Here is a 60,586-nt window from a genome sequence, read left to right as displayed (position 1 = left end):
GACGTATGCTTCGTTTAGAGGAAAAAAAAAAAAAATTAGAACTTTATTTATAAATCAAGACAAATAAACTTTGACCTTTTATTAATATCTTTATAAATTTTATATATAAGTATATCGATGATTATATTTAGAATAATGCTAGATACATCATCGGCTTTGTAAGTGTCGTCTAGTACTCTTTTTTAAAAAAAGTGGTGGAGCCTACTATTAAAAAATTAACATTTTCATATGAGTGTCATATTTACTTTTTTTTTTTTTTTTTTTTAAATAAGTGCTCGGTATTTACGCACTCTATAATTGCATATATAATTTCTCTTATATTTATAAGGATTCACGTAACATATTTAATAGTAGAATACGATTTCCTCTAATATTTTTTTAAATATTCTCAATATTCTCATTATAAACTATAGAAATAATACTATAAAGAATAACAAAAATAAAGTTATACGAGTAGTGGAACACGAGTTGTATAGATCATTGTTTTGTGGTACTTTTTAACAACTTATTTAATAAGGGATCAATATATAGAGCGAAACTAGATATATATAGTTTAATTAATCTGATTTCAAACGACTTGTCAAGTTGTATTATTTATTTACGAGCATAGTTCTGCAGTCAGACTAGCTACTACTATTTGCACCTTTCAAGGTTGAATATCGTACGTAAGCTTTCTTGCACTGGAGGAGATCGAACCCTTCAGCTGGAGCCTGCGCGCAGGACCTACCAATTAAGCTATTGGGAGTTTGCTTCTGCGCAACAACTTCGTCTCATTTTGCCTAACCGGCCATATGATTGTTCATCATCAAAACCAACCCTACCATGAATGATTTATCAATATGGGTTTCTTGTCTTTGAGGTTTAGCTATGGTGGGACTGCCCTGATGATCATGTGGTGGTAGTAGCAGCAGCAGCTAGTGGGTTATCCAATATTAATTCTTTTTGAAACATGTAGATCATCATTCATTCAGTACATGAGCATGAGCAGAAGCGGCATTCATTCATTAACAATATTAATTAATATGTAATTAGTAGCACACACCCAAAGTACAAACTTTTTTTTTATATACAAAGGTGTACGTTTTCTATCCAAATTTTCGATTTGAAATACTGGATTATATGTCATCAAGTCATCAGGTTCTTGACCGCTTAAATTACTTTCTTGGCCATCATATTTCACTATTTCGAATAATTTTATTTGTAAATTGATATAGGGAATAAATTTCTTATTTTCTTATCTATTTATAAATAGAATTTTTTTTTTACAAAATTTTCAAATACTCACAAATAATATATATCCCGTAATCTTTTAATTACTTTGTTTTTTATTTTTTGATTTGATTGGATTTTTGTTGGGTATCAAATCCTCGGTATCTTTTAATTTTTATTAATTTAATTTGTCTAAAAAAAAGAAAAATTGTCCAATGCATGTTTGGACTAGACTCTGCTCGTCATGCTGGCAAAGAGGGTGGGGAAGTGTCGCGTGCAAAGCTTACGAAACTGCATGCTTCGTTGCCACGTGAGCCTTCCATTCCAGCGCCAACACTCTATCCCGCGTCGTTTTTCCCGCCCAAGTCCCAACGCTAGCTCATCCTCAGCTCACGCTTCTCCATCAACTTCATTTTATCCACGATCGACAGCCTTAACACGCAAGTGCAGATTTGGTAACTATAAACATGTAAGCACAGGATTATGCTTTTCTCGATCTATTGCTCAAACGCCCAAATCCACGGTTAGGATTCCATCTCTATTAAAAGCTCTAACGGTCGGCATCCTTCTATACGATGCAGAAAAAAGCCTCAGGGTGATGGGACTATAGGAGACCCACCGGCTCTCTCCCTGGATTTAAATTCTCTCTTCGTCTTTCTCTGTTCCTCAACTTCCCTCTCCTCTGCTTCTGCTATTCTGTGAGTAGGTTTCTTCCTTTTATCTGTTATTGTCTCTTTTTTGTCCCTTAATTGTGTTCTTTATTTTTGGGGATTTGTGATTGCCGGTTGTTTGATTTAGGTTTCTTGCGTGAAAATCGACGTTTTCGGTTTTTGATTTAGTGTTGATCGATGTGTTCATTTTGTGTTTGCAGAATTTGCATTTAGTTTTGCCATTTGTGGTTGAAGGTGGTTGTTCTTGTAGCTGTAGCGCTTATTTGTGACGCTTTTCCTTATCTGCCTGGTTGGTTGGTGGGATAATGGCGGAAAATCAAGTTAAACGAAGATTTGAGTTTTATTTTACGTTGTTGCTTGAGCGGTATCATATGCAAACGCCGTTGTTTCATGAAAACTTTTTGAATTAACCTATATTTCGGGCTTTTTTGATTTTATTATGTCCTTTTTCTTTTTTAATATGTGTTGATGACTTTCGCCCCTACGCATTAAATAAACAGGCATTATGCTTGATCTGTCCCCATGTCCGTTTGTTTGGCTGCTCAGAATATTGCTGGAATCATAGAAATGTAGTTTAGAATGAATTTGTAGTATCTCTTTTCTATTCTCGTTCCAAGAATCCAAAACTGACCTGTGACAAAGCTAAAATGTTAGCATGTGAGGCTAAAATGTTAGCATGTGAAGCTAAAATATGTTGCTGATCATTAACTATGGCAGTATCAGGTTAAATGCCTCATCTCATTGTCTACTACCATTTATTAGCAACCAAACACTTTTTATATATATTTTTTCTTTCTTAACCACCCAATCATCGTCAAAGGTTTTTAACCCTCATGTTTATGCGTGCGTGTGTGCACAGCTTGTCAAGGGTTTTCCTGAACTTGAGTGTTTTTGACTGTGAACCAATAGGTGAGCATGGGAACTAACATGAAAGCAGTCCTGTTGTCTCTGTTCCTCCTGACCTTGTTGTTTTCTCTGGTCACCTCTGCTTCCAACAATGGATTTGTTAGAATTGGGCTGAAAAAAATGAAATTGGACAAAAACAATCGGCTTGCTTCACAGCTGGAGTCCAAGGACGCAATATCTTTGAAAGCTTCTATTAGAAAGTATCGTTTCCCTAATAATCTCGGTGACTCTGAGGACACAGACATTGTTGTGTTAAAGAACTACTTGGATGCTCAGTACTACGGTGAAATTGGCATTGGTACTCCCCCTCAAAATTTCACTGTAATTTTTGACACTGGCAGCGCTAATCTGTGGGTGCCATCAGCTAAGTGCTATTTATCGGTGAGCTTCTATTTCTATTTTGGCGGTGAATGATTGTCAAATATAACGTTTTGTCTGTATCGAAATTTTTATTCACGTTTTTGCATAATTGGGTGCAGGTGGCTTGTTTTTTTCATGCTAAGTACAAGTCAAGCGAATCGAGTACCTACAGGAAGAATGGTTAGTTGTTGCGTCTGCACCTTAGACTCACTCATTTTGGGTTAAAATAATTTGAGCTCTGTACAAATTAAGTTAATTTATTCTATTTTTTACCATAACTCCATGGAAGGGTGATGTGAAGGTTGATATTACATCGAGGTTGGTCCAGTGGAGTCTAGTGAGGTTTCTTTCTCTCTCCTTTTTTTTTGGTGGGGGGGGGGGGGGGGGGGGGGGGGGGGGGGGGGGGGGGGGGGGGGGGGGGGGGGGGCGCACTTATTGCACGAGTTATTGATTAAAAAATTAATTTATGAATTGTACAAGTTACGTTATTTTATTTACATATTTATTGAGTTCCATGGGAGGGTGATGTGAAGGTTGACATACATCGAGGTTGGTCCACTGATGTCTAGTGAGGTTTTTTTTTTTTGTGACCGTATAAGGTAGTACCAACATTATTTTGTCAGATATTTTAGTACTATAAGCGGTGCTTTTTTTCTTGCTGGGATGGAGAACCGTGACCTTGATGAGCATTAATTTAATATAAAACACGCGGAGCAGTATTTCTGCGATCTTAGTTGCAATGTCCACTTCATGATACACAGTTCCAACGTGTGTATTGGGAAAATTTTAAATGTGGAAGTTGCAATCTTGTTTCCCTGTCTGATGTACCTGGTATTGTCTATATTGCAGGGACATCTGCTGCTATCCAATATGGTACTGGTGCAATATCTGGTTTCTTTAGCTGTGACAATGTCAAAGTTGGGGACCAAGTTGTAATGAATCAGGTCCCTTGAGCATGTTTCCCTCTGCATGAATTTGTATGATAGTAGTTTGATAGACTGTACTTGTACTAAATGCTTTTGGTCCCCTTCAGGATTTTATTGAGGCAACCAGAGAGCCTAGTCTCACATTTTTAATGGGAAAATTTGATGGTATACTAGGACTCGGATTTCAAGAGATTGCCGTTGGAAATGCTGTTCCTGTGTGGTATATATGCCCATTTTTAGTTTGTTTGGTTTTCTGCTGAAAACTTTTTCTGAATATTGCCTGTATGATGAGGCACATGCCTGCCTTACAGGGACAACATGATTGAACAAGGTCTTGTCCAAGAACCGGTATTTTCATTCTGGCTCAACCGTAATGCAGAGGAAGAAGAAGGGGGTGAAATCGTCTTTGGTGGGGTAGATCCAAATCATTACAAGGGCAAGCACACATATGTTCCTGTGAAACAGAAAGGTTATTGGCAGGTAGGTTGTCCAAAAGCTTTTATCTTATGAAATGTTCAAAATTTTCCTTTTCCCCTTAATAATCTTCTCCTTTTGATCACTAACATTTCCTTTTGATAGTTTGACATGGGAGATGTTCTAATAGATGATAAACCAACCGGTATGTTCATTCATGATACCCAGTACAGTTCTTAATGAGGAAGAGAAGAGTATATTTAGAAACCAAGGAAAAACTTAAATACCACATGATTGCATCTGTTGATTTTGTGGGTCTAACTTTATAATACTGCCATGCAGGATATTGTGCTGGAGGTTGTTCTGCCATTGCAGATTCTGGCACTTCCCTACTGGCAGGTCCAACGGTATGCATCTTCATAATGCTTAAAGCAACTTTGATTTAGCGTTTATCCACCTCATGTATGTTGTATAGTTATTGATTTTCTGCTCTTCAAAGTCATTTTCAGGCTGAACTTTGGTTGGGGCTAAAGTTGAAAGCTCCACCTTCTTCTTCCTTTTTATAATCCGTTTTGGTGTGGGATGGTAATACCTTTTAAATTCAAGATGGAACGAAATTGAAATGAAAAATAAGAAACAACTGAGACATTCCATAAATATGTTCTTGTACATGCATTCTTTCACCAACCTGCTATTGTAACAACCATCAAAAGTGAGCTACGATTGATATATACAGCATCATGCTTGTGATATGCTTCAGTAAGCTATGATTAATACATTGTTTCGCCAACCAGTATTAATGAAACGTCTATTACGTGCCTGTCATTTAAAACATCAATTTTGCTGTCCTAAAGGCTTCTATTATTATACATGCTTCTACTTCAAATATATGGTGGTTTTTCTTGCAGACTGTGATTACCATGATAAATCATGCAATTGGAGCCTCTGGAGTTGTTAGTCAGCAATGCAAGGCAATTGTCGAGCAGTATGGACAAACCATTATTGATTTGCTTTTAGCCGAGGTAAATACTTGCGTTTTATTGTGATCTGATTTATGTTTCCCTATCAAATAAAATTTATGTACCTTTTTGCAGAATATTCCTGTTATTCCACTATTAAATTGATTTCCAGCCTTCATATTTCTATATAACAGGCAAACCCAAAGAAGATCTGCTCCCAGATTGGCTTGTGCTCCTTTGATGGTTCCCGTGGTGTTAGGTCAAACCAATATTCTTATAATCTTTTGGCTTTTCAACATTCTCTGCAATGCTTTTATAATTATCTTGATTGATAATTTTAATTCCATTACCTGTTACCTGCTGCATCAAGCACTTTTGATGGTACCCATGTTGGTTGTCGCTAGGTTGAGCACAAAAGATTTTCTTTTCACATAGCTCTTGTGTTTTTGTCACTCTCTTGCGATGCTTATGGTTATTCCTGGTTTCTTTTTTTCATTTTGTTTGGGGTAAAACTCGTACACATTTTGATTTATTTATTTATAATACTTACCTAGACATGGTTGTTAGATGATGAACCTGTTGGTTTGTGAATGTCTTTGCACAGTATGGGCATTGAGACTGTAGTGGATGAGAGCAGCGGCAAAGTTTCTAGTGGAATTCGTGATGCCATGTGCCCTGCTTGTGAGATGGCTGTTGCTTGGATGCAAAACCAGATAAAGCAGAATCAAACACAAGATCGAATATTGGACTATGTAAATGAGGTGAATTACGCCTATTCTACTGCATTCAATATATCATGAGGACATTGCTGCTCATGCTTGCTTGACACACGTCTGATGCTTCCACAGCTTTGTGATCGGATGCCAAGCCCAATGGGAGAATCTGCTGTGGACTGTGGACATATTTCTTCCATGCCTGGTGTTTCCTTCACAATTGGCGGAAAGATTTTCAAACTTGCTCCTGAGGAGGTAAGATATCATCCCAACCTATCCTGAACTTGCAATTTAGTTGGATTCTGAATTGGTTTTGTAATTAGGTTGTGTAGGTCGGGTAGTGTTTTCCATTCATATGGTTTGATAAAGATGAATCTCAACAATAATACGAGGCATTCTACTCGATAGCATAGTTGTTATTGTTCTTCTACTTTTCAGTCTTGCATCTGTGACCTTGATATTATGTTTCTAGCATAGAATAGGCTTTATTGACTTTTGAAACAAGGTTTCAATTGGCTCATCCCATCATTGCCAAGATAATTTGTTTGCCCTAAAAGAATGCTGCATTTGAGTAACTAGCTTTCAACCACACGTTTGTCATGAGGACTTGTCCAAAGCGATGTCATTTTGTTATTGATATACCATCTCGTAAAAATATAGTATTAATTTTTCTTAGACTCGCATCTTTGGTCATATTTGAGCGGTTTAAGCGAATAATTTGATTGGCAAACACACTAACTAATTCTAAGAGTTCAAAAACTTTAAAAATGGTCACTAATTGCTTAGTTTTTTTTACCTATTAGCAGTTCTATTTATGTTATTTAAGGCAACAGAAGCAAAAATCAGGCAAGCAAGAGGCAAACAAATAGTTGTATATGTTATTTAGATTGAATCACTGTCATGTTTCTGTTTATATTTTGCTTTGTATTAATTGTCCCGATAAGATGCCAATTGATACCAGGCATTTTTTTTTCCTAAGCAACTGCAATCATGCATTTTGTAGCATTCAAATTCAGATTGGATTTGACCCATACACTTCATCCTGTGTTGGGAAATGTAGCAGTAGAAAACATTTCATGAATATATGAGTACTAGAATGTCATCGTTCTGATATCAACTTTTGTGGATGGTGTCTTCACTTTTCAGTATATACTCAAGGTGGGCGAGGGTCCTGCTGCTCAGTGCATCAGCGGCTTTATTGCTTTGGATGTGCCTCCTCCTCGTGGACCTCTCTGGTATATTTCCATTTATGTCCAACTCCACTTTTTTCCCTTTTAAATCTATTGTCAACATTCCATACTCGAGCATCTGTTCATGCCTCATGGTGATACTTCTGGTTTGATGATTCTCACTATAAAGGGCAATTGTGCAATGCAGGATCCTGGGCGATGTCTTCATGGGTCGCTACCATACCGTCTTTGATTCCGGCAAGCTGAGAGTTGGATTTGCAGAGGCAGCATAAAGAAGCTACTCCATTCCATCATCTTTTTCTATTCCTGTTCAATTTGTACCTTCATAAACTTTACAAAGTGAAAAATGGTGGAAGTTAAGCTGCTTGTGTATATTTGTTCCGTGTATTTGAATATTTTACTAATATGTGTAATGAAAATAAGAAAAAAAAATGTGCAAAATGAGGGCTATGGAGTTTCTTCTGTTATTTTGCTGGTCCGGACTAATTCAAAATGCCCCTCAGATAGCTTCCCCGTGCTTGTGTAGAATATTGCTACCAAGTTTTGGTTTCTTGCCTCACAGCAGTAAGTTGCCTCTCATCTTACGCTGGAACAGAGAGACCCCATTTCATTCAAGCCTGGGTAGGTCGAAGGTTAACGATCACGCTTTTCATGCTAAGATTTTGTGTAGCGCACACAAACTAGGTTTACAATCCTCTTGGAAATGTCTATTAGCAGATCAATGGTGTGTAGGCGATGGAAAGTTCTCACTTATGTCTGCGGAAGTGAGTGAATAAATTGTAGTAACCTATACGGAAGCGCACAATTTCTAAGGAATAAAAGGTAGCTTTGGGCTACAGCTTGACATTTTGGTCCCAACATCAGCGGGTAATTAATTTTGGCTCTTCAAATGTGCATGCTTTTAGTCATATGGTGGCAAGTCTGAGTTCATGAAGTGAGTAGTTGGTGGTTAAACTGTGTTTAATTGATAGATGTCATGTCGATGTATTCAGTGCTTGGGAATGGGGACTCAATCGGATCAAAGCTCTTAACAACCACGATGAATCAAGCGCTAAAAGGAGCTTGCTCCTCCTCTTCAGATGGCACATAGATGATGTGTTAGGGGACTCTCTGGTGAGAAGAGGAAGACGGCACAAAGAAGCTAGAGGAAGGAACTAAGGAGTTAGGGTTATGTCGGGATGAAGTGAGGTCTTGAAATGGTTAAGACATGGGAACTCAGAACGCACCGTTTAAAGATGAAGCACACTGTTTAATCAACTGGGAATGAAAGCTACTAGTCGTTCAGCTCAGTTCAATAATAAAACTGCTTGTCGTTTGATCTTTTATTATTTCCTTTGTTTGTCATTTGCTTTCCGTTACAACTGCATTTTGTTATTTTGCTTTACACGTGTTGCATTGCCATTAAATTAGTTTGTTATGGCTGCAACCCTTTTATGTACGTCCAGAGCACCAAAAAGAATCATCTGGAAAATATTAATGACTTGTCATCTTTGGAGGTTAAGGGATCCCTCGAAGCACCCTATTGGCATTCTGAGATTTCAGTGCCATTTTATCAAACACTTCGTCTACCAGTTATTTCTTCTTCATCTACACAGCATCACTATCTTCCATTTCTATCTTTACATTCTATCACAAACAGAACCCTTACAATTGGTATCTAGAGCCTACGATTCTAATGGCAGAAAACACACGCACAAACAAGCAGCAAACCCAAGAAATACTACACAGCCATGACCAGAGTATACATGAATTAAAGCAGTAGATGACGCAAATGAATGACATGCTTAGAACTATAATGGGTACGCAGACTCAACTACAAGCTCAGTTGGCTCAGAGGGAGCCACCACCAGAAGGCGATACGGATTTTTAGAAGATCCTTACAGCGCGGCATCAAGCTCGAGTTTCTGCATTTTGAAGGTATAGATCCGGCAGGGTGGATTTTCAAGGCTTCTCGTTACTTCGAGTATCACCAAACAGCTCCTGCTCACCGTCTCCTCATGGCCTCTTACCACATGAATGGTGAAGCTCTAGTGTGGTATCAAGATGCTGTTGATACAGGATAATTTCAGTGTTGCCAGACATTTACTGAAGCTCTCCAACTGAGGTTTGGCCCTACAGCTTATGATGACCCCATGGAGGCCATCACAAGACTGAAACAAACAGCTTCCCTTACAGCTTATAAGAGTCAGTTTGAAGCTCTCTCGAATAGATTGAAAGGCTTACCTGATTATCATAAGTTAAGTTGCTTTCTCAGTGGCCTCAAAGATGAAATCCGGCTCCCTCTTCGCATGTTCAACCCTGTCAACTTGAATGCAGCATATGGCCTCGCACGGATTTAGGAAGAGTACTTGGTTAGTTCTGGCAAACCACTCAAAACATGGGGAGATAAAAGCAGTTCATCTACTTTCTATGGGGGACAAGGGAGTTCTACAACTAGCAACTTCAACAAATATACTAAACCAGCAGCACAACCAACCAAAGTTCATTCGACGCACATGGATGAAAAGAGGCGCAAGGGACTATGTTTCCACTATGGTGATAAGTGGAACCCAACACATGTTTGTAAGTCTCCTAAAATCTACTTTATGCATGCTGTAAATGACAATCTTGATGAAGATGTTTTCTATGATTCAACTGAAGTAGTTAATAACATGCCTAACCAGCAGCCTGATTTTAAGCTTGAGATATCACTAAATGCCCTTACTGGTACCCCATGTCCCAAGACTATGAGATTGCAGGCTAAAATTGGTTCCACCATGGTAGTGCTCTTGGTAGATTTAGGAAGCACACATAACTTTCTGGATCCATCGATTATTTCAAAAAATTCCTTTACTATAGACAAAACTGGTCAGATAACCGTTAAGGTGGCAAATGGTGAAATGTTAACACAGTCAGGGTTTCTGTAGTAAGGTGCTGATATCTGTGCAAGGGAATTGTTTCAGGCCTTCATTCTATGTCTTACCCTTAGCTGGTTGTGATGCTGTCTTGGGCATTCAATGGTTGAGGGAGTTCGGTCCTATTACTTGGGATTTTTCATGTTTAACCATGTAGTTTTTATAGGAAGGGATAAGAGTTGAATTGAAGGGGGTCCAACCCAGAGCATCTACCCTTACTAATGAGGGTGATAAATCTTTAGCCATTGCCTTCCACAAAGGGAGAGGCCTTCTCCTACAATTGATGATTGTTGAAAGGGAAGAACCTACACAATGTTGCTGCCCAGAAATTACTCACTTGCTGGAGCAGTTTCACAGAATATTCCAGGAGCCTGTTGGCCTACCCCCGAGTAGGTCTCATGACCATAAAATTGTGCTGAAGGATGGCACTAATCCCATCTCCACTAGACCCTACAGATACCCTCATTATCAGAAGGCCGAAATAGAAAAGATTGTCACTGAACTTCTCACAACTGGGGTTATTAGACCCAGCAGCAGTCCTTTCTCTTCTCCAGTTCTCTTAGTTAGAAAACATGATGGTAGTTGGCGTATGTGTGTGGATTACAGGGCACTAAACCAAGAGATTGTAAAGGACAAGTTCCCAATCCCAGTAATTGATGAACTACTTGATGAACTGCATGGATCCCTAATTTTTTCTAAGCTCGACCTCCGGTCAGGCTATCATCAAATAAGAGTTGTTCCTGAAGATGTTCATAAGACAACATTTCGTACACATGAGGGCCACTATGAATTTTTGGTAATGCCTTTCGGGCTTACCAATGCACCCTCCACCTTCCAAGGTCTGATGAATACAGTTTTTAGACCTTTTTTGCAAAGGTTTGTACTCGTATTCTTCGATGACATACTGGTTTACAGCAGCTGTATGGAGGAACGCATTGATCACCTAAGGCAGGAGTTAAACACACTTGCTAGTCACTGTTTATACGCGAAGCGAGCTAAATGCCTATTTGGGGTTCCTGAGGTGGAGTACTTGGGTCACATAGTAACTGGTGCTGGAGTTAAAGCTGATCCCAAAAAGATAGCTGCTATATTGGAGTGGCCAGTGCCTAAAAATATAAAATCCTTAAGGGGTTTCCTTGGCTTAACTGGTTATTATCGTAAATTCATTAAGGACTATGGTTTAATTGCAGCTCTCCTCACTCACCTTTTAAAAAAGAATTCATTCTCTTGGGATGAAAAGGCTGCTACGGCTTTTAAGGAGCTCAAAACTGCAGTTACATCACCTCCAGTGTTAAGGCTGCCTGATTTCTCTCAACCCTTCACTTTGGAGTATGATGCAAGTGGAGGGGGTGTAGGTGCTATCCTCATGCAGCAGGGACAACCCATAGCCTTTTTGAGCAAGGCTTTGAAGGGTAGGGACTTGGAATTGTCAACTTATGACAATGAGCTTTTGGCTCTTGTCATAGCTGTTCATAAATGGAGGCCTTTACATGTTGGGTCAGCTGTTCAAAGTTAAAATAGACCAACAGGCCCTAAAGTTCCTACTGGAGCAGAAAGTGGGCACGATTGCCCAACAGAAGTGGATCACTAAACTACTGGGCTATGATTTCAGCATTGAATACAAAAAAGGGAAAGACAACAAAGTGGCTGATGCCTTGTCTAGGAAGCATGAGGCTGACATAGTCACATAGGGGTCTTTGGCTGTTATTTCTTTCCCTACTGCTACCTGGATTGAGGAATTGAAGGCTACATATGAAACCTCTCGGGAGTTACAAGGACTATTGGCCAAGTTCAATTCTAACCAAGAAGTACCTAAGGGTTTTGCACTACAGCATGGATTAATATTAAAAAATGGGCGTATTGTGGTAGATTAGCAATTTGCTTTCAAGACCAAGGTGTTGAAATTTATACATGATGATCCTCAAGCTGGACATTCAGGGTTTCTTAGAACTTATAAAAGGGCAAAGATAGATTTTTGGTGGAGAGGCATGAAAAACGATATCAAACAGGCAGTAAGAGAGTGTGACATCTATCAAGCCAACAAAACAGAAACTGTGTTGTATCCAGGCCTACTGCAACCACTTCCTATTCCTGACCAGGCTTGGGAGGCTATTTCACTCGACTTTATAGAAGGTTTGCCTAAATCTAAAGGGGTGAATGTTATTCTGGTGGTAGTCGATAGATTGACCAAATATGGCCATTTTATACCCCTGACTCACCCTTACACAGCTACTGGGGTGGCCTTAAAGTTTTTCCAAGAGATCTTTAGACTTCATGGTCTTCCCAAGACCATAGTTTCAGATCGTGACCCTATTTTCCTCAGCTGCTTTTGGAAGACCTTATTTGAGCTTCGGTCCACATTACACTACAATTCGACTTATCACCCGGAGACAGATGGCCAAACTGAAGCCCTCAACAAAACACTGGAAGGATATCTTAGAAGCTATGCAGGGTCTAAACCAAACTGTTGGGCTCAATGGTTGTCAATGGCAGAGTTTTGGTATAATACTTCATATCATAATTCTACAAAGACTTCACCTTTCGAAGCCATCTATGGGTACTGTCCTCCTAAACTCCTCTCCTATATTCCCCGAACTTCCCTCAATTACTTAGTAGACAGTTTGCTACAAACCCGAGAACAACTGAAAGCAATACTTAAACACAATCTTGAGGAATCACAGGCAAGAATGAAGATGTATGCGGATAAACAAAGAACAAAGAGACATTTCGCTGAAGGAGACTGGGTTTACCTCAGATTGCAACCCTATCGATAGAAATTAGTGGCCACTCGAAGAAACCTCAAACTGTCGCCAAGATTTTATGGACCCTTTCGCATTAGCCAAAAAATTGGAAGTGTGGCATACAAGCTTGATCTCCCTCTCGGGTCCAAGATTCACCCAGTTTTTCACGTCTCTTGTTTGAAACGTAAACTAGGTGAACACATCGATCCCTTGCCACGGCTGCCACCAGTCGATGGAGAGGGTGAAATCTTACCCGAACCAGAGGCTATTGTAGACTGAAGGATGAAGAAGCTGGGTCATCGAGCTATCACCGAAGTTCTCATCAAGTGGATGGGTACGGGAGACGAAAACAATACGTGGGAGTCCCTATGGAGGCTGCACAACCTTTACCCACACCTTGTGGGCAAGGTGCTTTAAGGGGTGGGGATTGTTAGGGGACTCTCTGGTGAGAAGAGGAAGATGGCACAGAGAAGCTAGAGGAAGGAACTAAGGACTTAGGGTTATGTCGGGATGAAGTGAGGTCTTGAAATGGTTAAGACATGGGAACTCAGAACGCACCGTTTAAAGATGAAGCGCAACGTTTAATCAACTGGGAATGAAATCTACCAGTCGTTCGGCTCAGTTCAATAATAAAACTGCTTGTCGTTTGATCTTTTATTATTTCCTTTGTTTTTCATTTGCTTTCCGTTACAACTGCATTTTGTTATTTTGCTTTACACGTGTTGCATTGCCATTAGATTAGTTCTGGCTGCAACCCTTTTATGTACGTCCAGAGCACCAGAAAGAATCATCTGGAAAATATCAAGGACTTGTCATCTTTGGAGGTTAAGGGATCCCTCGAAGCACCCTATTGGCATTCTGAGATTTTAGTGCCATTTCAAACAATTCATCTACCAGTTATTTTTTCTTCATCTACACAGCATCACTATCTTCCATTTATATCTTTATATTCTATCACAAACAGAACCCTTACATGATGCTAGAAATGAAGACCACTGGGTAGATAATCACTTCCCACTGTCATCTAACTAAATTGCATTCAGTCTAATGAAAACATCCCTAATTAATTAACCAGCATAAAAATGGCCCACTTTTATCTTGTCGAGCGTACGTAGTTTGCTAGCTTTAGCGGCTACATTTGTGGGCTAACCTAATACTTAAAATGTGTTTTTTGCCAAAGAATAAAAAATAGCACCCTAGTTTGTTATTGAAGAAATAGAAAAATAATGGAGGACTTTTTTTTTTTCTCGAAAAATAATATAGGCCTTATTCCAAGTGTCCGGATATGTAGTGGTTTCCACACTCGAAGCTGACTCAGTTTTCAAGTGTACTTGGTGTCTCACACTCGAGCATTAGCTCACATATATAAACATTCACCCTCCTATATGTGAAATGCATGTCATCTTATCACCCGAAAGCCACTCACTTCTAATTTTATAGTCCTAATATTGGGGTCACAAATTGATGCTTCCATCGTTACCAGCCAAGAATCAGCTCATAGTCATGACCACTCCATTAATGATATTGTTGCCAAGCCCTCCCAACCATCCATATCGACCAGGCTGCATGTAGGCTACTACATGATAAGCCTCTCTCTTGGCGCCTAAGCTTTACAATGGAAGATGTTAAGTGACTCTGCAAGTGACCCTCAACAAGCACCCCTGCATGTATTCCACTTGATGCCTTCAACAGTTTTTCTTTTACTATGGTGTCTCACGCTTCTAGCTCTCCTAACTCTCACTCCACTATACATTCTGAGATGCTTCTTTCACTTTTCCATGATGAAGGCAGAGTTCTTGCACCACATAAGAGTGAACTACTTTTATGCTCCTTGGATTTCATGGCTTCTCATGCTTCAGTCATTGCCACTAATCAGTCCAGAGAATGCTACCTACCAAGTTCTTTGGTTTGTTTTCTCAGTTCCTGTCGTCGTGCTCGACGCAAAGATATATAGACAGTGTCTCACGACTGAGAAGCGGTTTCTGTCAAAGATGGCAAATCCAACAAGCCAGATCTTGGTGTTCGGAAACTTGGTACGTGGGTGCCCAAACAGCCACACAGATGGGATGGAAAGAGAGTGCGATTTTCATGTTCTCATTAGGCATGGCACATTATTTCTTCTTGTTCTTTGCCACACCAAGCATGGCAAGTTTAGCTTGGAGCTCCATTTCAGGAGCTTTTGATACCCCATCAAAGTTGCTCTTCTTTCTCTCTCTATTCCTCTTCATGTCTTTGGTAAGTTCGATCTTTTTTCATAAATTAGCATTGAAAAATACTATCTATCATCCTTTCAATCATTATAATTTCATCATTCTTGGATATGACTTAAAATCACTGGCAGATACAGGAACTGACCTCTCATTTGTTCGTGTACAGGCTTGCAGGCCAGGCCTTTTCAAGAAATCCCTGAGGAGACCGTTCAACGTTGCATGGTGGGCTTATTCATTCTCGCTGACTTTTCTTGCTCTAGCCTTTGTGGAGTACGCAAAAGAGGTGAAATGTCGCATAGCACTAGGACTAATGCTTGTCTTATTAACTCTCTCTGTTCTGGTCTTCTTGGGCTTGACGCTATTAGACAGTACATATAAAGCCCAATCTTCAGCTCTAAAAGCCCAAGTTCAAGATACCAAAGCCCATGATCAAGCTGCCACCAGCCTTCACCTTACAACAACTGGAAGTCGTCTAGATAAATTGCATAAGAATAAAAAGGGATGTCTATAATTTCATTTGTATTACTTACTTGTTTTTATTTTCATTCTTTGTAAATATATTTAGAATAATTAGTTGGATTCTATTTTTAGGTGTAGAACCTTCTTTTAGGTTGTTACAGAAAATTGTGTATATGAGGACCTGTTGTACACTCATTTTCGTAGAGCAATAACAGAGTACTGAACTTTCAGCCCTTGCCATGCACACTGCTCTCTGCACATCAATGCTTTATTCCTGCTTTTCAATTCCTTACATGGTATCAGTTCCCTGAGAGCAAACCTCAATGGACCACTCACCTGAACACTCCTCTGATACTCTCTCCCACCAGTCTAATTCTCCCTCAGTTCACTCAAACCCAATCCCAAACATCTTTCGTGCCAATAATATGGGTCTTTTTTTTGAACCTCAATGACCCCAGCAGCCCCTTTCACCTTGACAACGGTGATAACCCAACCGTCATTCTCGTCACTGACTTGCTCACCACCGACAACTACACCATCTAGTCGCGCGCCATGCGTCATGCCTTGCGTGCCAAAAATAAGGTGGGTTTCATCAACAGTGATATCCCACGACCCCATGAACCCGATGACCCCTTGCTTGAACTTTGGAAGCGCTGCAACGACATGGTCGTTTCTTGGATCCAAAATTCAATCAGCTCTTCAATTAAATCAAGTGTTGTGTTTGTTGATGATGCACGAAATATATGACTTGACCTCCAGGATCGCTTCTCTCAAGAGAACGGGCCACGCATCTTTCAACTCAAGAAAACTCTTGCTAGTCTCCTCGAAGAACAAGAAATTGTAAGTGTTTACTATGGTAAGCTCAAAACATTGTGGGATGAGCTTCCATTTATGATCCTATTCCTGTTTGCAATTGTGGAACCATGTCTACTCTTTTAGATTGTTATCAACGTGACTGTGTTTTTCAATTCTTAATGGGTTTGCATGACTGTTATTCTAATGTGCGTGATCAAATCATGCTTTTAGACCACATACCTCCTGTTACTAAGGTTTTTTCACTAATACAACAACAAGAATGACAACACTAGCTTACTCACCATGCTCCATCACCTGGCTCAATGGCCCTAGCCATTAAGAAGCTTTTTTTTCCACAAAAATTCTCATCCCAACCACGGCCTAACCAAAAGAGAGAAAGACCATTTTGCACTCACTGCAAAATTACAGGCTATACACTTGATACTTGCTTTCAAGCTGTTAATGTCGAACCCCCTCTGTGTTCTCATTGCCATTTGTGTGGACATACATTAGACAAATGCTACAAATTGCATGGCTACCCACCGGGCCATAAAATTTTCAACAAACCCACTAATAATGCAGTTTTTGCCACCCAATCCTCCATATCCAACTTCTCCCAACATGAGGAAACCAGTGATGACAAAGTGGGTTTAACTAAGGCACAATTTCAGCAACTAATGACCTTGCTTCAGCCCAAGGAGTCTCCCATTGCTGCTCAGCATTTGGCTAACCAGATTCAGTCCAAGTTACCTTCTCATTCCAACATCTCTGGTATATCTCTTTCCTTATCCAAATACACACACAATACACTGACATCCAACACTTTTTCTTGGATAATAGACACGGGTGCAATAGACCACATGGTCTGCTTCCCCTCATTACTCACTTCTGCCACACTTGTTTCCCAATCTATCAAATTACCAAATGGCACTGAAGCTCCTATCTCACACATTGGAAATGTTCAGCTCACAGGATCCATTTGCCTCACTGAGGTTTTATGCATCCCTTCATTCACTTTTAATCTTCTCTTAGCTAAGAAACTTGCCACTTCTCTCACTTGCTGCCTCATTTTTTTTTCTGATCTTTGTTTTATTCAGCACCTTCTCACTTGGACAACGATTTGGAAGAGTGAAGTGAGGGATGGCCTCTACCACTTGCTACTAAATGAAGTCTCTCCTTCAAGTCTAGTCACCACACTTTCATAGCTTTCCAACACTGTCTTTACTGTTTCAACATCTGTTTTGAATAATATAAATGTCCCTGGCCTTTGGCATTGTTGCCTAGGCCATCTATCTTCCCATTGTCTTAGTTTGATTGTTGATCCTATTGTAAAGAACAATACCTCTTCTATCAATAGTAAACCTTGTTACATTTGTCCAAAGGCTAAAATGCATCGTCTTCCTTTCCAACTAGCCAACATAAAACATCTCATTCTTATGAAATAATACATTGCGATTTATAGGCCTTTGTTCAAAAATTGCATATGATGGATCCAAATATTTTTTAACTATAGTGGATGATTATACTCGATGCACATGGCTTTACCTTCTTCAAAATAAGTCTGAAACTAGAAAATGCATTGAGACTTTCTACAATCTTGTTAAAACTCAATTTAATCTTAAAATTAAAGTTTTAAGAAGTGACAATGGGGGTGAATTTCAAATGACTAAAATTTTAATAACAAGGGAATCGTTCACCAGAAAAGTTGTGTTACCACTCCTAACAAAATGAGATTGTAGAAAGAAAATATCAACACTTGTTAAATGTGGCTCGTGCTTTGAAATTTCAAGTTGGTCTTCCACTTGAATATTGGACTGATTGTGTTTTAACAGCCACTTATTTGATAAATAGAACACCTAACCCACTTCTTCAAGACAAAACACCATATGAGCTTTTATTTAACTCTCCACCAACTTATGCTCATATGAAAATTTTTGAATCCCTATGTTTTGCTTCTACCATTTCCCATGGTAGGAAAAAGTTTGATCCTCGTGATCACATATGTATTTTTCTTGGGTATCCATTTAGTATTAAAAGCTACAAACTTCTTGATCTTGAAACCAAAACTACTTTTATTTCTAGGGATGTTGTGTTTCACCATCTTCCCTTTCCATTCAATGCCTTCACTCACTTCTATCACCACTAACCCTTCACATTTGGTTTTTACCAAGCCCTTACCTGACATTCTCGATTTTCCAGCTTCACTTGACCCTACACCACATGCAGATCACAATGTTTCTGACCCCACACCACATCCAGATCATGATCTCCCTTCCTCATCCATTTCACAACTTCATCTTCCTACCCTCCTCTTCGTAGGTCAACTAGACAAAGGAGAGCACCTCAGTACTTGCAAGACTTTCACTGTAAACAAGCCTCCCTCCATGACCCAGCTCAATCACTGTCCAATTCATCCACAGACAAAACTAGCACATCTCATCCTTTAACTCAATATCTCTCTTATCAGAAATTTAGTTATTCTTTTAGTGCTTTTTCAACCTCCATTTCTACTGTTTCTGAACCAGCCACTTACAAACAAGCACTAAAATACGCTGGCTGGTGCCAGGTTATGGAAACTTAATTAAATGCCTTAGAAAAAAACCACACTTGGATTCTCACTGATTTACCTCTTGGGAAACAAACCATTGATTGCAAGTACGTATACAAAACTAAATTCAACTTTGATGGATCAATTGAGAGGCTAAAAGCCAAACTTGTTGCCAAAAGTTTTACGCAACAAGAAGGCATAGATTACATAGAAACTTTCTCTCCCGTTGCCAAATTAGTCACTATCTGGGTCATACTTTCTATGGTAGCAATCCGAGGCTGGTCCTTACATCAATTTGATGTAAATAATTCCTTTCAGCATGGTGATTTAGACGAGGAGATTTACATGAGAAAACCCCCAGGTTACACTAAAGGTAAACCTCAACAAGTGTGCAAACTAGTTAAGAGCCTTTATGGCCTTAAACAGGCTTCGAGGCAATGTCATTCAAAGTTCTCTTATTCTCTTATTGCTTTTGGGTTCAAGCAATCTAGAGCTAACTATAATCTCTTCACTAAAGCATATGGTACCTCTTTTACTGCATTATTAGTGTATGTTGACGACATTATTGTTGCTAGAAATTGTACACATTCTATTGCTTATCTCAAAAACTTTATGCACACTAAGTTTAAGATAAAAGATCTTGGTTACTTGCATTACTTTCTCGGTTTAGAGGTTGCATGATCCTCTAAAGGAATACATTTGTGTCAACGAAAGGAAGCATTGGACATACTTTCAGATTTGGGTTCTCTTGGATGTAAGCCACTCAAATTGCCTCTTGAACAAAACTTTAAGTTGAGTAAAGATTCTGGGCAGCCTTTTTTAGATCCAAGTCTATATCGAAGACTTGTTGGACGTTTTTTGTATCTAACGATCACAAGACTTGATATAAGCTTCACTATCCAGAAATAGTTTCTTGTAGCTATATATCTTGTACTCTGTTCTATGGAATAATATACAGAAAAATTACATTTGACATGATATCAGAGCATGTTCTTGGGTTCCCTGGTTCTTGATTAGGCAGGGGTCCAAATTGCTCAGCATCCATGGCTGACTCCACCGAAACTATCCTTGACAATCTGACATAAAAAATAACGAAGGTCTTGACAAGGGCCTAGACCTCTTCATCACCTATCACTGATTCACCGATGGTTCCAATAAGCATCAAGTTGGATGGTTCCAACTATGGATTATGGTCCCAGGTTGTTGAGATGTACATCTCAGGAAATAACAAACTGGGATATATAAATGGAGACTACCTCCCACCACCAGAAACCGACCCATCATTCCTTAAGTGGTGCTAAGAATGCCATGGTGAAAGGATGGTTGATAAACTCAATGGACTATTCCTTGGTCGTGAACTTTATTCGCAACCCAACGATTAAGCAGGTTTGGGACTCTACTGCCACAACATACTTTGATGGAACTGACACCTCGCAGGTATATGATCTCAGATGTCATGTATCTCGGATGAAACAAGCAGGCAGATCTATAGAAAAATACTATAACAATCTACAGGATTTGTGGTGAGAGATCGATTTTCGTCATCCAAATCCAATGGAATGTGCAACCGACATACAAAGCTGCAACTCAATTCTACAGGAGGAGCGTGTGTACATTTTCTCGACGGACTAGATGATCGACTGGATAATGTTCGGAGCAATGTCCTACAATTGAAACCTTTCCCTTCAGTTGAGCAGGCATATGCTCACATTTGAAGGGAAGATATCCGACAATCTGTGATGGCATCGAGAATGGAGGCAGTGGCTAGTGGTGCTGTTATGGCCATCAAAGGCATGAAATTTGGTCAGTCACACGCTTTGGTGAAGTCTGGATCATTCTCATGATCCAAGGGTCACTCTGATAGGAATAAGTGCTCTCACTGTGGGAGTACAAAACATACCCAGGACACCTGCTTCAAACTGCATGGCTACCCAGACTGCTGGCATGAATTACAAGCCCGAAAGAAACGAGATGCTCCTGTGATTGAAGACGTCACGGGTCGAGCAGCGGTGGCTATTGCTGAATCTCAATGGTCCCTTATTCTTGTGGCAGAGCTTCCCACTTCAGTCCCAAATCAAGGTAACTATGGTCAAGTTTTTTGTAGCTCTACTTCTGAGTATGATGGTGCCTGGATTATTGACTCCGGAGCGACGGACCATATGACATTTGATCCAAATGACTTCTCCAACACAACTCAACCGAGAAGGACTTGCATTGCCAATACCAATGGGGCAACTTATCCAGTCACAAGGGTTGGAATCGTGTCCCTATCTCTCTCTCTATCTTTATCTCACACACTTCTTGTTCCATTTCTTTCAAATAAGTTGATGTATGTGAGTCAAGTTATTGAAGAGCTTAATTGTGTCGTACTGATATACTCTACTTTTTGTCTTCTTCAGGATGTTCTCAACAAGGAGATTACTGGGCGTGGTACTAAAGGGGACTGTATTACTTGGATGACTTCAGCCTGGGCAGAGGAAATCACACACACCATCAAACCAGTAGCAAAGAAAGGCAGATTTGGCTATGGCATAGGCGCTTGGGGCATCCATCATTTGGATATCTATGACATTCATTCCTAAATTTATTTTCATGTTTGCAGAATGTAGACTTTAAATGTGATACATGTATCATGGCTAAAAGCCAAGGAGTTTCTTATCTAGTTAGCTTGAATAAAACTACTACGATGTTTGCCTTGATTCACTTCGATGTGTGGGGACCATCCCCGATAACTACTTCCTCTGGTTACTGTTGGTTTGTAATTTTTGTAGATGATTGCACTCGAATGACGTGGCTCTACCAGCTGAAAACCAAAGACGAGGTTTTCATTGTTTTTCAAGCCTTTCATGCCATGATTTAGACTCAATTCTCCTCCAAGATAAAAATTATTCATTCTGATAATGGTGGCGCATTCATCAACCAAAGATTTCAAGCCTATTTCCAACAACATGGTCTCCTCCATGAGACATCATGCTCTCAGAGCCCCCAACAAAATGGTGTCGCCGAGAGGAAAAATCAGCACATTCTAGAAACATCTCGTGCTTTACTTATTGGAGCAAAGGTTTTGAGTTGCCATTGGGGGGATGATGTTGCTACTGCCGTGTACTTAATCAACCGTATGCCATGTAAAATTCTACACTTCAAAAAACCCCTTACAGATCCTCTCTACTCATATATCCCTACCTACCATATTGATGCTTCCTCAAAAAATTTTCGGGTGTGTTGCCTTTGTCCATCTCCACAAGAATCAACGTACCAAATTGGATCCATGTGCAGTTAGGTGCTTATTTTTGGGATATGGTTTACATAAAAAAGGCTTCCGGTGCTATGATCCCACTGCCAACCGAACCTATATCACCATGGACGTTACTTTCCTTGAGTCAAAGAATTTTTATTCTTAACTAGTACCCAATTCTTCCCTTTAGGGGGCGACTCAAGTGGAAGAGCCGAATTGGCTGATGGCTCTGAATTGTCCTGCAGATGAGCATGGAATTGAAAATAGAGAGGTCGAACCGCAAGATGATTCACCAGAAAATGAACATGCAAAATTGAGAATTGAAGAACTTGAAAATGAAGAGGCTAGAAATGGAGAACCGGAAAATACAGAGTCCCCCCACTCCTCAGTACCCGAAGACCCTTCTCCTCCTGAGAATGTCCCTGAGGCAAGTACTCCTACTGCACCTTTACATGCTAATGTTCTAGATTCGTCTACTGGTTATGTGTTGCCTTTCAGACACAACCGTGGGAAACCGCCAAACAAATACTCTTTAGATGAGGAAGAAAGAAAGTCCAAGAACCCAATTGCAAATTATGTGTCTACTCAAAATCTGTCTGAGCCTTTCAAGACTTTCACTCAAACACTATCCTCCTGCCATATTCCCGGTAGTGTTGAGAAGGCATTATCCGATCCAAAGTGGGCTCAAGCAATACAAGAAGAACTATAAGCCTTAAAGAAAAATAACACCTGCAAGTTGGTCCCATTACCAGAAGGAAAGAAGACAATGGGATGCAAATGGGTGTTCTTTATAAAATACAAGGCTGATGGATCAATTGACCGATACAAGACGAGACTCGTGGCGAAGGGGTTTACTCAAATGTATGGAGTAGACTATTTAGAAACCTTCTCACCAGTAACCAAACTGAATACTGTTAGAGTCTTATTATCTCTTGTAGCAAATTTGGACTAGCCACTACACCAACTCGACGTGAAGAACACTTTCCTTCACGGTGACCTTGACGAGGAGATGTACATAGACATTCCGCCAGGATATACAAGATCCGCTAAGACAAAAATTGTTTGTAAATTGGAGAAGGCATTGTATGGACTAAAACAGTCACCGCGAGTGTGGGTTGGCCGATTTAGTTCAGCTATGAGGAAGTATAGCTATCACCATAGTAATTTTGACCATACTCTCTTCCTGAAACTCCAACAAGGCAAGCTGACAACATTAATCGTCTATATGGATGACATGATAATTATGGGGGATGATGCCAAGGAGATCTCGAGGCTACAATAACAATTGTCTACTGAGTTTAAAATGAAGAACTTGGGAGGGCTTAAGTACTTTCTAGGAATAAAGGTGGCAAGATCTGAAAGGGGCATATTTCTCTCTCAACGGAAATATGTACTAGACTTATTAACGGAAGTGGGATTACTAGAGTGCAAACCCGTGGATACGCGGATTGTGCAGAACCATAGGCTTGGGGAATATTCGGACCAAGTGCAAGTTGATAAGGTGAGGTATCAAAGACTAGTGGGGAAGCTCATTTACTTATCTTACACTCGCCCGGACATTGCTTACGCCGTAAGTGTAGTAAGCCAATTTATGCATAGCCTTAGTGAAGACCATATGGATGCCGTAATTCGAATCCTCTGCTATCTAAAGTCATCACCAAGAAGAGGATTAATGTTTCTCCAAGAATGACCATCTGAATATTGAAGGGTACACGGATGCGGACTGGGCAGGGAATATCTTGGATAGAAAGTCTACCTCAAGCTACTTTACATTCCTGGGAGGAAACTTAGTTACATGGAGGAGTAAAAAGCAGAAGGTAGTGGCATTGTCCAACGTTGAAGCTGAGTTCCGAGGCATGGCAAAAAGATTGTGTGAACTCCTTTTTAGAAGCTTGCTAACAGAGGTCGGTTTTCCTCTTGGTTCTGCAATGAATTTATTCTGTGATAATAAGGCTGCAATCGACATATCCCACAACCCAATTCAACACGATCGCACCAAGCATGTCGAGGTGGATCAACATCTTATCAAACAGAACCTGGAAGAGAAGATTATTCAGTTTTCTTTCGTTAAGTTTGAAGATCAGTTGGCTGACATGCTTACCAAGGCAGTTTCCAGTAGAAGTTTCAATGACTCACTTGACAAGTTAAGCGTTAGAGATATCTACACACCAACTTGAGGGGGAGTGTTGGCGTGAGTCATGTAATTAGCCAGCTATAGAAATATGAGATATAGGAATCCCTTCAATCAAGGGTCAAACATCATTATAGCCGTAGATACCATATAGACAAAGAATAACTTCCAAAAATAGTTTCTTGTATCTATATATCTTGTACTCTGTTCTATGGAATAATATACAGAAAAATCACGTTTGACAAAAACAGCTCCTGGTCAGGGAATATTGCTGCCCTCCACATCTTAGTTACAACTTAGAGCCTATTGTGATTCAGATTGGGTCTCGCGCCCCAACACATGCAGATCCGTCACAGGTTATTGTATTTTTCTTGGACACTCTCTTGTTTCTTGGAAAATAAAGAAACAAACAGTGGTCTCTCGCTCCTCAGCTGAAGCTGAGTATCGTTCCATGGCATCCACCTGTTCTGAACTTACTTGGATCAGATTTTTACTAACTGATTTGCAGGTCTCACATCCACAAAGTGCCTTGCTTTATTGTTACAATCAAGCAGCTTTACATATCGTCGCTAGTCCCGTATTTCACGAAAAAATAAAACACAGAGTTGAATTGTCACCTCATTTGAGACAAGATTCAAGAAGGCAGTATCATCACCTCTTATGTACTCTCACAAGCTCAATTGGCAGACATCTTCACAAAAGTATTGCCTATCCATGTCCTTCTGCACTTGTCTAAGATGGAAGTAATTAATCTCTACTCTCCATCTTACGAGATTGTACATTAGTGCTTTATTCCTACTTTTCAACTGCTTAGAGTCGCTGCTCACTTCACTCAATAGCAATACACTTTTCGGTGAAAAGGACCCCATTTTGGATTTCGCTATTGAACTGAGGACTGCAACTAGGCCAAGTGTTGCAGTCAACAGTACAAAGACCTCAAATTAAAGCCGCAGATTGCAGACACTGATTATAACTATTAGGTACAAAGAATATTCTTGTCTAATAGCAAGTGATTACACGTCTCATGTTCTTCTCCGATCAAAACCTATTGAAAGAAGAGTACTGCCACTATCAAAAATTGCAGATTGTAATAGAAATACGTATAATTAATTATCGAATACTCTTTAGTAGTTCAAATGTTGCAGAAAGAAACTTGCATGCAAGCTTTTCGAGGAAATGAGGAAAAAAGAAAAAGAAAAAAAAGAGTAAAATCAGGATGTTAAATCCACATTTGACCGGAAAACAGAGAAATATAATATTATAATCAGGGCTTGGGCACGTCATGGCGAACAAAGGCAATATGTGTGGCTTCGATTCATTAATTTAAATTTTAATAAAATTACGAGGTACCCTTTTTTATAAAAATAAAAAGCAATCAATTGGAACTATTAGAAATTACGAGGTCTCATTTTTTATCCTTAGAAAGATTAACGATGTGATTTGATTGATACATAGCATTTTTAGCCAACTAGAGAGATGTAAGTAGTACATGATCTACCGTTAATTTTATACCGATAAATTAAATTAACGGGGTATCAATTAATTGTGAATTTGTTAAAGTTTATAAAAGTTAAAAATTGTAAATTGTAAAAACGTAAGAATTCATGAATTAATGCTCAATAAAAAGGAAGAATTGCCGATATTTGTTATGAAAATGATAATTTCTTACTAAATTGAGTTATTTTTATCGTAAATAACTTATCATAATTCATTATTATTTATAGTGTCTTCTCTGACAAGAGCCTTTTTTAAAGAAAAAAAATCTCTTAGATGTCCCTAGACTCTACTTATTTATAATCGAGGGCTTTAACTTTCTAATATTATTGATCTCATTTCTTGGAGTAGTACTCCATGTTAAACAAACATATCTAAAACATTAGCTAGAATGGCGCCAAGGAAGATTCCTGATCCCCACATACTGATATTAGGGGAACCCTTTTACCCCCTGTATGAATCCTTTCTCTTTTCTTCAAAATCGTTGGGGCCAGGCACCAATCTTCTTTTGGATTTGTCCATAAGACTATTCATCCGGGCTAGTCCAGAACCTAGATAACCATATTTCGGTTACAGTTTTCAAAATCCACATTTCAAAACCCGGATTTATTTGATCTAAGCCGGGTATGAAACCTGGGTTCTAGGTTTATTAAAAAAAAAAAAAACTTCAACCTTAAGTTAAAAAAAAATATTGATTTTTTTTGTTTTACATGCATTTAGTTAAAAAAGGTAATTAGTTGTTTTTAACTTTATTTATTTTTTAAATAAAATTTAATTTTCTATTTTAATATATTTTTATTATTATAGACAATGTTCAATGCATTAGTATTATGGTTTTCAACATGACCTCTTAAAAAACCTTCAATAAAATATAGACTTTTATATAAAAGAAATTATGCTTTTCAACAAAAATTATTCTTGAAAAAATTGAAATAAAATATAGGCTTTTAGACAAGATTTTCAACATTTATTTTTTCATGAAAAGAAAAATTAATAACATATAAGATTTTGTGAAAAAAAAAAAATCCGAGTACAATCAGAAACTCAATTCCGTCCAGGCTCCAGTCCGGGTTGATCCGGGTTCCGAATTGAATTTTAAATCCGAGTTCCGGCTCAGGTATACCTGGATACCTAGAACGAAACCTAAGTGAACAGTCCTACTTGTCCATAGTTGTGAACCATCTCATAGATGGGAGGGATGCTCTACCCTCGTTGCTCGTGGCCACCATATGAAAGGAGAAAGGATCGTTCTCCACCTAGCTAGCAAGGATGGCTCACAATCATCTTGGAAAGGGGAGGGATCCCTTCCCCTGTGAAATGATTGTGCTCTTGTTGATACAAATATAAAAGATTAAATTTGTCATTTTCTTTTATCTTAATTTTTTAGAACAATTAATGATTTCACAGTGTCAGAGCAAAGATTATAGTTCGAGTCCTGACTCTATACTTCACTTCACTTAATTAAATATTGCATATGTTGTGATTACTTAATTTGTCAGTTTTTATTATCTTAAATTTTTGGAACAAGTGATAAGTTTACACCAGATTCATAAAGGGTTGATGCAACCACCCATGAACTTCCTTTCATATTTTAGTTATAGTTTTTAAATTTTTTTTTTTGTTTCAGACCTATTTGATTTAAACTTTTTAGCTGATATGAATTATAAAAAACCTAACCATTCAATTAATTAAAAACGTGACAAAAGTCAACTTTTTTAACTTGATAACATTTTATCACTGGGGCGCCAAACCTCATGGAACTACAAAGATAACCCGGCCAGCACGTTAAGCTATAGTTTTTTATGACACATCTTTAAGTTTGATTTTTCTGCTTCCTGTTATACTATTGCTCGATATGATCGATATCCCCAGTATGTCGTATATTTGATGATTAGAACAATATTGTGATTTTAGTAGGTATGGCAATTTGTGTTCGTGAGTTATGTTCGTATTGTCTCAAGTCATAAGTATTAAACTATATGAGTCAATCCGAACAGAACCCGTTTAATTAAATGGCTCAAATCTTAAAATTTAACATGATCCATATAAATAACGGGTGATCCGATCAAGCTCTCTTAACCTATTAATTAGTAATTAACTTTTATTGAATTAACTTGAACATGACCCATTTAACTGCTTCAACTCATTTAACCCATTTCATATAAATGGGTTGAGTTGATCCGTATATTTATTTTTTAACCCAAATAATATAATTTTATATATAATATAATAATATTTTTATATAAGGATAACTATATAAATCATTCACAATTACAACTGAATTTATGATAAAATATTTTATTATCAATATCCAAACAAATAACATATAAGAAAATCAATATTTTCATAAAATGAAATTACATATTAAGACATATAAATCTAAATATTTATAAAATATGAAAATAGAATTTATTCATGTTATACATGTTAGAGTTTCGCGGGTTGACCCACAATTGACCCGTTTATTAATTGTGTCTTATCGGTTCAATTCATTTTGATCACCTATCAAATCCAAATATGCTTATTTCCTATTGTGTTCGTGTCAAATTCCCGGTAATCAATACATTGCCACAACTAGAATTTAGCTATAGTATTGGAGGAAAATTCTTCTCATCAGTCGGTTTTCCCATTTTACACCCCCACACCAGAGCACTAGCATTGGTTTCTTTATATATATCTTCAAAGTCACATATTTTGAAGATTGATTTTGCATATCAAGAAAAACTCTCACATTGGATTATGCATCTTTGAACTACATAATAATAAAATATTTTTATTTTTTATTTTTTCTTAACATTATTATTTTTATATATTTTACAATTAGCATCATGTGCTCAAAAATATCAATTACATATATCTAAATATTACCGATTTCATATATCAAAATGACCAATTTTATCAATAAATATTAATATGTATTAAAAAACACTTTGTATCATCAACTTAATACAAATTTCATATATTAAAATCATCTTAATACAAATTTTATAAAGTTGATTTTAATGGGTAGGAGAGAGAAAAAACAGTAAAATAATGTTTGGAGAGTGAATAGTATTTCTTATTCATAACTATGCAAAATTTTAAAGATGTATAATTTAATATAGACCAATTGAGAGATATATTATGTAAATATGAAGATGGATATGAAGATGCATAAACCGGTAATGCTCTAAAGCGTCATGGGCCGGATTCACTACCAGAAGACGAAGGAAAAAAAAAAAAAGACCAGCTCCCGAACACTCCTCTCCTCCCCTCCCCTTTTCTCCCCTTTTACAAGAAAGTGTGCTAGGATTGTGAAGGAGCATAGGGCTAGGTTCTACATCATGAGGCGCTGCATCACCATGCTCATCTGTTGGAGAGACTACAGCGATTCCTAAAAGAGCTAAGGGAAAGATAGAGGGTTAGAAGAATAAAGTTCTCTCTTTTTTTCTTTGTCTTTCTACGAGATTGTTCTTGGGTTTGGACAAAACCCCCAGTTTAGGCTTTTCTTGGCGTCCAAGGAGGAAGAGATCAAAGTCGTATACTCGTGCATATTTTTTTCCCCTTATTTAATGATTTTTTTGTTAGATTTTTTTGAGCTCTGAATCTCCTTTACTATAGACGGTTTCTTGATGTTGCTGTTGCATTCTTCGTGTTATACGCCTGAAAATAGATCGAGGTTGAAATTGAAAGAGAGAGAATGATTCGAATGAAAGCTCAAAACGAGCGTTTCTATAAGGAGAAAAGAAAAAAAAAGTCCATGGGGTGTACAGTTACTGATCTATAGCAAATCTCAATATAGAAAGAGTAGTACCAATGGTTGAGTCGTACGTACGTGTGAAAAAGCCATAATGCTTTGGACTTGGGAGATATTGACCTGCTATCTAACTATATATATATATATATATATATACACACACACACACACACACACATACAGATATATACATGCATCCAAATTGCATGGCACGCAACAAAATAAAAGAAAGAAACCAAGCTGGTTTGTAGTACTTATGAAAATTGTTATTTGTATTAGGTTAATGCAGGTTTTACCACGTCGCATGAAAGACCAAACACGAGGTAGGAAAATTTATGGAAAGGGAATCGGTCAGGTTGGTCAGCCAATAGGCTGAGTCCAGTCACCTAGTCAGTCAATCTGTATTTAATTAATTTTTATTTTTTTCTATTTTTTTGCTGTATGAAATGACCCCTTCTTTACGTACATGAGCTATCGTTTTGGAGAGCATAAATAGGACTAGAGAGCCTCTATACACCAGCATTCTCAACCTGCTTCGAAAAACCTGAGAGAAAACCCTGTTCAATCCCATGGCTTCCTTAAAGGCTTCAACTTTGCTATTACCTTCATTTTCTTCTTCTTCTTCTTCGTCTTCATATTGTTGTTCCATGAAACTTAATGATGCTATTAACGCCCCAAAGCTTCCAAAAGTTCGTTTCTCGGTTCCCAAAATAGCAATGAGAAAGCTGGTTGACGAAATGAACAGAAGGGTCGACGAGTTCACAAACAGGGTCCCAATAGAAAACATCAACCTCACTTCCACACCGACTGCCAATGATATTGTTGAATCAAGCAACTCCACCTCTTTTGCCGCCACCCAACTCCATGCCATCTTAGAGGCCGTGGCTGACAGAGTGGAAATGCACACCAACGTTGGACAGCAGCGTGATAACTGGAACACCCTTCTTCTGAACTCCATCAACATGATAACCCTTGCTGCTGCAGCCATGGTGGGTGCTGCAGCGATTGGTGGCTCCGGAATGCCCCTTTTGGCTCTGAAATTGTCGGCCACTCTCTTGTATGCTGCAGCCGCGGGGATGTTGCTTGTGATGAACAAGATTCAGCCTTCACAACTTGCAGAGGAGCAACGCAATGCTACAAGATTGTTCAAGCAGCTCCGGAGCCAAATCCAAACTATGCTCGCTCTTGGGACTCCAACTCAAGAAGATGTGGAGGACGTGATGGAAAGGGTTTTGGCCCTTGACAAAGCCTACCCACTTCCAATGCTAGGAGCAACGCTTGACAAATTCCCCGCAAAGTTTGAGCCAGCTACTTGGTGGCCTTCCCATCAACTGATCATCCAAATGGAAAATGAATCACATGAAGGAAAACAGCTAGAGACAAATGGATGGAGTGAGGAACTTGAAGCAGAAATGCGAGAGATCATGGAGGTGGTGAAGAGAAAGGACAGTGAAGACTATGAAAGGCTAGGAAACCTGGTGTTGAAGATCAACAAGATCTTGGCCGTATCAGGTCCATTACTCACAGGCATTGCGGCTGTCGGCTCGGCTTGCGTTGGTAATGTGGCATGGGCTGCAGTAGTAGCCTTGAGTGCTGGGGCGTTAGCTACCACTGTCAATACTTTCCAACATGGTGGGCAAGTTGGGATGGTGTTTGAGATGTATAGAAACGCCGGTGGCTTTCTCCGGCTATTGAAAGAAACAATCGAAGAGGCACTTGAGGAAAAAGACTTGGAGAGAAGAGAAAACGGAGAGTTGTTTGAAACGAAGGTGACTCTGCAACTGGGAAGAAGCGTGTCACAGCTCAGAGATCTTGCAAGAAAGTCAGCTTCTTGCCGTATAGATGGAACTGCCATGGATGAATTCGCTAGCAAGCTCTTTTAGTTAGGATTCCATGCATAATATTAGCATATATATTACTTTAACATGATGGTATTAAAGTTCTTAAGTTTCACTCGTGCTTAGACAATATTAAAACCAATTTTCTTAGTTTCCTGCGTATAAAATATATTCTTGAATTCATCAACCCTTTACAAGTAGTTGTTGAATAGTCAAGTTGCAGGCAAAACTAACATGACATCGACGATCGAACGCGGTTGATCATTCGGAGAGTTCTTCATGATCAATTGAACAAAGAAATTTATATATCGATTAGGTGAATATGGCGCTAAGATTGGACGACCGTGTTAAGACTTTTTTTTAGGTGTTGTCTTGTCTTGAAATTAATGGCTGGAATTGGCCCTGGAATTCGAAAGTCAGCTCAATTGAAAACTCAGTACGACTGTCGTGATCGTCGTATATATACTCTCTTTTCAATGAAAATGATCCTCGACTTGCATGGGTCAACACCCAAGCAATAACCACTATACGTGAACGTAATACCATTTCACAGAGACTTGAAAATAGCAAAATTTAATGTGTTCTATCATTGTCTAAAAATCTAAACAATATATATAAGCTGGACTCACATATCAAATCAAGAAAATATTTTAATTGAAATATTACGACGATTAGTTTCTTGCCGTTTAAAATGACACAAATGAGGACAAAATCTTGTCATGACAATTTCCGTTTAAATGCGTCTGATTTTTCCTGAATATAGTTTTAGGCCGTATTGGGTGCATGGTTAATTAAAAGACAAGGGTCCTAAAAAAACTAAAAAAAAATTATTCTTATCAGTAATTATTTACTATCTTATACTTCACACTCTATGAAAAACATATCCACACTTTGAAAAAAAAAAGTTGTAGGTATGAGGTGTGGAAGTAAATAGTGACTAATGAGTAGAATTTCTCAAAAACTAAAGAAAAATTATATTCATAAGCCTCACATACCACACGCCACTTTTTTTGTTATTTTTTTAATTTTTTTCTCTTACCAATTGTGTGGTATATGGATGATGAATAGAAGAATTCAATTATTTTAAGAAGAATAAAATCAAAAAAAAAATTAAAAATAAAGAAATAAAAGAAAATATAGTGTGTGGAGTTTATGAATAGCAAAGCTCAAACTAAATATATGACTTCTCTTTACAACTCAAATACTCGAGATATAAATCTTCTTATTAAATCCAAAATAGGAAAACAATTAGGTCTGATTTAGTTTAACAAATATTTGAAATCATGTCATCTCATTTTAATATTCAAACACCATTTAAACGCATATTTTTCAATTTCAAATTTTTAATTTTTTCTTATAATCATTAGAACTTTCCAAAACTTTCAAACAAAATACAAAAAATAATTTAACTTTTTCAAATCTCAAAACAAAAATTATATTAAAAGATTATATTTTAACACTATTTTAACTTTATAATTTTTTTTATTCAATTTTTTTTCTCTCCTTTTTTGAAACTCCATAAAAATCTTATCTCAAACTATTTTAATATTATTTACAAATTATCTTACTACTATTTATAGATTTCTCATCTCATTTCATCTATATCACGATTGTAGTCACCTTAATAAGTGTAAAAATTAATATTTATGGCGGTACCGGCCAATACAAGCCGTATCGTCCAACTTGGACTCAATCCAATGAAAGAAGCCTAAAGAGTCGACCCAAATTAAGTTGCTTTAAACCAGTTCGAATGCTATATCTTCTTATCTCTCATTAAGATTGTTTTAAACCTTTATGACATAATTCTTGTTGGAAGAGCCCATGTCTTCGGTAATTAAAGGGTTCACTATGTATGCTCTGCGAATCATTCTAGCAAGTATGGACTTCATAATGAAAGGAACAAAACATAATATTACATTCCACCTCGTACTTCGTGCCGATGGTAATTGGAAGATGGAATAATCGACAAGAAGTCAAGTTTATAAAAAAGATGTCGAAAAGGAACGGATCAGAAAATTCTGAAGTTGACATACCAGAGTTGAATTAGGATGGCTTGTAGTATTTTGTTGGTACAAATGGCATTTTTGTGACAACCCCATCATAGGACTTTCCTCGAATTACAATCTTAACTTTGGTGCCTGCCTTGTGTGACCCAGATATCACATACCCCATTGCTATATTCTTCTTAAGGCAGGGGCTAAATCCTCCACTGGTGACTTCCCCAATGCCCTTTCCTTTATCATCCTGAATCTCACTGTGGCTTCTGGGAGGTGGCCCTGAAGAGAAAACCCCAACACGCCTGACTGATGGACCCTCTTCAAGTTGCTTAAGTATCACCTCGGCACCTAGAAAACCACCTTCAGCTCTTCTTCTCTTCCCTATGGCCCATGTGAGTCCTGCCTCAACAGGAGTTACATGTTGTTCCATATCGTTACCATATAAACAGAGCCCAGCTTCAAGTCGGAGGACTGTCTCTAGCTCCCAGACCGGTCAACCTTACCTTCCCTTCAGATTTCTCCAAGATTGCTTTGGCAAGATCCACTGCATGCTCTGAAGGAACAGAGATTTCAAAACCATCTTCACCAGTATACCTGAAAATCTCCGAGAAGAGGAAAGGCTAATCAACTATCAATCAGTATTTCTTTTTTTTTCCTTTATAATTATTTGGTGGGGGGGGGGGGGGGGGGGGGGGGGGATAGAAGCGTTGGATATGCGCCCGTGTTATTGATAAGCTTGGATTCGTTTTTTTTATCAGTTTTTTGTTGTGTAATAAGACAGAAAACGTCATAATAAATCCACTTTCATGAATATAAGTTCCTTGAAAGTTTGGATTTAACACTGCTTTGTTGTAATGTCAAACGAATGGGGACAGGAAAAGTTAGTCATACTTCCCTCCTGAGAGGCCTACAGCTTTGTATTCCTTTGGGATTGCAAGATCTGATTGTAGAGAGTGATTCTCTAATGATGGTTCAAGCCATTCAAGGAAAGAAAGAATCAGTAGCAATGCTGAGTAATCTCACCAAAGGCATCCAGGAGCTGATGAAGAGGTTTCCAAAATGTCAAATTCAACATGTGGGAAGGTTGGGCAATAATGCAGCCCATAAGCTTGCAAGAAATGCATGGAATGTTGAGGATATTAATGTATGGTGGGAATCTTACCCAGATTTTCTTTCTCAAATCATTTGGACTGATATTCATTTGTAATTGATCATTATCAATGAATTATGTTACTTTTGATATATAAAAAAAAAAAAAAAATGATATGAGACTGAACTATCACCGGCTAAAAATTCAGAAAGGACTTGGCATTTAGACTCTCACCGTGAAAGGTGAAATACTCCTAATTTTGGACTTGAGAAAAAGAAATAAATGAGAAAAAGAAATAAAAAGGAAACATACCCTGTCCTAGTTAGAAAGCAGTGCACTCCATTGATATCCAACATATGGAACTCCCCAAAGTATACCTTGCTCAAGTCTTCTTTTGTCAGGTGCTGAAGAACTGGGCCAGCCAATGGACCCTGCACCAGAAAAACCAAGGAAAACTATTTGTAAATTATGCATGTCATTTAACGGTATATTAAACTAGCTAAAGAAGCATTATCTTTTCGTCATAGTGCAAGTGTTAGCACCTTGCTTTCTAACAATCATGGCAATGTGGTTTGAATGACTTTCACAGAAATATAATCCAAGTTTTAATTGAACATCTAGTCTATTATCTCTGAGTTAGTGTAATTAAAAAACTTTCTTGCAAATATTTATATTTTGATATGGTTCAGAAGGAACATAAAGAGGAAGATAAAAGGAAGGAACAAAGGTAAAACACATGTATTGAAGGAACGGAGCATAAAGTAAGAACAAGCCAAGAGCTCAACCTGCGTAGCCTAAAGAACTACAGTGTATACAAAAAAAAAAAAAAAAAAAACAAGAACAAGTCTGCATTTTCCTGGGACCTATATAAAAAGCATTAAAATTTCAGCAGGTGACATGCATATTCCAAGGTAAGAAAATAATCAATCCGAGGAAAAACTAAGACAAGGAGGGAAAACATGGAAAGGGAAATCTAGGATTGACCTGGAGAGCTAGAAGTGACCTCTCATCATGGATGTGCCATGAGACATCCCCACCTTTGGCCTTGAATGCCTTCATATGCTCCTCAATGTGAGCCAGATCCTTATCCCTACACCCTGCATTGACGACCAGGTAAATGTGATCATCCTTCACCTTGGTTATCACTGAATCATCAATTGCTCCTCCCTTCTCATTTGTAAAGACAGTTAGCGTCCCGGTTCCAGGGGCAAGAGCAGCAACATCAGCAATGACAAGCTTTTCAAGGAAAGGTATGCAATCCTTTCCCTTGAGGCTCAGCCCACACATATGGGAGACATCAAAAAGGCTACCATTCTGCCTACAATTCAGAGTAGAATCCATGATTGAGTCCTTGTATTGAATGGGCATGCTCCACCCAGCAAAGGGCACCATCTTCCCGCCATTAACAACATGGAAGTCATGAAGAACTGTCTTTTTTAGCTCTGCTTCTGCAGAAAGGTATCGACGAGCAACAGTCTTCTTATCAGCCTGAGCAAGATGACGTGTTAATGATTGCCCAAGTTGCCACAAACCCCCTCCTCTCATCTTCTTAGCAGAGAATATCTGATGAATAAGAGGAAGTTTTAGACACAGATAGACATCAGAAGTGTCTCTAATAAAATGACAATGGCTTCTAAACAGAAACCAAACACTCACATAGATCTCCAAATCACACACAGAAACTCAACCTATCATCTCGAATCTAGATCTGAATAGTGTTTCTCCACAACCTTATTTCAGGAAGCAATCAATCACATAGATCTCCAAATCACACACAAAGAAAAAAGGTACAAACCCAGATGACACTGAATTTCAAAGAAAGAACGAAAGAGAAACACTGGGAAAGCACTTACAGAGATGGGTTCTCTTCGTCGTCCTCTGTTATCTCAAGAATAACCAAATCTAAATAAAAAGACTGTCTTTTATACATAAGTGTCTATTTATCTTATATATTTGTGGGTGTGTCAGTGCGTTAATAAGATGTGGGAAAATATTGGGAGGGTTGGTGGGTAAATCGAGTCGCATAGCGAGTGGAGGAAAGGGTCTCTCTTTCAGACGGAGACAGCCAACGAAACCCGATCGTTAGCGAGTGGTCGTAGCGCTACCAAACGACCTACCTCATCATGATCATCCCTCTCTCTCTCGCTCTCTCTCTCTCTCTCCCTTCTGATTATATCCGATCTGAGGTTGTCTTCTTTTTTGTTTTAAATAATTATTTCGAGTGTTTTCATCAGGAAATAATCCATTAAGGGTAACTTTGGTTATTAAATTACTATTAACTCATTTCAATTCATCATTATAATTTTTTTAAATTTTAATATAAAATATAATAAACAATTCAACTTTTCTAAGTTTTAAAATAATAATAATATTAAAAAATAATATTCTAATAATATTTTATCATCTCAACTCAATTCAACTCACTTCAATATCTAAACACACTCTAAAAGTTAATTTATAAAGCTCAGCTATACATCAGCCACACTCTCCATACACTTTACATGATTTTTTTTTTTAACTCAACACATTAGATGTGCTACGACTACAGCCAACAGTAGACTTATGTAAATAATTTTTCTAATTTATAATATACAAGATTACTAGGAGGTCAAAGTTATGTAAATTTGCACACTTGGAATCCAAGTTCGAAGTATTCTCAAATATTTTATAAATAATAATAAAAAAATAATGATAATTGAATAATAATGACAAGTAGGTAAAAAATAATAATAAATAATAGTGAGAATACTTCGTATTCTCAATATCCAAGCTAAAATCGCTTACAGAAGAACTACTTAAGTTAATTGAGATATTGCTTAAAATGTTGAAGGGCTATGCCGATGGCAGCTTGATATTTGCTATCATTATGTGAGATCGTGGTTGGTGGCTTTGTTTGGCAACCAAAATATGGCTGATGAATAGCCTTTCAAACTAAAAAAAAAAATTATATTTGTAAGTATTGGGATTAACGGGCTATTAAAAGGTTAAGTTAAAGTGAAATAGTAGAAGCAAATTAAAAGAAAAAATTAACAATCATACACAGAATAATTCGGCTTAATATAAGTCTACGTCTACTGGCAGAGTTGATCTCAATGAATTCACTATTAACAAAGGTGTAGGACAAGAAATTAATCACAAAATCATTAATCCCAAAGCCACAATACACCTAATAGACTGATCTCGGGATTCTCTCTCTCTCTCTCTCTCTCTCTCTCTCTAAGTATATAGCTACTCAAATTGTAAAAATCATAAAATACAAGGAGAACAACATGTATTTATACTTAAACGGTACAGAGCCCTAGAATACGAACATTCGCTTGAGCGAACATTAGGACTGCCCTCGCTCGAGCTGAGTGTTGAGCGAACTCTCGGATTGGCATCCCGCTCGAACTGACTGTCGAGAAACTGATAAGCGAACTCACTATCTGAAGCTTCAATCGAGCGGCATAGATACAGCTGGAGCGAATAATCTGTGGAGAGTTTTTTCAATAGGAATCAAGCTACCTCTTAACAAATCTCCACCTTGGCTTGTATTCCATCAAGCCTAAACAAAATCCATTAAACAAATAGATGACTCCCTCCACCAAATCTCCTAAGGGAATCACAGACCCCAAACACCAATTAAGTCCAAACAGAATTTGAACTTATATACTGGAACTAGCTTTTTCAACATATATGTTGAATTTCTATCACACCCTCTATAACAACCTCCATAAGAAAATTATACCTGACATCAATGTCCTTGGTTCTCCTATGATATATTTGATTTTTGGTCAAATGTATTGTACTCTGGCTGTCACAAAATACTGAAATTCTACCTTGTTGTAGTCCCAAATCACTGATCAGACATTTTAGCCAAATGGCTTTATTCACAGCCTCTGCTACTGCCATATATTCTACTTCTGTAATTGATAAAGTAACAATGGATTGTAAAGTTGCTTTCCAACTAAAAGTAAAACCACACAAAGTGAAAACATATCCTATCAATGATCTTCGTTTGTCTAAGTCATCAGCATAATCAAAATTAACATAACCAACAACCCTGGAATTGAAGTCAATTTCTCTATCAAAGATTAAGCCAAAATTCAAAGTCCCTTTCAAATACTGAGTATCCATTTCACAGTCTGTCAATTAACCTTACCTGGATTAGCCATGTACATGCTAACAATGCTCACTGCCTGTGAAATGTCTGAACGAGTACAAACCATTGCATACATAAAACTGCCCACTTCATTGGAATATGGAACACTAGAGCTATGTATTGTTCCTCCTTGTCTGTCTGATGAGATATTGATGCTGAAAGTTTAAAATGTGCAGCAAGTGGTGTACTTACTGGTTTGGAATTAGACATTCCAAATCTCTCAAGAACTTTCTCAATGTACTTTCCCTAGGACAAACACAACTTTCTAGCTTTCCTATCTCTGTGGAACTCCATCTCCAAAATATTTTTTGCAGCACCTAAATCTTCATTTCAAACTCATTACTGAGTTGGGTTTTCAACATGCTAACATCATACATGCCTTTAGCAGCAATAAACATATAAACAACATAAAGTAGCAAATAAATGAAAGACCCATCAAACAACTGCCTGTTATAAATACAATTATCATAGGTACTGCTCAAATAACTATGATCAATTATAAAAGAATCAAAACGCTTATACCATTTCCTCGGAAACTACTTCAAACTATACAATGATTTCTTCAATTTGCACACATGATCTTCTTTACCTTTAACAATGAACCCCTTTGATTGATGCATGTAAATGGTTTCTTCAAGCTCACCATGTAGAAATGTTGTTTTAATATCAAGTTTCTGTTAGGGGTGGGTAAAACCTTCGGTGACTCTGACTCCGGCGGACATCAGCTTCGATTTCGACTCCGTCAGAGTCGGAAAAGTCAGAGTTGGAGGGTAAAAATAGTCGGAGTCGGAGTTTGGAGTTGAACAAGACTCCGGACTGCCGACTTCAACTCCAATAGATATACTTAATATATTTAATATTACAAAATAAATGAAAACTACTCCATTGGCCTAATGGTTGTTGACCTTTTTATTAAACTCTATTACTGAAGTTTGAGCCCCCATCCCCACTTCCCACGAGAACAATTTTTTTTTATTTTAGGCTTTTTAATTAAAACAGCATCGTACCAGCGTACCCCAGGTCCCCAACCCAAGGGCCAAACTTTTTTCACTCATCCCCAATTTCCCCAGACCCCACAAGAACAATTCTCTTTCTCACTTCTTCATCTGGTCTTATGTTGTTCTTCACTTCTTCTTCAAATTGGTGCTGTTGTGTGTTACAGTCTGACGAGGAGCACCACTTCGAGTCCAAGGCTAGGCCTTGCAAGGTTTTATTTTTTCTAACATTTTGATCCTCTCTCTCTCTCTCTCTCTCTCCCTCTCCTTTAATCCATACATTTTCTTTTTCTTTTTCCTTTTATAACATGCGATACATTTTCTATTTCTGCCTAAGATTGTTTTTGCATGTTTTTGTTTGATTTTTAAATATGTAAGTAAAGTACAAACACTGAATCCTATGAGCTGCTCCGAGTTGGGCTCCGAGCTTTGTGCTCCAAGCTCTAACCTCCGATCGGAGTCAGAGTCAGAGTGACAATTTTTCTCTGAGGTCAGAAACGGCTACTCCAACTCCGTCGAATATGGAGCTCAGTTCTAGTTTATGTAACTCTAGATCATACAATGCCACCATAGCAAGAAACACTCTGATTGAATTTTGTTTTACAACTGGAGAGAAAACTTCATTGAATTTCACACCTTCTTTCTTAGTATAGTCATTTGCAATTAAGTGTGCCTTGTACCTTGCATCTGCAACACCCTGGATTCCTTCTTTTCTCTTGAAGACCCATTTACAACCAACAATCTTTGTCTTCTTCAACAACTTAACCAAATACCAAGTTTGGTTCTTGTGAAAAGACTCAATCTCTTCCGTTATCATTGCGCACCATTGTACAAACTCCTTACTCTTGACAGTTTCTGAATAATTGGAAGGCTCTTAACCAACAATGTTCTTTGTTGTAGTAAGTGCATACATCACTATGTTTGTATGAGCATATCTCTGAGATAGCTTAATCTGCCTCTTTTGTCTACCAGTAGATATATTGTAGTCTTGCTCATTATGTGTGCCACTTTTAGAATCAGAATCATGCTCATCGGCAATAGCATGATCTTAAGTGTCGGCTGGCACCTCTTGTGAAACCTCAATTTGCAACTCCACCTTTTTGCCATTACTCTGCTCTTCACTTGTAGACACAGTAAACTCCTTTCTAAGATTAAGTATGGATTGTTCATCAAATACAACATCCCTGCTAATTACAAACTTGGGTGATTTAGGATCAGTATACCATAACCTGAATCATTTCACCCCACTGGCATATCCAATGAATATGCCCTTATTTGCCCTTGGCTCAAGTTTTCATTCATTAACATAAAAATATGCAGGGTAACAAAAAATTTTCAAGTTTGAATAATCAATAAAAGTACCAGACCGTACCTCATTTGGAGTTTTTAAACCAATAGTTGTGGTTGGAGAGCGGTTAACTAAATAGCAAGTTGTATTGATTGCTTCAACTTAGAAATCTTTAGACAAGTCGGTATTCGAAATCTTACTGCAAGCTCTCTCTAAGAGAATCTTATTCATCTGTTCAACTACTCCATTTTTCTGTGGAGTGTGTCTAACTGTGCGGAGCCTTACAATACATTCATCTTTGCAGAATTCATCAAACTCATCTCCACTAAATTTCATACCATTGTTAGTTCAAAGCCGCTTTACTTTCTTGCTTGTCTAATTTTCAATTAAAGTATTCCATTGTTTAAAGTTAGCAAATACATCGCTCTTTTATTTTAGAAAGTAAACCCAAACCTTTCTTGAGTAATCATCAATAAAAGTAAATAAATACTGAGCTCCACCTTTCAATGGAACAGAAGATGTATTTTAATTATGTGAACCCCTATAGAAAATTGAACCCTACATTGTTTTCCAAATACACAATGTTCACATAATTCAAGTTTTTCTATTTTTTTTATCACACAACAAGCCTTGTTTACTCAGAATAGACATCCTCTTTTCACTCATATGACCCAAACACATGTGCCACAAAATGGATAATGTCAGAGTTTGGATCATCTGAATTAGACACTGCAGTTGCACCTATCATTGTACTGCCTTGAAGAAAATAAAGAACATCTGTCTAATAGCTCCACATTCACCGGTGTACCGGAAACCTAGAGAATCAAGAGTGTCTAATGAAATAAGATTTTTCTTCAAATTCAGGATATGTCAGATGTTAGACAATGTTCTGACAATCCCATCAAACATTTTAATCTTAATTGAACCAATCTCAATAATTTTACAAGCTATATCATTCCCCATCAAAACAGAACCACCGTTGACTGGCTCATAAGAAGTGAATCAATCCCTCTTAGGACACATATGAAAAGTATAAGTTGATTCCATGACTCACTTGTCACCAAACCGACTATTAGAGCCGTTTATTGCTAAGAAAATATCTGAACTGTTAGACTTTTCATCAGCAACGTTAACGACATTAGACAAACTAGTGCCTTCCTCTTTCCTTTTCAGTTTGAGACACTTATTCTTGTAATGACCAAATTTATGACAATAATGACATTTAACGTTTTTCTTGTTAAACTTTGATTGTGAACTGCCCTTGGATTTATCCATGTTCTTCTCTAAACCCCTCTCACTGGATCTACCCCTATAAGGGGAATCCTTAACAAACAAACCACTTGCTTTATTTTCCGTGCCCTTCAAACTCAATTTAATTCTCAATTCTTTAGAATTCAAAATAAATTTGATATCTGCCAAAGAAATAGTATATCTACAATACAACATTGAATTTAAAAAATTATCAAACAATATAGGCAACAAATACAAAACAATTAAGGCTTGATCCTCATCTTCAAGTTTAATGTCAATATTCCTCAAATCCATAATAATCTTATTAAATTCATCTAAGTGTTTAGAAATATGAGTACCTTCCTTCATTTTGAGCATGTATAATTGTTGTTGCAGATACAAATGGTTTGTGAATGATTTCTTCATATACAAGCTCTCAAGTTTAGTCCAAAAACCAGCAGCGGTCTCCTCATCAGCAATCTTTAGGTAAATATCTAATGCGTTCGCCGACTGGAGAAGTCATCTTTGTCGGACACATTCCCATCCAATACCTTTGACAAACCTTGTTGTCGCAACAAAGCCTTCATCTTGATGCACCATAAATTGAAACTATTCTGACTTTCGAATTTCTCCACTTCAAACTTTGCCATAGCTATCCCTCAAAATCTCGCATAGAGTCTCGCACTCCAATACCAATTTGTTGGAATTAACTGGTTATCAAAGACTAAGTTAAAGTGAACTAGTAAAAGCAAGTCAAAAGAAAAAATCAACAATCACACGTAGAACGCCAAGATTTAAGTGGTTCACCTCAATGTGAGTCTACGTCCACTGGCGAGGTCGGTCTCATTGAATTCACTATTAACAAAAGTGGAGTATAATCACAAAATCCTCAAACCCAAAGCTCCAAAACACCCAATAGACTTTTAGGATTCTCACAAAAGGATCTCACCTCTCTATGTAAGAATACGATTGCTCAAATTGTAAAAGTCAAAAAATACAAGGAAAACAACATGTATTTATATTGAAACGGAACGAAACCCTGAAATACAAACATTCGTTCAAGTGAACATTAGGGCTAGCGCTCGCCCAAGCTGAGTGTTGAGCGAACTCTCGGGTTTGCATCCCGCTCGAGCTGACTGTCGATCGGGTGTCGAGCGAACTCATAGGTTGTGTCCAGCTCGAGCTGATTGTCGAGCAATTGATGAACGAACTCACTGTCTGAAGTTTCACTTGAGCGGTAGAGACACCGCTCGAGCAAATAATCTGTGGAGACACTTTTTCAACATAAATCAAGCCACCTCTCAATACTGTTTTTAGATAATATACCCTTCACACAAAATTTAATTTATAAAAAAAAAAAAATTGTATCCAACAAAATAAATTTTGTATTCCTGCCCCGATTTATAGGGCAAAGGACTCATAAAGTGTGGCAAATGCATTGTACACCAAAAAACATCTAGGGTTTGAAATTTTCTAATATGTTAAATAACAAAGGATGGGGCAATAAATGTGGCATAGACAATCTATAAGTCTCGTTTGGATGTTGAGCTGAGCTGAGCTGAGTTCTTTATGAATAGTAATGAGTTGAAATGGTGGAGTAAGTTTTGTGGGGGCCACTTAAGATGAGTTTAGATGTAGTTTTGTGGGGGCCACTTAAGATGAGTATAGATGTGTTTGAATATTAAAATGAGTTTAAATGTATTTATAGGAAGTTAAAAAAGGTTGTCGATCCCGCATGTAAAAAAATGTTGAGTTGAAAAAGGTTGTGAGTTCCACGTGTAAAGAGATTTTGAGTTGAGATGAGTTTAGTGATTTGAAAGTTGGGTGTTTAGATGCTATACTCAGGTTAAAATTAGATTGAACTCCAAGTTCCAAACGGGGCCTTAATTACTTAGGATAACTTGACTAAGTTTAAGGAAATATTTCGTTTGTCTCGTGAAAATAAAGAGTAAGATTGCGTTTAGGTAGTGAGGTGATTTCAGATATTTTGTGAATAGTAGTAAAAAAGTAATGATAGAATATTGAATAGAAGTGAATAATAATGAAAAGTAATAATAAAATAATGAATACTCTAGCCAAACTAGCCCTAAGTCGAATTTAGGAAGATTATTACTACAACCACGAAAGAATTTTATAAAAGTAAATTGATAAACTGACATGGTCTTAGAATCTTATGTGATACGCTAAATTTACTTTATAATTAAAGTAACTTTACAATATGATGTATCATATCAAGCCACATCAATTTGTGAAATTACTTTTTGCAAAATTCTTTTTTAGCCAAAACATATTTCATTCAAGAATATTGTTATGAAATAGAGATAATATAAATATATATATATATATATGTATATCGCAGATATATTATATTTTAGAAGGTCTAAAATAGGATTTTTCTTAAAATCATAACCCCTAATTTCAATTTAAATAATTCACATATAACCTCACTTTTAAAATACGATAAATATTGAGTTGGTACAATACGATAAATAATGATGCCGGAGGATGGGGGATGTTGGGCCTGATCCATATGGACACTCACATGGGTTCATCACATATGGTCCTTACTTTCGGCCGAGTCTGATGGATCCGGGATCTAGTCCATAGGAAAGCTCGTCGGCTTAACAACTAAGAGCATTGGCAATGGTCTAACTATTGTCAAGTCTAAATTTTAGCTAGAAGTTTAAGTTTTGACTATAGTTTTAATTTTTGGCTAGGTAAATTCACATTGGACTAGTCATCCTAAAATCAAAATAATAATATAATATTATATATTTTAATAATATTTTACAATTTTTTTTTTATATTTTGTAAATACACTTCATATATTAATTAATAATTTACATTTTACTTAAAATTATTGTTTCCTAACTATTTGTTTCCTCAACCTAATATTAACATTTCATATTAATATTAACCGAGGTATTTAACCACATCCATTAGAATACTATAATATTAATATACAAACAGATGCATGGCTGAACCACCCATATTAGAGAGAGAGAAGTGATGAAATAATAAAATATTACTTTCCATTGTGAACAGTAGCTAACTATGTTTGGAGAGGACTTAAGATTTACTGTATCTCAAGTCTTAAGTTTTGGACCATTGGCTAGTTCAATGTGGAGGTTTTTTCTCACATCTAGCTAAAGTTTAGACTTGTATTAACATTTGACTAGTCCATTACCCATGCTCTAACAAGGAAACAAATTGTAGGCAGGCTGCCAGAGGGCAAAGAATCCCCGGAGCCATTGGACAAATCGCTGGTTTGGCTTAAGTATATATGCCACAACTCAACCATTTTTCTACTGCTTATTTGATCTCTCGCTTTATCTCAGTCTTTCTCTTTGGTAGTCGAAGGTTCTTGACTGCTTTGCTTCGGTGTCTTTTTACTTTCCAAATGATAATCTAAATTCTAACAAGGCAAGTCATATTTGCCTTCCGTGTTCTCTATTTTTATATACTTATTTATCTTAGTTTGTCGGGTTTTCTTTATCTCGTAAGATGCAACCCGGTTGTTATTTCAATATTGGTGAACCGGGCAAGTAGAAGATCTTCTGGTATTTCAGTATCATATTCCTGAATTAAGTAAAGAGACTCCGAAAGGAGTTGAATGCCATACTTGGACCACATAGCAATTTCCCTATAATGGGAATCGTTAACCTTTGGAATCTGTTTGATATTATCAATATATTGATCTCGTTTTGGTATTTGATTAATGTTTACGCTTCTCTTTCACCTTATGGTTTGTTCTCTGTGCTTCAGTTTATTTTTCGAGGGTGATAATTATCATGGTCCAACCATGCTGATGTCGTATGCTCCGCGGGCTATGACAATTCACTTAGCATCTTCATGCAAGATTACCCATGTCAATTCCTCGGTTAATAGTACTTCAATCTTTCCCAGCCTACTATGGAATCCGTGTAGTGATGCACTTCATAATTCCTCATTTTCTTTGAAAGGCCGTGATCAACTTAAGACCCATCATGTATCGCACCATGTAGCATCAAAGAGATGGCTGGTAGGCTGGCTGAACTGATTTCTTTTCCCCCCTGTAAGTTCTGTGGTCTTATTTACACGCTTGATACGTTTAGCATTGAATAATGAATTGTAGTGTCGGTTGCACAATTCAATTTCAGAGGATGATGATGATGAGTACCGATCATCACGCCACATAGCAATCAGTCTGTTTAAGCGATACAAGATGACTGTTGGCAGCGGAGGAGGTGACAACTTAAAAGTATATTTATTGTATTTCTCTGTTATTTATTACAATAGTCTATTGTCTTGTTCGGAATAAAGCGTTTAGTTAATTGTACCAGGAGTTTATCCATGCTGGGGTGAATGCCTATGCACTGGGCTGTACTGATGAAGGATTAAGAAAAGAACTTAATGATATGAAGGAATCTAGTGTTGAAATAGAAGCAATGCAAAATTATGGTGGAACGACTAGCTTGAAATCTAAAATTATCTCAGAAGAGGTAAGTAAGTCACTTCTACATGGTTCAGCCTGAATTATTTGTCATTGTGTGACTCATGAGCTTAATTACTTTTACAGTTTGCATTATCTTCCGATGATTATGGTTGTGAACTTTGTAGTAGCTTTTAGTCAGTCTTATTTGAAAGCAAATAGGTTCATCTCTGTAGAATGTGGACAATAGAAGCAGTTGTCATTTACAAACTTGATCATGAGTTTGTATGCTAGATGCAAACTACCTCTGTATTTGGTATGATTTTTGGTGGTCACTACATCTGCCCAAATGGTTTGAGAATTATAATCTCATTTTTTTTTTCTCTAATTCACAATACAGGTTGATGAGTGCATTCTGTGGTTGAGTATCATATTCATCACCATCTTGTGTACACCGCAGCCCACTATTGTTAGATGGTCAGCTACACCCTCAATGTCAGATGAAGTGAGGCTTCAGTGGAAAGGCTTTTGTGCTATTATAGCAAATGCATACTTTTTGAGGGGAATGGCGTGGTGAGGTGCTTTTAGCATATTAAGTTTTTATTTTAGTTGCAAGAGTATTTTCAAGTGTGTTTGTATAGTGATATGAAGGCAGTCAGATTCCGGCAATGGATGAAGCCTGCCATCTTTGTCAATGAAACTCGAGTTACCATTCTTCTCAAATATGAAAATACTATTTACCTACTCGTTACTTGAATGTTTTTATTACATTTGCACTTAAACCTGCCTCTTTGATATTTTTTTCACTTGTGTATATTGTAACTCTGCCAACTTCCCAACAACCTGACTCATTGATTAATATATCTCATTTGTTCATGCTGTGAAAATACGTGTTTAATTCCTCCTGGAGATTTAAAACTTGCTTTCAAGCAGCGTTGACCTATGTTCAAATGTCAAGCACTCAAATCTCCGCACACCTTTTAGCTAATTATTTCATATGATTAATGAAGGCTTCCAGTAAAGACTCTTCAACTAGAGCAAATGGCAGTAGAGGGACAAGCTGAGGAACCCTCAATTGTTGCTAGCAGAATGAGATTAGTGTTTAGCACACTTGAGGTTAGCTTTCTATTCACAATTTTCCAATGAACAGATGGAAAAGATCAATAATGCCATTTAAGTCTACTGTCTTTGAGGAGAAATATCAAGACATAAATGGTTCTGTATGTCACTAATCTATCTCCTGGTTTTGTTCATAACATTAGAAGTTGCTTTCTGGAGGATTACGGACCTTATCTTCATTTCAATCTCCCTCAAATTTCTATTTTGTACTTCAAAATCAATTATGCTGTTTGTTATTGACTACATCAAATGTGAAGTTGATGAATTGATTGGTTTGTGCAGGTGGTGAGTCCCCAGTGGCCTAGAATATAGTTAAACAGTATTGTCATTTTTCCTAGAACTCATGTCGTGCTTCTGTTTCCAATTGAAGTTGTAAATTTGTCAATCATAATTTTCTGAAAATTTCGATTTGTAAGACGGTGTGTACTTGATTTGTAAGAGAAATTTCAAATTCAAATCTCTAATATTAAATTAAATCATGTCATGTCAACGGTGTGAAGAGCGTGTTCTCTACATCGTCTTATAAGTAGATGCAGAACTACTCTAATTTTCATTCCAAAGACCAGGTGTAGCACTCCTTTCTGCAAGTATATAAGTTCCCCATACGTATAATATTTCGTACAAGCTTGTATTTACTGCAGGGCTACCGAAAATGATACATGTACTGCTGATTTTCTTATGACCGAATGAATCTCTCTCTCTCTCTCTCTCTCTCTCTCTCTCTCTCTAGTTCTCATTTATTTACGAGCAGAAACACATCATCCTGTGTCTGCACGTGTGCACCAGTGGTGTGTTAAACCTGCAAGTGGGAAATTGCAATACCCATTGCTTTTGCATTGATGCCTGCATCTAAAATGGTAGGTTTAACATACAAAATATATATGATTGATGTCGATCGAAGTCTGTCACATCAGTTAGCATAAAAGTGTATTTTTTTTTTTTATTATTATTATTTATAAAAGTGTATTTTTTTTTTTAATTATTTGTTAGATTTCTGTGCTTGTGCTTGTGCTTGTGCTTGAACCTATGCTTACATTTGACAGATCCCCCAGAGTCGTATATATCACCATGAATTGTTCACTTCTATTCATTTAGTAGATCTTAGCGCCAAGTTTAGATGACTCCAATTCCCGAGTTCATGCATGCTTCTCTCCATTTAAAAATGGAATTGGGAAACGATTGGCGACGAAACAAACTACTCTCATGACCGATTAATAATAGCAGTGATCATCACAAGTTCATTGTCATGGTTTTGGCAAACATCTCGGTAGTTTTTGGACTTGATGTAAGAACCCCAAAGCTGAGTTTATAGAATTTCAATGGAAGAAATAATTAGTAACATTTATTTTGAAACAGGACATAGAGGTGATCGGCCTTATAATTTTGTATTTTAAATTACCACAAAGCATAGGTTCTTTTGAAGCATTTTGGATAAGCATCCCATGTTAAGGATTTTCTAGGGATCACCATTACCGTTGTCATTGGTATCATCACCTCCACCACCTCCTCCAATGCCAAACCCAAATCCAATGCCCATTCCGAATCCTATGCCCATCCCATTAGTGCCACCGTAGCCTTTGCCAGCACCTTGTCCTGTGCCTGCCCCTTTGCCACCACTATCGCTATTAGAACCAACAGTTGCACCCCAGCCAACACCAAAGCCACCACCCTCACCATGTCCATGTCCCTCTCCTTCACCACCCCCCCCACCCCCGCCACCACCACCTCCTCCAATTCCGCCAACACCTACACCAAAACCAAAACCAAAACCACTACCATGTCCAGACCCTCCACCAAAACTACTACTATCGTTGCTGCCACCACCGCCGCCACCACCTCCTCCTCCTCCAGCGCCTCCTATCCCGATTCCTGCACCCGAGCCATATCCATTACCATGACTTGATCCTTCACCCCTAGCACCACCTCCACCACCACCACCTCCTCCTCCTCCTCCTCCAAAGCCTCCTATCCCTACCCCTGCACCGGAGCCATATCCATTGCCATGACCTAATCCTTCACCCCCACCCCCACCCCCACCACCTCCACCTCCACCTCCACCTCCTCCAGAACGTCCACTCCCTTCATCGTTACCACCACTAGAACCAGCACCTGCACCAGATCCACCTCCATGTCCTAAACTTCCTCCAAGGCCTCCACCTTCTCCACCACCGCCACCACCTCCACCGCCACCACCTCCTCCTCCTCCCCCAACACCACCACTACCATCTATATCACCACCAACTCCATAACCTTCACCGTGACCTGACCCACTTCCTTTAGCACCACTACCACCATCACCTGCATGGCCTCCACCATTACCAGACCCTCCTCCTCCTCCTCCTCTACGCCCCACGCCAAAACTTCTAGCACCCCTTCCAAAACTCTTACATCTCCTCCAACTTCCAAAAGAACAATCATCAATAGTGCCACCATTATCATATCTCCACCCACGAGGACCACCAAAGTTGCTTTCTTCAGCATACCCTCCATGGCCAGCATTAACATTCAAAGTGAAAGCAATACTCACAAAAATAAATGCTACATAGAGATCAAATTTAGAGTTTGCACCCATGGCCATGGCTCGCTCTTTGGACAACCAAAGCTTAGTGCAACCCAAACCTACTACGTGCTTCCACTCCTTGTCTCTGATATCCGCTCTTTATATAGTGTCGTGTTATATAATGCATCGATGCAAGTAGAAAAAAAAAAAAGGTCAAGATAATCATGTCTTGTGTGGTCAACTATGGCAATAATGTAATGACGACACTTCTAACATTATTATAATCTACCAGCTAGAGAAGGTGGAGTAGGTGACAAACATATTCCTAGAGAAAGAGATCAGAACCATTATGCTGCAAAAATCCTGGCCAACGTTAACAATTAATATACATCGAGAGATCAATCCACGTTGTTTCATAATTCATAATCTATATGGAGTCCAACTTGCCTATATATGGAACATCACCCAACTTAATTAATAACGGCTGTGCTAATTACCCTGATCATGTATCCGGTCTCTTTTCGTCATTTTAGCACTTTTAATGATCTATATATCATATACACCTCGTATAAGAAGAAAACAAGGAGAATAATTTACTTTGTCAATATTTGTAATATTGTGACGTCGTTAATTAAAACTAATAAATGTGTTACTTAAACGGTTAAACCATCTTGAAAAATAACATTACAAGAAAAACAGATTTTTGTGATCAATTTATTGCAATCAAAAGATTATTCGAAACTAATTTTAGTTGCAAATAGTCATTTCGCTGGAATTAACTGGTCACAAAAACTCGTTTTTCTTGTAGTGTAAGTTTCGATACACCCTTATATATATATATATATATTTATATATATATATATATATATAGATTTGTTAATGTTTTAACTGTTGGATTTTAAATAACTAGGGATCAAATTACAAAAAGTGTGCTGCATGGTGGTTTAGGGAGGGCAAACTGAAAACTTTAATCGGCAGTTTAGTAATCATATTACAAGTAAGATAGTTCGAGATGATAAAGTGTATGTTTTCTTTTTTAAAAGAAAAGGTAATGCGATTAGTCATGATCACTGATTCTATAAAAGTGTGACAAAAAATCCGGTATAAAAACTAAGTGTTGTGGACGTGTTTCACCTCCGCCACCTCACGATCACCTGCAACCAAAGATTAGATGGTTTCGGAGTTCGATGGGAAGCCTCCGATACTTAAATCAGTAACAATATGAAAATAATAATCTACAAGAATTCGATCCCTAGCTTTTATGTACCTAGGTTCTCCTCTTATATAGAGTTTCTGAACTATTATGTTGCTTAAGTGATAATAAATATATCTATTATTTAAATTCAAACTTGGGAATGAAGGTTCTTGCTCTAATAGATTGATACTATAACTGTCCTTCCTTTATGGCCGCTAGGTGGTTATTTAGTCGGTAATGGGAAGTGGGCTGGGCCCTTCTCGGATTTAATGGGCTCATTCGGTATTGGAACTCAAATCATGAATAGGTGAAGGCCTAGGCCCACGCTGTATCGGCAAGAGGAATATCTTCTCCACTAAGTAAGATAGTAATTAATCATGTCTATGTGAACAATAGTACTCGAGTTCAAACTTATCATTAAGCTATATTTATATTCAGATTAGTTTCAGTTATTTTTCAAATGAGTTCAATCTTATATAATGACGATCGAGAAGCTTGATAATTACTTCATTATTCTCTTATAAGAAACTCCATTATTGAAATGGTATACATTTTTATAAATTGGTATTAATAATGAGATCATATTTAATTGATCTCAAACTAGTGCGGTGTACGGATCGAATAGCGAATTAATAGATATATAGAGAATAAAAAGCTGAATAATGCACCACAAAACTTTAACAAGATACGTACATTAATTTCTAGTGTTTTGAAGATTTTTTTTTTCCTCTTTTCTAATGATCTTATCTTTGTCCCATAAACGTATTAACGCACCCAAACAGCTAGCATTAGGCAATATATATCCCAAATACTAACTACTCCCACTTTAGCAACTCCTACTATGGACTTGTCTCCTATGCTTACAATCAAGATGCATGCTGCATGCATGTAACGTCATATATATATATATATATATATATATATATATATATATATGACTTTCTGTTTGAGGAGTTTTGCTAACACATAAGTTAGCGTGTTAATACGCCATTTATAGTGAGATCCTTTATAACTTAAAAAAATTTAAAATACGTATCAATCACTTTTTAGCATAGCTGATATATATATATGATCATAAGCTTCTACATCAGCAATATGTTGAGTGTGTACAAAATACAAAATAAAACTTCTAAATATATTCTCTCTTTGATTTAACCTTTAGAAAGCTCTAGCATCGTTATATTTTCCGAAACCCTAGCTAACTGCTCCCACCAAAAAGCTGAGAGCTTTTTAATTAATTTCAAAGATTCTGCGGGATAAGGCTCCTATTGTAAATGCATATATGCATGTTATGGAATTCGGGCATTCACTCCTGGGATTAATAATGAATTAAAGAAATGATATTTGTAATCATAAAATACGCAAGCGTCGTATATTTTTTTTAAGAAAAATAAGTAAATATAAAATTTACATGAAAAAATTAATTTTTAATAATACACCTTATTTTTTTTTAAAATAAGTGTACGACAGTATTTACATAATTTATGCATGACTGTATATTACTCGAATGGATATCATGAGTACAGAAAAATGGGACACTCGATCCGGCCCCTAGCATAGCTGTAGTTAGATTTTTATTAATTTCTTGAATATCTATTATTAAATTTGAAAGTGAAAAAATCAAATATTAATGTGATAGAAAACCATACTATTGAATTTCAAAACAATTATTGGAATTAATTAGAGACATTTACTTGTATAATATTATGAGTTCTAAAGGATTTTCATCTCATCATGAGTATAATATAGTACTTACATATATTTGGTTCTTAACCAAAAAGTTAAAATAAGACTCTCTTAGCATTTTCATGTGTAAATATATATATATATATTTATATATATATATATAATCTACTCAATGGATTGAAGTTTTAGATTTTTTTTTATTTGAGTTTTTTTTTTTTTTTTTTTTTTGCAAATTAACTTTACAAATCCTTTTTTTTAAAAAATTACTATTTTATTTTATATATCACTCAATATTCCGTATTAAAATCAATATAGAATATCAGATAGTACTATCAATGTAGAATAAAATCAATGTATATATTATATTTCCAAGCAGTAGTAGTACTTACCAATTCGGATAAGGATTTGTATATATCACCTCACACATGCGATTGAGTACTCTAATTAATGAAAGTATATTATTATAAGCACGGATTCTTTATTTAGTAATGTGAACAAATTAGTGCGACGTACGTAGTCATGAAGCTAGCTCGATGATCGGGCCAATCAAGACAGACGTACGTACAAAAGAAATTTCTAGTACTAATTTACAAAGAAGTTTGTAGTGTGGCTTTTTTTTTTTTTTTTTTAATATATAAATATCCAGACGCTAAATTGAACCTCACTTGGGGCGGAGAAAAACATTTACACAAAACAAACTATCCAAAAACAAAATATATCTTCCCCAATCAAAAAACAATTACCTATTTGCAACGAACATAGGCCGTGCCATTTTGTACAAACTATACAACCCTCTAGTCAATCTTGATAAGTCAAGACAATTAGTAAACCTACTCCCCCCCCCCCCCCCCCCCCCCCCCCCCCCCCCCCCCCCCCCCCCCCCCCCCCCCCCCCCCCCCCCCCCCCTCCCGGTCCTAACTTTGGCTAAAGAGTTTGCTACTTGGTTGCCTTCCCTATACAAGTGTTTAATAGAGAAATCAAAATCTACCAACATCAACATCAATTTCTCCCAGAAATCTCAAAGATACCAAACTGTACATTTTTTTCCTAAAATCCAAGAAACCACTACTGAGTCGCACTCAATATCTATGGACAAATGTCCCAACTGATGGCATATTTTTATACCTTCCAAAACAGCCCGGAGCCCCACTTCGTTATTAGAACAAGAGCCAAAGCGTTTAGGAAAACCAAAATCCAACTTACCCCCAGAATCCTGCAACACACATCCACCCCCAACTGGACCCGGGTTCCCAAAGCTACTCCCATTGAGATTTAATTTTAGGCGACCAAAATCAGGCTTCAGCCACCGCACCTCTTTAACCTTCATCTATTGTTTCTCTACCAACGGCACGTTTAGAGTCCTCAAAATGCTCTCATCACCTACCGAAAGTTTATTGGCCCTGCACATCCTACTAGCCACCTGTTGAGCCCAGAATTTTATAGAGCTCCAAACTTCCATTAGGTTCTCACCTTTCCCTTCCATCCTTGCCGTGCACCTCCAACTCCATAGGCGTCATACCACTATACAAGGGACTAATCCCATTAGCAGCCCCACTTGAGACTGTCGAGAGGCCCTATTCAGCCACATTTGAACCCGTTCCTTCCAACTTTGCTGATCAAAAAATCGCACTCCCATCTTAGCTGAGATCTTCCTCCACACAACCATATCAAAATCCCCTTTTCCAAGAACATGCTCCAGATTTTCTTCTTGACATCTCTCACAGCAATTACAGCAAGATACCATGGGAATACCCAATCGACGGATTTGAGCATCCACATTTAGACAATTAAAGACAACCTTCCACATGTACAAAGATTTTTTTTTTGGCAAGAAAATATTCCACACCCATTTAGCCCAATCAAAAGGTGTCATCTTCACTCTAAGTACCTCCCATGCTGATTTAGTAGAGAAGCACCCACTCTTTTCAGGCAATCATAGTAAAATATCCTTTTTGTTAGACAAAGCACCAACTTCTTCCATGACCTATAGCGCCTTTTGACCCCTAATCAACTGTTGAAGTCGTTGAACATCCCAGATTTCATTCACAACTAAATTCCGTATAGTAATACTGGTATCTAGAATCTCAGGTATCCCTTCAAACAGCGGCCCAGGCCCATGAAATTGTCATACCACAATGAGATTTTCCCTTCCCAAACCTTCCATTTAAAGTTACCCAGCACATTTGTCATCACCTCCAAGATTTTTTTCCAAAACAAAAACCCCGAACCACTGGAAACAGTGAGCACAATAGAACCATGTTTTTCATATTTGGCCAGAAAAAACTTCCCCCAAAGAGAGTTTTGAGTCAACAAATTTTACCCAAATTTCATAAATAAGGATCTTTGAACTTCCTTTAGGTCCCTCACTCCTATGCCTCCATCTTCCACCGGAGCACATAATTTTTTCCAAGCCCTCCACTTTCTCTTACTGTTAGCCTCTTGTTCACCCCAGAAGAAAGTAGCAAACAAGGCATTCAATTTTTTAAACACAACTTTAGGGACAGGAAGAACTTGCAGCAAGTGCATAGGCATACTTGAAAGAACATGCCGGATGAGGATTAAACGACCTCATTGTGACAATAAACGACTCTTCCAACCCGCCAATTTCATTCGTATTTTTTCCAGCAAAAAGTCAAAATGACTCACCTTTTGCCTTCAATCGACTATCGGCACACCCAGGTAAGTAAACGAGAAGTGCCCTTCCACAAAACTAGTCTCTAACAGTAATTCTTGCTTCTGGCATAAACTCAATTGCTTTGAAAAGAAGATCGCCGACTTCTCATGGTTCACCCGTTGGCCAGTCCATCTTTCATAATCCTTCAAGGCACTCATTAAACATCGAATAGAGCTTTTGCTTGCATTTGCAAAAACTATCACATCGTCTGCATACAATAAGTGTGAAACTTAATTGGGGAGCACCAACCGGATGAGAAAACTGTAAAATACCATGTTTATACATCCTTTAATTAACGAAAACCACCACATCATCTGCGTAAACTCAATTACAAAGCAGTTTCTAGTTATATGCATGTACAGAAACATCAATCATGCGAAAAAGGAAACAATATAATTAATTAATTGATAGTTGGGGACAATATTTAACGTTAATCTTTATATAAGATACGTATATATATATATATATATATATATATATCCATATAATAAGCTGATACGTTCTTTAAAATTATGAAAATAAAATAGAAGCCGCCATAGATTTAATCATTACAAATGATGCGTACGTGCTGCATGGTAGTGTTGTAAGAAAACAATCTGATCATGTGTTGGAAAAGAGAGGAATAATATGCATCTGGCTGGGAGAAAAGTAAATATTGATAGGAAAAAATTATAAGAAAACTACTTATTTGTGGTTGGTTATTTTTTACAAAAATAATTATTTCTTGTCAAAATGAGTTTGTTTTTACCATAAATAGTCATTATCCTTACAAATAATTCATCACAAATACTCGTTTTTTTTGTAATATATATAAGGTACGTATCATGATATATATATATATATATATATATATATATATACACACACAAGTACATTGCAATTTGATTTTAAATGCAAGAAATAATTTTTTAAAGAAAAACCCAAGTAATTTATAATTATTCAAATATATATAGTCTAATAATTTGATTAATTGATTGAACGACCACCAACTATTATATATATGTTGCACTACTTTAATTGATGAGATAATTTCCAGTCCTTTCCTCCCATGCATGCATGCATCGATCGAGCGGCGGCTTTCAATTAGTTTCAACTACCCAGCCCACCCATACTCGTGACGACTCATCAATCAAGTTGGCCAAACATGCAATATCATGTCATATGACAGATTTGAGAATTTTGGTTCTTCAAACTTTTATTGTGGGGTGGTTAATTTGGTACGTCTTCATGATGAATATCTGTCCCCGCGGGGAATATGTTATATATAAAGACATTCCATTCATTGTTAATTTCCGATATTACCATGCATATATACATATATATATATATATATATATATTATATGAGAAAACATTCCCGCAAGCATAACCTTTCTTCCCTAAAAAATGGCATCCAATGAAAATATGCCACGTGGACACTCCATTTTCAAACCTTGTAGCCGCATTGCAGAGAAACTCTCTCTTTTCCATCTCCCTCCCCTCCCCCCCCCCCCCCCCCCCCCCCCCTCTCTTTCTCAGGAACCACTCCCTCCCTCGAGCACTAGCCCCACCCACTTCTGAAAGTCCTATTGAGCCCGAGCCTCACCACTCCCTCCCTCCTATTGAGCCCTAGCCCCACCCCTGCCTCCCTCCCGTCTCTCTTTGTACTCTTTCTCTCCCACAGGCGAACCCATTCCATTGTTCCTAGCTTCCCAAAAAAACTTGCAATTTGATCTATACCCCCTAGAAGACGAACGTATAACTGGAGAGAAAATGGCCACTCGGACTGGTAATGGCTTTTAATTTTCATTGTCCCTCAAAAAATCATGTCTGATGATTCTCCAACGCTTCAGAAGATAACTTTAAATAAAACAATCCTTTGATCATCCTAGCAGACAAAACTAAATAAAACAACCAAATAACGGAACAATGCTCTATTTGGTCACTGAGAAAATGGTGGGAAATAAAAGGAGAGAAAGAAAACCCAATATTCTAAAGTTTTTAATTTTCATCACGTAAAGCTCCAACTCCAGCTTTTAATGGTCGATAATTCTTGGTGGTTGGAAATACAAATTTATGAAGAAAAGATGGTGGGAAGATGAAAATGAGACAAAGAGAGAGAGAAGGGTTTCGCAAAAGGAAAAAAAATTGAAAAAGAAAGAGAGAAGCTTTGTTCCAACGAAAGAGAAGGGGAGATTTAGCTCTCCTTTTTGTTACCGAGTTGTGTTTCCTCTGTCTTCTTATCATGGCTGAGGAGACGAATGTGAGGAGCGGCGGAGTGATTTCACTGAAGTGAATATATTCTCTATTTTTCTAACATATTTAATTTTGTTATCTCCTGTAATATGGTTCATGGAATTTAAATGTAAATTATTAACGTGTTCAATTTTTATTTGTTGCCGTTCAATGACTGAGAACGGCATAACTGTCCAAAAGAGGGCCTGATATTATATATCTGCGTTACATCATTAATATATATATATATATATTGATTAATCCAACATGGTCTAAATTAATGGCCGCGTTGATCGACTATGCATGGTCATCGTGACCATATATTATATGTATATGATTCGCATTTATGCATGACATGATCTATCCAATAATATTGCTAGCTGTTTGTCTCTCATTCTTAACCTTTTATGTACTGATGGTATAATTCAGGCAATATTATTGAACGGCCTTAATTGGTATATATATATATATATATATATGACGTGACCTTTAATTTGGAGGCACTGAATCACTGATCAGCGATATATATAGCTAGCCAACGATATATTTAAGTACTTCTTCAGAGATTTATGATGTGTGTTTGTGTGTGTTGTGTGTGTATATATATATATATATATATATATATATATATATATATATATATGCATGTGCATGCTAAGAATAATATCATATCCCACCTACTTTAGATTAAATCAGAATTATCATTCCAAAAGTTGACAATTTAGGCATCAAAAAACCAACTTCAGTAGCTTACTACTCATGATGCGTACGTACCTATGTCTCACAACAGGAACATAGCTAGCTAGCAAGCTAATTGTCTCTATTAAGTTTTGTTATATACAATCACTTTTATATATTCCTTACATACTCCACCAATATAATTGACCAAAAAATTTATTTTATATTAAAAAAAGTGACGCAACCAATTACATTAGTAGAGTGTGTAAAGAGTATGCATGCAAAAATAATTGTACATTGAGTTTTTATTGCCTTAATTCCTATCATAATTCCATGTTAATTTCCAATGCAAATTAGAAGTAAGCTTTATTTAACTGGCTTAATTGGATTATAAATTTCACTTATATTATATTATATAACTCAGAATATATCATGGGATACAAGCTTAATTTGAATCAAACAATGCCTTATTAGACATTAATTATTATTGTTCATCAATTCATGAAGATCAGCAAATTAAATTACAGGGGAAATAAGAGAATTTCACTTATTTCCTCATTATTAATATTCCTCACTAGAATCAGATGATGAAATAGGCCGTGACTAGCTAGCTTGTACATAAACAAGCTTTAGCATCCTTACAACTTGACATGATGATCAGTACCAGCAGCATTAATAATAATGGTGGGAGGATATATAGGTTTTGAACTCTTAAGGCAATCCTCCCCCAATTCCACCACCAGCTCCTCCACCATATCCACCACCAGGTAGAGCACCAACTAAGTCGCTACTGCCGCCGCCGCCGCCACCGCCAAATCCTCCACCACCTCCACCTCCTAGCCCTCCAGCTCCAGACCCAAAACCACCTCCAGCTCCACCTCCAAAACCTGATCCACCACCTATTCCGCCACTGCCACCACCACCACCAAACCCTCCACCTCCACCTCCACCCAAGCCAGAACCCCCACCAAACCCTCCACCAGCTCCGCCACCTAGCCCACCACCATAACTAGGGGAGCTGTGGAAGAATGATTTCTCCTCATTAAATGCATCATTTTGACTCATAAGATGCCTAGCATGAGTACTGGTGCAAATAAGTACTACACCGAGAAGCACCACCAAAAGAAGCTTAGAAGCCTCCATTACTGAGATATATACTACGTACGTTCGTACCAAAGATATATGATGACAAACGAGGTTTGGAAGGGGAGAATATATAGGAATTTGGGAACTGATCAAAGTGAGGAAAGATGACGGTTGTGAAGGTCTTAAATTTGCACATACCCATGTCATCTATAATCCGTGCTTCCACAGCAAATGGAGCCAGCTGCGGCCACTAGTGAAAAAGCTGAGACCCATAATTCCATGTTGATGAGCAATTACCTGGATTTGCTCATATTCGATCTTTGGCTTCTTTTCAGAAACCAAATTAAGAAATGACCGCTAGCTGGCTGCTGCGCGCATGCCTCCTGCCCAAAAAAGATGAGATTTTAAGAAAAAAATGGTAACCACGTGACATGAATGATGCGCGCAGTTCCTTAATTATTAGAGCAGGAATGTGTTGGCCATGATTAGAGAGACACAGAGATCATAATCCTTAACAAATGGGGAATTGATCAGCTGGCCGTGATGATATGCAATGGCCTCATCATCATCAAGTATATCATGACTTTTAACTATATATTGTTCTCCTCCCAACCAATTACCAACCATGTCTGTTGACCGTATCATGCGTATAAAAACCGACATCATCAGTACTTGATCATTCAATATATAAATATTATATATATATATATAATTAACGTCATCATGCAGTTAATTCCTAAAACATTAATTTTACTCTCGATCTGGTGGTTATTAATATTCATGATGTATAAACGGATCACATGAAAGGATCGATCTTGGAAATTAATGGCTCCTGATCACTTTTCTTAGACAAG

At 37.5% G+C, this 60,586-nt stretch overlaps 6 protein-coding genes and 1 pseudogene across 11 annotated transcripts; 4 read left to right on the top strand and 3 right to left on the bottom strand.

Moving 5' to 3' along the window:
- The first annotated feature begins 1,753 nt into the window (after positions 1–1,753).
- LOC121268246 (aspartic proteinase-like) lies at positions 1,754–7,815 on the top strand. 6 transcript variants are annotated; one of them, XM_041172429.1, is made up of 15 exons: positions 1,754–1,907; positions 2,081–2,177; positions 2,790–3,167; positions 3,266–3,326; positions 3,996–4,090; positions 4,180–4,292; positions 4,384–4,552; positions 4,652–4,691; positions 4,829–4,893; positions 5,395–5,508; positions 5,640–5,704; positions 6,050–6,206; positions 6,294–6,413; positions 7,305–7,393; positions 7,536–7,815. In XM_041172429.1, the coding sequence occupies exons 3-15, from the start codon at positions 2,796–2,798 to the stop codon at positions 7,618–7,620; spliced, it is 1,545 nt and encodes a 514-aa protein (XP_041028363.1). In that variant the 5' UTR covers positions 1,754–1,907; positions 2,081–2,177; positions 2,790–2,795; the 3' UTR covers positions 7,621–7,815. The 6 variants fall into 6 exon arrangements, with proteins under 6 accessions (XP_041028363.1, XP_041028358.1, XP_041028362.1 ...); XM_041172424.1 differs by having other exon boundaries at positions 2,081–2,200; XM_041172428.1 differs by having other exon boundaries at positions 1,754–1,911.
- Positions 7,816–12,230: 4,415 nt separating this feature from the next.
- On the top strand, positions 12,231–15,704 carry LOC121267043 (annotated as a pseudogene).
- Positions 15,705–30,134: 14,430 nt separating this feature from the next.
- Positions 30,135–31,544, top strand: LOC121268251 (probable F-box protein At4g22030). The gene has a single exon (XM_041172432.1). It carries the CDS (start codon positions 30,161–30,163, stop codon positions 31,472–31,474), a length of 1,314 nt encoding a protein of 437 aa, XP_041028366.1. The 5' UTR covers positions 30,135–30,160; the 3' UTR covers positions 31,475–31,544.
- Positions 31,545–33,320: 1,776 nt separating this feature from the next.
- Positions 33,321–36,586, bottom strand: LOC121268255 (aminomethyltransferase, mitochondrial-like). The gene is given in 5 exon segments (XM_041172436.1): positions 33,321–33,895; positions 33,897–34,020; positions 34,829–34,947; positions 35,501–36,079; positions 36,370–36,586. Coding segments are annotated over 4 exon segments (1,227 nt in total). The 5' UTR covers positions 36,062–36,079; positions 36,370–36,586; the 3' UTR covers positions 33,321–33,472.
- A 9,598-nt stretch (positions 36,587–46,184) lies between these two features.
- LOC121267042 lies at positions 46,185–48,179 on the top strand. Its single transcript, XM_041170924.1, has 6 exons — positions 46,185–46,191; positions 46,310–46,410; positions 46,493–46,651; positions 46,982–47,154; positions 47,592–47,697; positions 47,983–48,179. The coding sequence occupies exons 1-6, from the start codon at positions 46,185–46,187 to the stop codon at positions 48,010–48,012; spliced, it is 576 nt and encodes a 191-aa protein (XP_041026858.1). The 3' UTR covers positions 48,013–48,179.
- A 977-nt stretch (positions 48,180–49,156) lies between these two features.
- On the bottom strand, positions 49,157–50,278 carry LOC121267041 (glycine-rich protein DOT1-like). Its single transcript, XM_041170923.1, has 2 exons — positions 49,759–50,278; positions 49,157–49,677 (listed from the first exon to the last, which is right to left on the bottom strand). The coding sequence occupies exons 1-2, from the start codon at positions 50,276–50,278 to the stop codon at positions 49,157–49,159; spliced, it is 1,041 nt and encodes a 346-aa protein (XP_041026857.1).
- A 9,079-nt stretch (positions 50,279–59,357) lies between these two features.
- Positions 59,358–59,789, bottom strand: LOC121267040 (glycine-rich protein 23-like). Its single transcript, XM_041170922.1, has one exon. The coding sequence runs from the start codon at positions 59,787–59,789 to the stop codon at positions 59,358–59,360; it is 432 nt and encodes a 143-aa protein (XP_041026856.1).
- Positions 59,790–60,586: the final 797 nt, after the last annotated feature.

This window comes from Juglans microcarpa x Juglans regia, chromosome 5S (assembly GCF_004785595.1).
Source record: "Juglans microcarpa x Juglans regia isolate MS1-56 chromosome 5S, Jm3101_v1.0, whole genome shotgun sequence".
Taxonomy (NCBI): Eukaryota; Viridiplantae; Streptophyta; class Magnoliopsida; order Fagales; family Juglandaceae; genus Juglans; species Juglans microcarpa x Juglans regia.
This window is presented reverse-complemented; position numbering and strand designations above follow the sequence as displayed.

Bases quoted from the DNA above. Each gene is read 5' to 3' on its own strand.
- LOC121268246 (XM_041172424.1), top strand. The intron at 4,692-4,828 runs GTATGTTCATTC...ACTGCCATGCAG, and splicing joins AATAGATGATAAACCAACCG to GATATTGTGCTGGAGGTTGT. The intron at 5,705-6,049 runs GTCAAACCAATA...GTCTTTGCACAG, and splicing joins GATGGTTCCCGTGGTGTTAG to TATGGGCATTGAGACTGTAG.
- LOC121268251 (XM_041172432.1), top strand. From the start codon at position 30,161: ATGGCTTCCTTAAAGGCTTCAACTTTGCTATTACCTTCATTTTCTTCT.
- LOC121267042 (XM_041170924.1), top strand. The intron at 46,411-46,492 runs GTATATTTATTG...TAATTGTACCAG, and splicing joins GAGGAGGTGACAACTTAAAA to GAGTTTATCCATGCTGGGGT. The intron at 47,155-47,591 runs GTGAGGTGCTTT...TGATTAATGAAG, and splicing joins TTTTTGAGGGGAATGGCGTG to GCTTCCAGTAAAGACTCTTC.
- LOC121267041 (XM_041170923.1), bottom strand. From the start codon at position 50,278: ATGGCCATGGGTGCAAACTCTAAATTTGATCTCTATGTAGCATTTATT. The intron at 49,678-49,758 runs GTGGAGGTGGAG...GCTCCGGTGCAG, and splicing joins GAGTGGACGTTCTGGAGGAG to GGGTAGGGATAGGAGGCTTT.
- LOC121267040 (XM_041170922.1), bottom strand. From the start codon at position 59,789: ATGGAGGCTTCTAAGCTTCTTTTGGTGGTGCTTCTCGGTGTAGTACTT.